The 72089-nt window shown below is 41.0% G+C and overlaps 2 protein-coding genes across 4 annotated transcripts in view; both read left to right on the plus strand.

The window, feature by feature from the left end:
* Positions 1-25724: 25724 nt before the first annotated feature.
* On the plus strand, positions 25725-45160 carry LOC122915507 (immunity-related GTPase family M protein 1-like). 3 transcript variants are annotated; one of them, XM_044262260.1, is made up of 6 exons: positions 25725-25962; positions 32823-32982; positions 37310-37455; positions 38271-38339; positions 40574-40802; positions 43416-45160. In XM_044262260.1, the coding sequence occupies exons 5-6, from the start codon at positions 40776-40778 to the stop codon at positions 44625-44627; spliced, it is 1239 nt and encodes a 412-aa protein (XP_044118195.1). In that variant the 5' UTR covers positions 25725-25962; positions 32823-32982; positions 37310-37455; positions 38271-38339; positions 40574-40775; the 3' UTR covers positions 44628-45160. The 3 variants fall into 3 exon arrangements, with proteins under 3 accessions (XP_044118195.1, XP_044118208.1, XP_044118201.1); XM_044262273.1 differs by lacking the exon at positions 38271-38339; XM_044262266.1 differs by lacking the exon at positions 32823-32982.
* A 26583-nt stretch (positions 45161-71743) lies between these two features.
* LOC122915505 (T-cell-specific guanine nucleotide triphosphate-binding protein 2-like) overlaps positions 71744-72089 on the plus strand; it is a 10010-nt gene continuing 9664 nt past the window's right edge. The window contains exon 1 of the mRNA XM_044262259.1: positions 71744-72015. The gene's annotated coding sequence lies outside the window, so the exon portion shown is untranslated. The remainder of the gene's footprint in view (positions 72016-72089) is intronic.

Genomic DNA, 72089 nt, shown 5'->3' on the forward strand with positions numbered 1-72089 from the left:
TTAAAGCCTCTGCCTTTGGCTCAAGTCATGATCCCAGGGTCCTTGGATAGAGCCCCACATTGGGCTCTCTACTAAGCAGGGGGCCTGCATCTCTGCCTCCCTCTCTGACTACTTGTGATCTCTGACAAATAAATAAATAAAAACTTTTTTTAAAGAAAGTACATACATACAGACAGTGATAGTGTAATGTTATCAGCAGATTTGTCAGTAAAAACCTTGCAGACCAGAAGTAACAGGAAAGGTACTAGAACACTGCCAAACAAAAATGTTTTACATGGCACAGCTGTCTTTCAGAAATGAAGGAGAAATAAAGACTTTCTTAGTCCAACTCAATCTGAGGGAATTCATGACCAATAGACCTGCCTTACAGGAAATGTTAAATATTCTCAAGATGGAATGAAAACATGCTAATTAGAAATATGAAAACATATATTAAAGTATAAATATTACTGGCAAAGGTAATATATAGTAAAATTCAGACTACTCTAATATTTAACAGTGGTGTGTAATCACTTAACTCTATGACAAAATATTTAAAATAACTAGAGCTGAAACAATTTCTTAATATTTAAACAATATAAGAAGACATAAATTATGACATAGGAACATAAAATGGAGGGAAAGCAAAGCGTCCTTTATCTTTGAGACTGAAGTTAGTTCTTTCAGTCTTAAAATGGATTGTAACTATAACATGTTTATGTAAGCCTCCTTATAACACAAAGAGATCTAGTAAAGGAGTCTGGGAAGATGGCAGGAAAGGAGGACAGTAAGCTCACCCTGTTCCATATTGTTAAGTAGATACCACTCACATCCAAGTAAGTAAACTAGTAAATAGTGGTAGAATGAATGGCACAACTAAATGGTGGAACCTACAAAGGAGCGTTGTAGAAGGGCAGAAATGGCAGTCAGCCACTGTCTGCAGGAGACAGGGAGCTTGGGGTATGGAAAGCAAAAACACCAGGGAGCCCACATAGAGAAAACAAATCCCCATAATGTCTGGTCTTGAAAATGAAGGGGTTGAATCCCATGAGTTTGAATAACCAGGAGGTCTTGGAACCTTGAGTTGTAAAAACCAGTTGACTCAGCACTAGTTGAGCCTGAGGGCAAGTGATAGCTGGTCCCTGCCCTTAAAGAGTCAACAGTGCCAGAGGCAACTCAGAATGATGAGTTTGCACAACGCCTTGGGCAAATGAGAGGGAGACACTAGTTTATATGGATTTTGGAGACTGTTGGGGCACTTCTCCAGGAAAAAAAGAGATGACAGGTGCCATTTTTCTACCCTGTTCCCCAGCATAGACACAGAATCACCTTCCTGAAAAGCCACTGCATAAACACTTGCTACCTAGCCTGCTGGCAGTGTGCACTGACAGGCCTAGAAGAGCAGCTAGCTCACTGTAAATTTTGCTAATGCCACATGTGCCCCATAGAGTCATTGAACACACAGTCATGGCAAGCAGATGGCTATAGGTTGTGCCATGCACTAGGCCCCTGGCAACTGCCATTAATCAGCTGTGTCCCTAACCACCATTGCTCTTAGAAGATATGGTCTAAAGCTAGCAGCTCTGTGCAATTTAGATATGCCACATGTACACGTCTAGATGCCCTTTGCCTCCACATACTGCCTTGCCCCATGCCTAGCCATGGCCCATTCTTTGTCTCCACCACTGCCACCCACCATGCCCCCACAACTACCCTGCTACTGCATGCCATGTCCCTAGCTACTGCCTATATAGGGGGAATCTACATGGAAGTAGTGGCTCACTACAAATTTTGCTACAACAGTGTCCCTGAGCCCTCCAATAGTCACACCCCTTCCACATAGTCCTGCCTGGGTCTTGCTAACACCACAGAAAGCAAGGACAGATCACAGCAGGCACAGAGTCAATGCAGAAGTTTGGACTAAAAAAAAAAGTGAGTCAGACACAATCAAGATGCAAGCACCATTACAGGAAACTCCTCTGAGGTGCCAGGTTCTGGAGAACAGGAGATACTGCCTTGCAGGGTATTATAGGACCTCTTGTTCATAAAGCCACTACTTTCAAGAGCAGAGGATATAGTTGAATTTCCTAACACATAGAAACAGAGAGGTAGACAAAATGAGGAGACAGAGAAGTATGCCCCAAATGAAGAATAGGACAAAAACCACAGCAGGAGATCTAAGTGAAACTGAAATAAGTACTATGCCTGACAGAGAGTTGAAAGTAATGATCATAAAGATATGTCACTACGAAACTTGAAGTCAGTCTCAAGAAAAATTTGGGAAGACCATGAATACATGGAGGTTAAACATTATGTTACTGAAGTATGGTCAACCAGGATATCAAAGAAGAAATCAAAATTACATGGAGACAAATGAAAATAAAAACACAATGGTCCAAAACATTTGAGATGAAGAAAATGTGGTCCTAAGAGGGAAGTATATAGCAATACAGGTCTACCTTAAGAAGCAAGAAAAATCCAAATAACAACCTAAACTTACACATAAATGACCTAGAAACAGAACAACAAATGAAACCTAAATTTAGCAGAAGAAAGGAAATAATAAAGATAGAGCAGAAATGAATGATATGGAAACTAAAACAAAATAAGATGAAACAATACAAAACAAAAACCCATAATAGAACAGATCAATGGGGGGACAAGATGGCGGGGTACTAGGAAGAGGCGTCTTTTCAGCTGGTACCCCAAAGTGAGCTGATTACCTACCAAAGAACCCCGATCACCCATGAAATCAGCCTGAGATCAGAATTATACACGTCTGGATCTCTACAGGGGCAGAAGATGCCAGTGAGCAGGTAAAGCGGAATGGGAACAGCGGACTGATATCGGAATATAAACAAAAGGGGGAGGGAGCCACCAGAGGCGACCGGTGCAAAAGTAATACCCCGATAAGAGCGAGAGTGCCCTGCGTCTGGGGACCAGCATTAACTTGGAGACTGATTGAAAGCACTCCAAAAGAGCAAAGGATCGCGGGGGCAAATTGTGGGAATTGGGGCGGCTAGGGACAGGGGCTTAAGTCCCCGGTCCCAGACGGCCTCCCCGGCGCGGAGGCAGAGAGAGTGCGGCGGAGAAACCGGCTCCTGGTCCCTAAGCCGCCAGCGCGCCCCAGAGCGCGGGGGTTCCGGCTCCTGTGAGGGGATGGGAGCTGCGCCGGTCTGCAGAACGCGCACTAGCCCTACCACAAAGCTTGAGATGCCCGCGCACGTCTCTCCAGCTCTCCTGGGTTTCTAAGGCCCGGGGGCGCTTCTTGACCCGCGCCATTGTTTCAAAGTCTAAGCCGCGCGCACGCGAAACTCTTCCCCGGACAGAGGCGCGCAAAAGCCCAGCCTGCGGCTTACGGACCAGCGCCCCGTTCTCAGTGCCCCAGACGCACGCCCGACCCACAGCTGCCTCTGAAAAGAGGTGCGCGCAAGCCGGGCACTCCCAGCCCGGGCCGGCGGCAAAATCTCAGTGTGCGATTGCTGCTTGGAACCTCTCTGGCGGTCAGGAGCTCCCAGACAGCAGCCACTGCCTTGGCTTTGGGGACTAGCAAAAGATCCTGCACCCCCAGGGTCTTTAACTTGGAACCGGCACTGCCAGTGTCCAAGGGGGAATTTATTCAGCTTCTGCACCCAGACTGAGGCTTCTCTCTGAGACGGAGATCAGGAAGTGTTCCAGGGTGCACCTTGACTGCACCAGAGTTGATACATCCAGCTACATCTGTTCAGTCTTCTCCCACCAAAATGACTAGGAGGAGGAATGCCCAACAGAAGAAAAATACAGAGGATGGACCTTCTGCAATAGAGCTAACGGCTATCAACATAGACAATATGTCGGAAAGAGAATTCAGGCTAACAATTATCCAGGCAATAGCTAGGTTGGAGAAAGCCATGGATGACCAAACAGAATTGATTAGGGCCGAACTGAAAGCGACCAGACAGGATGTTCATAATGTTAGGGCGGAGCTTAAAGCTACCAGGTAGGAGGTCCACAATGCTCTCAATGAGTTCCAATCTAATCTAAACTCTCTCAAAGCTAGGGTAACTGAGACAGAAGATAGAATTAGTGATCTGGAAGACAAACAGATAGAGAGAAAGGATCAGGAGGAAGCCTGGAACAAACAGCTTAGATCCCACTAAAGCAGAATTAGGGAAATAAATGATGCCATGAAGCGTTCCAACGTCAGAATTATTGGAATTCCTGAAGGGGAGGAGAAAGAAGTCTAGAAGATATCGTGGAACAAGTCCTTCATGAAAATTTTCCGAATCTCGTGAATGAAACCAGCGTTCATGTCGCCCTCGGCCCGCAAGAACGACAACCAGCCTGGCATGGTGTTAATGCTTCGTCTCTTTATTTCGAGAACTTTCTTAGCTTATATGTGTCAGGGTGACCAATAAGGGGCCAAACAATGGGGAGAGCCAATGAGAGTCCTGTTATTATACTGATTAAATTTGAAACAGCCAATGACTATGTCCTCCTTCAGGTGGGCTTCACCAGAAAGTTCGGTGTTTACTTGCAGCATATTTTGCTGGCAGTGAGCCAAGCGCCATCTTGTAATGGCGGGGACTTTCCCGGCCGGAGGCGGTCCCCGACATCTCCCCCTTTTTTGTTTTATGGCGGAGATCGTGCCTGTCTTAGGTTGTCAGTAGCAGAAAACATCCTTACCCGTCATCAGACACAAGATATCAATGATCTCTGTCCTGTCTTAGGTTGGTATGTTTCTCTACTGATCTTACCCGTCTTTGACTACCGATCTAGCATGCTTAGCCACATCTGGGGAGATGTCCCAGCCTCTATTGACATAAGAGCTTGTACTATAGCTCGGCTCTGCTCTCGCTGCTGTGTTCTCCACTGGCGAACTTTTCTGAATAGAAGCAGAATGCCAATAAGAAGGAGGACAAGAAGACCAATTGTGCCAGCCCATTGTTTGGTAAACTGGAACATATTGCTGAATGTTTGAAATAGCTCTGGGAGGGAAGTTGGTTGCACACGCGTACTCGTGTGAAATTTTGAAAATCGTCAGAAAATCGTCAGACCAAGCACCCTGCAAATACTGGGAGAGCTGTCGGGAGACATTCTGTAAGTTACTCATATTAGCATAGGCTATGGGAATTACACAAATTGCCGGGAAGGGTGCTACACATCCCAGTCCCAATAGGGCCCCCAATATGTCCACTTGTTCTTGAACCAAATCCACTCTCTGGTTGACTATCAGGATTCCTGCTTGCAGATGTGCATTGATCTGGGTCTGTGTTTGAAGGGCAGCCGCCGTTCCTTCTGCAAGGGTGTTCACAGCTTCCGCAGTGGGTCTAGTTGCAGCAAGCGAGACTGCTGCTGCCGTGGCAGCTGCTGTAGATATAGCCAATGCTGTCACAATGGCGGCTGTGATACCAAAGTCTCTCTTCTTTCTGGATAGCACCACCGGTAACTTGTCCTCTGGAATGAAAACTGGGATAGGAGTAGGGATACGCATAATCACAGCCAGCTTGAAGGCCGTGACATTCCAGCACTGGGAAAGATAGCAATTCTTAGTGCAATTCAACATATCATTCAGCCTGCTAGCATTTGTTACGAGGAAAAGGAACGGTGGCGAGACGCATATGGGAGTGGGCTGGTAAGTAATATTATTGGGACAAGACACATTAACTGTTGTCTCAAAGGTACCAGAGTCATTTTGTTTATAAGAACAGTTGAGGAATTTGCCACCATTTAACATGGACACTGCTGAGATATCAGTACATGCTCCTAACAAGTTACAGACCTGCCATGCATCAAAGGGAGAGGAGGGAATATGAGAAAAGAATTAGTCACTGGTAAAGGATATAGCCATGCTTTAACCACTGCTCACAGCTCTCTGGCTTGAGTCTGCCGCAGGAGGTGTAGCATCCCCAGCGTTATCATCAGCATCTTCAGCATCATGACTGGTGTTCGGAGGCAAGGCTGCACGCACCAGCCGCTCTGGGATCCAAATTGGAGCCTCTTTTTCCTGTGGAAAAACACATACAGACCCCCTACTCCATACTAACACTGGATCTGGTCCATTCCACTTTCCTGTGAGGATGTCCTTCCAAAGTACTAAAGGCTTAGGGGGAGCAGCAACAGCACTTGCATGTCTGTCTGCAGCTGATTTACCTGTTTTGTCCAACGTTAAAAAATTCAAAATAAAGAGAATGGTGTTGAGCTTATCTTTAGGGGACCTGAAGGTGTCCCCTATTCCCCCTTTTTGTTTATAAAGCGCATTTTTTATTGTAAGATGCGCGCGCTCCACAACACTCTGTCCTTGTGGGTTATAGGGTATTCCATGTATCAAGTGAATGTCAAGTTGTTGTAGGAAGGCTTTAAAGGGTTGTGAGGTGTAGGCTGGACCATTATCTGTCTTTAACTGGCGTGGCTTTCCCCATGCCGCGAAAGCCTGCAGGCAATGGGCGATAACATCTTTGGATTTTTCCCCCGTATGCACTGAGGCAAAAATTATTCCAGAGCAGGTATCTACAGAGACATGAACATATCTTAACTTTCCAAATTCTGAAACATGTGTGACATCCATTTGCCATATATGATTAGGTAACAGACCCTTAGGATTAACCCCCAAGGACGGTGCAGGTAGTAAAGTCACGCAGTTTCTGCAGGAGACTATTATGTCCCGTGCCTGTGCTTTTGTTATGTTAAATTTGAGGCGAAGAGTTAAAGCATTCACATGGAACAGCTTATGATAATGTCTCGCCTGTTGCCCGGGTCCTCAATGGCAAAGACAAATTCTCCTCTGGTTAAGGAGTCTGCTAACTGATTACCTTGTGTCAGGGGGCCTGGTAAGGTTGTATGAGCTGTTCAGTGGCCCCTAAGAAAAACCCAGCCCCGGCCCACCTATTCTTTGAGAGAAGTAATTAGTCAAGGGAATAGGTTCAGGAGTGCCCTGCAGCTGTTTCCCTAGGCCTCCCATTCCAGGATAACCAGACTTAGTCACTAAGGCTTGACCTTCCTCACTATAGAATAATTCTGTAGTCAACTTCAGGTTCATTTGGGCCAAAACATCCCGTCCCCACAATGAAATGGGAATTTTAAGGACATATGGCTGCACAAGTCCATGGTGGCCTTCATCATCCTTCCATGGCAGTGTAGCTGCACTGCACATGGGGCTATGAGCAATCCCTAATCCTCGAAGTGTTTGATCAGCCTTTTGCACAGGCCAATCCTTAGGCCAATCAGCTTCATTGATGATACTGCGATCCGCTCCAGTGTCCAATAAGCCTATGAATTTCTTGCCTCTTATCCAAAGAGAGTAAAGGGGTCTATTTTCCATGCCTAGCGTGACGCATGCTAGAGGAGCTCCAGATGAACCGAGTCCCTTTTGTTCCCGCGTAACCTCATGGCTTCCAAAAAGCTTGTGACAACTAGGCAATACCAGGATCTGAGCTATCTTATCACCTGGACTAATAGCTGTAATTCCACGTGGGGAAGATACCAGGATTTTCACTGTTCCTTTATAATCAGCATCTATAACTCGGGGGTGAACAATGAGTCCTGATAACGCCGTGGAGCTCCGTCCTAGCAAGAGGCCCACGGTGTCCTCAGGTAATGGACCCTTAAAATCTGATTCGACTACCTGGGTCCCCATCTCTGGAGTCAATAGGAGTCTGGTGGTGGCACGGATGTCCAATCCTGCACTCCCTGTTGTGGCTCGCCTTGGCTCGTCGGCGGATAATGCGAGCGAGCCACCTGTTGGAGCACCCCATACATTTGAGGGCCCTGAGGTGTGGGGCCCCCCTTCCCGTTTTTTGACCCTCTTGGAAGCAGAGAGTTTCCTCGTATATCCCTTATTGAGCGACATTTATTTGCCCAGTGGGCACCTCTCCCACATCTTGGGCAGATGCCTGGTTTTTTAGGCTCCTGATAAGACACCTTTATCTCTGGGCACTCACGCTTAAGGTGTCCTGGCTCCTTGCAGTAATAACAAACTCCAGGAGTATCCCTATGTTTATATTGTTGAGCTCCCTGTAATCCTTGTAAACCTTGAGTGATAGCTGCAGCCATAACCTGCCCTTGAATAACACTGTCATTGATATCCCTGCAAACTTTAATATATGTACTCAAGTCTTTGCTTTTCCAAGGTCTGATGGCTTCTTTACACCACTTATAAGCTTGCTCATAAGCCAGCTGTTTTATCAATGGCATGGCTGCCTCTACCTCCCCAAATATTCGACCAGCTGTTTGCATCAGCCTCGCTACAAAATCAGCATATGCCTCATTTGGTCCTTGTATTACCTTAGACAGCTGACCCTGTAAATCCCCACTGCCTTGAATGGTTTTCCATGCTTTAGTGGCCGCCGCGGCTATTTGCAGATACACTGCAGGGTTGTATTGTATTTGGGCCTGCTTTCCCATGTACGGTCCCATTCCCATTAACATTTCTAGGTCCCACTGAGGATTTCCAGCCGCTGCATTATGGCGGGCAGTGTCCTGTGAGTATTCTTGCCAGGCTGTTTTCCATACTAGATATTGCCCTCCTGACAAGGTTGCGCGGGCTAGATTACCCCAGTCTTCAGGGACTAAGTTCATTCCCGCTATGGTCTCCAACAAAGATACTGTAAAGGCTGCCTGAGGGCCATACTGCATGACTGCTTCCTTTAATTGCTTAACTAGTTTAAAATCAAGAGGCTGATGATATCGCTGGTTGTTTTGGTCCTCTAAAACCGGAAAGGCAGAGGTCAGGTCATGATCTCTCCAGCTCGAAGCCCTGCCACTACCACATGTGGTGCAGCAGCTACAAGCTCCTTGGCACGCCATAGGATTATACGGCGGAGGGGCACTAGGCGTTGCTGGAGTCGACAGTTTCAACTGTTCAAACTTGGAGTACATTTTACGGTCTAACTTTTCCCCCGACATTTCCTCTTCCTCTTCACTAGAACTACCCCCCTCTGAGGCACAAGAAGAACACTCTTTAGATACTTCAGATCCCATTATGAACACAAAGACAACAGACGCAGACGTTAAAGACACTAACCAACACATTGACTTTTTACGCGCATATACTTCAGTCGACCTTTACTCCCCGCTTTACCGCGGAAGAAAATCCCAGCTCTATGGCCGCCCGCTTCTTATTGCGGTCTTGTACAAGATTGCCACCACTTTAATCGTATTCCCTTAAGAAAATCCCGGCTCTATGGCCGCCCGCTTCTTATTGCGGTCTTGTACAAGATTGCCACCACTTTAATTGTGGTTCCTTCACCGCTTACCTGCGGTTTTTCTCCTTGCAAGGTTTACTTACTCGTTAACTATTCCCGGGTTTCGGCACCATTTGTCGCCCTCGGCCCGCAAGAACGACAACCAGCCTGGCATGGTGTTAATGCTTCGTCTCTTTATTTCGAGAACTTTCTTAGCTTATATGTGTCAGGGTGACCAATAAGGGGCCAAACAATGGGGAGAGCCAATGAGAGTCCTGTTATTATACTGATTAAATTTGAAACAGCCAATGACTATGTCCTCCTTCAGGTGGGCTTCACCAGAAAGTTCGGTGTTTACTTGCAGCATATTTTGCTGGCGGTGAGCCAAGCGCCATCTTGTAATGGCCGAGGCGGTCCCCGACACGTTCATATACTAGAGGCTGAACGGTCTCCACCCAAGATTATACACTCCAAAAAAACATCACGACACCTGATAGTCAAATTGAGAAATTATAATTGTAGGTATAATCTCTATAAGCTGCCAGGGCAAAGAGGCTCCTTACTTACAGAGGGAAGCCCATCAGAATAACGTCAGACATGTCCACAGAGACCTGGCAAGCCAGAAGAGGCTGGCAAGATATATGCAGGGCACTAAATGAAAAGAACATGCAGCCAAGAATACTTTATCCAGCAAGACTGACATTCAAAATGGATGGAGAGATAAAGAGTTTCCAAGACCGGCAAGGCTTAAAAGACTATGCAACCACCAAGCCGACACTGCAGGAAATATTAAGGGGGGTTCTATAAAAGAGGAAAAATCCTAAGAATAGCATTGAACAGAAATATAGAGACAGTCTACAGAAAGAAAGACTTCAAAGGTAACTCGATGTCAATAAAAACGTATCTATCAATAATCACTCTCAATGTGAATGGCCTAAATGCACCCATAAAATGGCACAGGGTTGCAGATTGGATAAAACGACAGGACCCATCCATATGTTGTCTACAAGAGACCCATTTTGAACCTAAAGATACACCCAGACTGAAAGTGAAGGGGTGGAGAAGCATCTTTCATGCCAATGGGACTCAAAAGAAGGCTGGGGTAGCGATTCTCATATCAGATAAATTAGACTTCAAACTAAAGACTGTAGTCAGAGATACAGAAGGACACTACATAATCCTTAAAGGGACTATCCACCAAGATGATCTAACAATTGTAAATATCTATGCTCCCAATATGGGAGCAGCCAATTACTTAAGAAAACTGTTAATCAAGATAAAGAGTCATATTGATATGAATACACTAATCGTAGGAGATCTTAACACGCCTCTTTCAGAATTAGACAGATCATCGAAGCAGAAAATCAATAAAGAAACAAGAGCATTGAATGACACATTGGACCAGATGGACCTCATAGATATATACAGAACACTCCACCCTAAAACAGCAGAATACTCATTCTTCTCAAGTGCACACGGAACCTTCTCCAGAATAGACCACATACTGGGTCACAAATCAGGACTCAGCTGATACCAAAAGACTGAGATTATTCCCTGCATATTCTCAGATCACAATGCTTTGAAACTGGAGCTCAATCACAAGGAAAAGTTCCGAAGGAACTCAAACACCTGGAAGCTAAAGACCACCTTGCTTAAGAATGCTTGGATCAACCAGGAGATCAAAGAAGAACTGAAACAATTCATGGAAACCAATGAGAATGAAGACACTTCGGTCCAAAACCGATGGGATACAGCAAAGGCGGTCCTAAGGGGAAAATATATAGCCATCCAAGCCTTGCTCAAAAAAATTGAAAAATCCAGAACACACCAGCTGTCTCTACACCTTAAAGAACTGGAGGATCAACAACAAATCAAACCAACTTCACACATAAGAAGGGAAATCATCAAGATTAGAGCTGAGATCAATGAGGGAGAAACCAGAGATACAGTAGAACGTATCAATGAAACTAGAAGCTGGTTTTTTGAAAGAATCAATAAGATCGATAAGCCACTGGCTACACTAATCCGAAAGAAAAGAGAGAAATCCCAAATTCATAAAATTATGAATGAAAAGGGAGAGATCACAACGAACACCAAGGAAGTAGAAACAATCATCAGAAGTTATTACGAACAGTTGTATGCCAATAAGCTTAGCAACCTAGATGAAATGGATACATTCCTGGAAAACTATAAACTACCAAAGTTGAACCAGGAAGAAATCGACAACCTGAATAGACCGATATCTAATAACGAGATTGAAGCAGTGATCAAAAATCTCCCAAAAAACAAGAGCCCAGGACCTGACGGATTCCCTGGGGAATTCTACCAAACCTTCCAAGAAGAAATAACACCTATTCTCCTGAAGCTGTTTCAGAAAAATTGAAGCAGAAGGAAAACTTCCAGACTCTTTCTATGAAGCCAGCATTACCCTGATCCCCAAACCAGGCAAGGACCATACCAAAAAGGAGAATTTCAGACCAATATCACTGATGAATATGGATGCTAAGATTCTCAACAAGATCCTAGCCAACAGGATCCAACAACACATTAAAAAGATTATCCACCATGATCAGGTGGGATTCATCCCTGGGCTACAAGGATGGTTCAACATTCGTAAATCAATCAATGTGATACAACAAATTAATATGAGAAGAGAGAAGAACCACATGGTTCTCTCAATTGATGCTGAAAAAGCATTTGACAAAATCCAACATCCGTTCCTGATTAAAACGCTTCAAAGTATAGGGATAGAGGGAACATTCCTGAACCTCATCAAATCTATCTATGAAATACCCACAGCAAATATCATCCTCAATGGGAAAAAGCTTGCAGCCTTCCCATTGAGATCAGGAACAAGACAAGGATGCCCACTTTCACCACTCTTGTTCAACATAGTATTAGAGGTCCTTGCAACAGCAATCAGACAACAGAGAGAAATAAAAGGTATCCAAATTGGTAATGAAGAAGTCAAACTCTCTCTCTTCGCAGATGACATGATTCTTTATATGGAAAACCCAAAAGACTCCATCCCCAAACTACTAGAACTCATACAGCAATTCAGCAGCGTGGCAGGATACAAAGTCAATGTGCAGAAATCAGTGGCTTTCTTATACACTAACAATGAAAATACAGAAAGGGAAATTAGAGAATCGATTCCATTTACTATAGCACCAAGAACCATAGGATACCTGGGAATAAACCTAACTAAAGAGGTAAAGGATCTATACTTGAGGAACTATAGAACACTCATGAAAGAAATTGAAGAAGACACAAAAAGATGGAAGACCATTCCATGCTCTTGGATCGGAAGAATAAACATTGTTAAAATGTCTATACTGCCTAGAGCAATCTATACTTTTAATGCCATTCTGATCAAAATTCCACCGGCATTCTTCAAAGAGCTGGAGCAAATAATCCTAAAATTTGTATGGAATCAGAAGAGACCCCGAATCGCTAAGGAAATGTTGAAAAACAAAAATAAAGCTGGCGGCATCACCTTACCTGATTTCAAGCTTTATTACAAAGCTGTGATCACCAAGACAGCATGGTACTGGCATAAAAACAGACACATAGACCAGTGGAACAGAGTAGAGAGCCCTGATATGGACCCTCAACTCTATGGTCAATTAATCTTCGACAAAACAGGAAAAAATATACAGTGGAAAAAAGACAGTTCTTTAATAAATGGTGTTGGGAAAACTGGACAGCTATATGTAGAAGAATGAAACTCGACCATTCTCTTACACCGTACACAAAGATCAACTCAAAATGGATAAAAGACCTCAATGTGAGACAGGAATCTATCAGAATCTTAGAGGAGAACATAGGCAGTAATCTCTTTGATATCAGCCACAGCAACTTCTTTCAAGATACGTCTCCAAAGGCAAAGGAAACAAAAGCGAAAATAAACTTCTGGGACTTCATCAAAATCAAAAGCTTCTGCACAGCAAAGGAAACAGTCAAAAAAACAAAGAGGCAACCCACGGAATGGGAGAAGATATTTGCAAATGACAGTACAGACAAAAGGTTGATATCCAGGATCTATCATGAACTCCTCAAACTCAACCCACACGAAACAGACAAACACATCAAAAAATGGGCAGAAGATATGAACAGACACTTCTCCAATCAAGAAATACAAATGGCTATCAGACACATGAAAAAATGCTCATCATCATTAGCCCTCAGGGAGATTCAAATTAAAACCACATTGAGATATCACCTTACACCAGTTAGAATGGCCAAAATTAACAAAACAGGAAACAACATGTGTTGGAGAGGATGTGGAGAAAGGGGAACCCTCTTCCACGGTTGGTGGGAATGCAAGTTGGTGCAGCCTCTTTGGAGAACAGTGTGGACATTCCTCAAGAAATTAAAAATAGAGCTTCCCTACGACCCTGCAATTGCACTCCTGGGTATTTACCCCAAAGATACAGATGTCGTGAAAAGAAGGGCCATCTGTACCCCAATGTTTATAGCAGCAATGGCCACAGTCGCCAAACTATGGAAAGAACCAAGATGCCCTTCAACGGATGAATGGATAAGGAAGATGTGGTCCATATACACTATGGAGTATTATGCCTCCATCAGAAAGGACGAATATCCAACTTTTGTAGCAACATGGGCGGGACTGGAAGAGATTATGCTGAGTGAAATCAGTCAAGCCGAGAGAGTCAATTATCATATGGTTTCACTTATTTGTGGAGCATAACCAATAGCATGGAGGACAAGGGGCGTTAGAGAGTAGTAGGGAATTTGGGTAAATTGGAAGGGGAGGTGAACCATGAGAGACTATGGACTCTTTATATGGAAAGGGGTTTGAAGTGGCGGGGGGGTGGGAGGTTGGGGACCAGGTGGTGGGTATTATAGAGGGCACAGCCTGCATGGAGCACTGGGTGTGGTGAAAAAAATAATGAATACTGTTTTTCTGAAAATAAATAAATTGGGGAAAAATAAATAAAAAAAAAAAAGAACAGATCAATGAAACCTGGAGCTGGATCTTTGAAAAGCTTAATAAAATTCATAAAACTCAGCCAGAGTTATCAAAAAGAAAAGAGAAAAGACACAAATAAGATGGAGATATAAAAACCAACACCACAGAAATACAAACAATTATAAAATAATATTATGAAAATTATATGACAAAAAAATTGGACAACCTGGAAGAAGTGGATAAATTCCTAGAAATGTAAATTACCAAAACTGAAACAGGAAGAAACAGAAAACTTGAACAGATGAATAACTGGCAAATAAACTGAATCTGTAGTAAAAAATTCCCAAGAAAGAGAAGTACAGGGCCAGAGGGCTTCACAGGTGAATTCTAACACATATTTAAGAAGAGTTAATTCCAATTCTTCTCAAACCATTCCAAAAAATATAAAGGGAAGGCGAACTCCCAAACTCATTCTAAGAGGCCAATATTATTCTGATACCAAAACTAGATAAAGACTCCACTAACAAAAGAGAAGTACAGGCCAGTATGCCTGACAAACGTGTATTCAAAACTTCTCAATAAAATACTAGCAAACCAAATTCAACAGTACATTAAAAGAATCATTCACCACAGTCAAATGTAATTTATTCCTGGGCTGCAGGTGTGGTTTAACATTCTCAGTATGTCATCATATTGATAACATACTGCATTAACAAAAGGAAGGACAAGAACCATAAAATTCTTTCAATAGATACAGAAAAAACATTTGACAAAGTACAACATCCATTCATGATAAAAAAAACCTTCATCAAAGTAGGGTTAGACAGAATATAACTCAATATAATAAAGGCCATATACAAAACCTCCACAGCTAATGTCATTCTCAATGGGGAAAAACCCGAGAACTTTTCCTGTATGGTCAAGAACAAGATACAGATGTCCATTCTCAATGCTATTATTTGACATAGTCCTGGAAGTCTTAGCCACAGCAATCAGACAACACAAAGAAATAAAAGGCATCCAAATGGGCAAGGAAGAAGTCAAACTTTCTTCAGACTTATTTGCATAAAATATTGTACTCTATGTAGAAAACCCAAAAGACTCCACCAAAAACTTGCTAGAACTGATATACAATACAGTAAAGTCACAGGATATAAAATCAACATACAGAAATCTGTTGCATTTCTATACATGAATAATGAAGCAGGACAAAGAGAAGTCAAGGAATCAATCCCATCTATAATTACACCAAAATGCATAATATACCTACAAACAAACTTGACCAAAGGGGTAAACTACATGTACTCCAAAAAGCATAAAACACTGAGGAAAGAAATTGAAATTGTCACAAAGAAAATGAAAGACATTCCATGCTCATGAATTAAAAGAACAAATATTGTTAAAATGTCTATACTACTGGAAGCAAACTACACATTTAATGGAATCTTTATCAAAATACCACTAATATTTTTTACAGAGTCAGAACAAACAATCCTAAAATTTCTGTGGAAACATGGAAGATACTGAATAGTCAAAGGAAGCTTGAAAAAAAAAAATCAAAGCTGGAGGCATTAAAATTCCAGGCTCCAAGTTGTATTAAAAAGCTTACTGATCAAGACAGTATGGTACTGTTATGGAAACAGATACATTGATTGATGGCACAGAATAAAAGAGCCAGACATGATCCCACAATTAAATGGTCAATAAATCTTGACAAAGCAGGGAAGAATATCCAATAGATATTGGATTGAAGACAGTCTCTTCAACAAATGGTGTTGGGAGAACAGGACAGCAGCATGTAAAAGAATGAAACTGGACCACTTTCTTGCACCACACACAAAATTAAAAATGGATGAAATGTCTAAATGTGAGACCTCAAACTATTAAAAACCTGGAGGAGAACACAGGCAGTAACCTCTTTGATATTGACCGTAGCAACTTCTTACTAGATAGGTCTCTTGAGGCAAGGGAAACAACAACAACAAAATAAACTATTGGGATTTCATCAAAGTAAGAAGCTTTTGCACAGTGAAGGAAATGGTCAACAAAACTAAAAGGCAGCCTTCAGAATGGGAGAAGATATCTGCAAATGACACAGCTGATGACGGATTAGTATCCAAAAGGTATAAAGAAGTTATAAGTCAACACCAAAAAACAAAATAATCCAGTCAATAAATGGATAGAAGACCTGAACAGACATTTTTCTAAAGAAGATATATGGATGGTCCATAGATACATGAAAAGATTCTTAACATCACTCATCATTGGGGAAATACAAATGAAAACTACAATGAGCTATTACCTCACACCAGTTAGAATGGCCAATATTAACAACACAAGAAACAAAGGAGTTGGTAAGGATTTAGAGAGAAGGGAACGCTCTTACTCTTTTGGTGGGAATGCAAACTGTGCAGCCATTCTGGAAAACAGTATGGAGGGTCCTCAAAAACTTAAAAATGGAATTGTACTATTAAGATATGTATGCACCTAAAGAATTCAAAAATACTAATTTGAAGGGTCATATGTATCCGGATGTTTATAGCAGTATTATCGACCATAGCCCAATTATGGAAGAAGCCCCAATGTCCATCAACTGATGAATGGACAAAGAAATTGTGTATGTGTGTATACATATATATGTGTATATACACATGTATATAATATTCATATCATTTATATAAAGTATTAAAATATTATACAATGTACTATTAATGGAATTAATATTGCATAATAAAATAAGTTAATAATATAAAAATATAAAATAAATACATAATATATAATATAATAATAGAAAATATATTATCTCATAAAATATATAAAATATATTAAAATATAAAATAATACTTCATATATAATATTAGTCCAATTACACTATATATGAGTATTAATCAGGTAATAAAGTATGACATCTTTTTATTTGTAATGTCATGGATGAAGCTGAAAATTATTTTGCTAAGTGAAGTAAGTTAGAGAAAGACAATTACAATTTTATTCATATGCAAATTTTAAGAAACAAAGCGCAGGAACATAAGGGGGAAAGAAAAGAAAGGCAAACTAAGAAACAGATTCTTAACTATAGAGAACAAAATGGTAGTTACCAGAGGGGAGGGGGGTAGAAGGATGCATTAAATATGTGATGTAGATTAAGGAGTGCCCTTGTGATGAGCACCAGTCTTGTATATAAGTCTTGCATCACTAAATCCCACATCTGAAAGTAATATTATACTCTTATGTTTACTAATTGGATGTAAGTAATACTTGGAAGAAAGAAAAAGAAACACAAGGAAATAACCACATGCTTAACTCATTGAAACTGTAATGTATATAAATGGTCTTTTTTATTTTAAGATTTTATCTATTCACCTGACAGACAGAGAGAGATCACAAGTAGGCAGAGAAGCAGGCAGAGAGAGAGTAGGAAGCAGGCTCACTGCCGAGAAGAGAATCCCATGTGGGGCTTGATCCTGGAACCCTGGGATCATGAGCCTTGCCTAAGGCAGAGGCCTTAACCCTCTGAGCCACCCAGGCGCCCCATAAATGTATGATGTATTTAAAGACATAAATGGTCTTTAAATAATATCTTCTTTCATTTAAAAAAAAAAAAGTGTCTGGAGTGTAATCCCACTTCCTCATGACCCAGCTCTGTGACCTTAGGCAAATGACTCAACAGTCTCACCGGCATTTGAAAGAAGTGAGTGATAAAAAAAAAAAAAAAAAAAGAAAGAAGTGAGTGATAAAAGTACCACACCTCTTACTCATTAAGAGTGTCAACTACGATAGCAGTAACTTGACCACAGTTTTCAATTAGAGTTCTCTCTCATCCCACCTCACAATTATGCAGGAGAGAAGGCATCCCAACAAAGATCACTAAAGTTTACCTCTTTCTTTTTTGATGCTGACTTCCAGGAATTGATTTCATTTGTCCCTTGCTGTGTTGATTTAGGGCTGCTACTGTAGGAGAGAGGCTCAGCTGTTCCAACAGTGTCCGAATTCTCATAACCCCTGAGCTGGACAGAAGTTAGGAGAGGGGCTGTTTTACCATTGACCCAGCTGGTGAGAAGATTGTAAGATGCCTTCAGACAGGAGCACCAAGGATCAGGGTTGGGAGGTTTCCCTCTCACCAACACCAACCCTCTGGTAGTCCAAGTCACTATACCCAAAGTCAGGCCATGAGAGGAGTTTTGTCCTCATGGAGAACAAAAAGATTAAGGCACTGTGAGATGGTCGGGCTGCTGAATGACAGGGCTCACCCCAGATGCCCATAGTGATGGCCAACCATTATGGCACCTCCTGGAGAAATTTAAGTCCCCTCAGACAGATTCTAGCTGAGTCTTCAATGCTGAGCTGAGAAAGGCCCAAAATCTCTCACAATTGTTGACTGGCTGGGCCCACAGGTCTTGGTTTACAGACACCTCACAGCTCCATCTCCTGCTCCCAGACACCTCTCTATCCTCTTAACTGCTACCTCCTTTCACACTTTTCACTGCCAAGGAAATCATGAATGCCAGCTAGGTACATGAACACTCTTATTCACCCTGGGAGAAGACTGATAAAACCAAAGCACTAAATCTTATTCCCTTACTCTTATCTTCTTATCATCTGGGGCTCCTTCATACTGTTGGCCACCTACCTCCTTAGTGTCAGACAAAGAATGGGAGTCCAGCCTCTTTCCCTGGAGATCATCTGAGGTAGGAAGACCATCCCAGCCCTTATTTTTTTCCCAGAAGGAAAACACATCCCCTTGCAACAGGCTTGCCTTCTCATCCTCAAATTGATAGCTGTGATTCCCTCCCCCTGGCTTTTTTTTAAAAAAAGATTTTATCTATTTATTTGTGTGTGTGTGAGAGAGAGAGAGAGAGAAAACAGAGGGAGAAAGGGAGAAGCAGACTCCCTCTGCTGAGCAGAGAGGCTGACATGGGGTTTGATCCCAGGACCCTGACATCATGACCTGAGCCAAAGGCGGACACTTAACTAACTGAGCCATGCAGGCATCCCTAACTGTGGTTTTCTAACACAGAAGAAGGACCAAGGGTTGTGATGCTATGTTGAGAGTCTCTTGGCTGTCTAAGAGTTGTATACCTTGTTGTGGATATTTGCAATCTTTGCACTTTGCAAAGCAAACCATTTCTATCACCCTGTTACAGTCATAAGACACCTCCCTGGGGCCTCTTTCCTGTCCACAAAGACCCTGGGGAGCTTTCCTTTCTGCTTCCACATGAGAATGAGAAAGTTACAATCACTGAGAGGTTGAAGAGCTGCCCAGAGTTACCCAGTCAGTAGTGAGCAGTACTGGGATTCAGCCCCGAAACTGGTTGAGGCTGGTGCATTGACACCAGGAGAGGCCACAGCTGAATTCAGAAAGGACACTCAATGGTGGATGTAGCATCTGCATCTGCTCTCAGCAGATGGAAGCCAGGGAGATCCTGAGGTGGACATGTTGGGAAATCCCAGGGAACAATTTTCTGGGCAGTGTGTGCACCCAGCTGAAGGGCTACCCCCCAGGAGCTAAATGTGGACTTCTTAGTGGTCTGGGCCCAGTATGGAGTTCATGTAGACTCTGCATTGTCCCTGCCCTCTGGAACAGAAGTGGACTTGGGACATTTCTATTTTGGGGAACTGGAATCCTTTCCAGGAATAAAAACTTAAGCTGACCTTTCCTGAATTCCTTCTTGCTGGATCTGGAGGCCTGCCAACTGCTTTATCTACAAATGATAGAGCTCTGAGGATGAGAGGTGCTAGAGCAGAAAAACTAACAAAATTGTACTGTCCTTTCCAGCTCCTCTTCCCTCCTTCTCTCTAGGCTTTTCCTAGGAAAATCTGAGCCCAACATAATTCCCTTCCTTCCTTCTGGAGCAAATGGGGCCTGGAGGTAGTTTGGGTACTCCCAGAGGGGACTGCCTCTGCCTGAGGGCTGGACCTTTCCTCAAGGAGAGGTAACTTTATAAGAAGACCACTGACATCTTTCTGATCATGGTCGGCCCCTGCTTACTGGAGCAGGTAACTGAGAGAGCTCCTATAACCCAACTTGGTTCCTAAGCCTGCTAGTATGAAGACATGGAAGGTAGAGCCTGACACCAGGGCAGGAGAGCTTGGGGAATGGCCTATCCAGTTCAGTGAGTATTCACAACAGGCCCCGCCCCTCTGACATTCTTCAGTGACAAAGCTCAGCACCCAAACTCTGGATCCCCCAGATCCACCTAGCCCTCCCGTATGGAGGCAATGTACTTCTCATCATCTTTCCAAGTTAGTTCTGGTCTGTTCAAGAGCATGCCCACTGAGCATGTGGAGTTGTTCCACTTTCCTGGAACAAATTGGGATATTGGTTTCCCCTTAGATTTCCCCTGCAATGATCGGATAAAGAACACATCTGGAGCTTGACCCCCATTGAGTTTTGAGCTGACAAAAGTCCTTGATGTTTCAGGTTCTACATCTGGTATAAGGTGGGTTCCACTTCTCCATGAATCTCCCTTGTTGGTGCTCAGGATAAATAGGCATGGTGCAACCTGTATGGGAAATCCCCTAACAAGTGTCCTCATTGTAGGTTTTAGGTGGTGAAATCTTTTTTACGAATATGACTAGCATTATATATTTTTTTTAATTTTTCACTTTCATATATTCATTTACTTGCATAAGCCTGACCTTATTCATCAACACAAAACATATGAGCAGGACAATGCACATGCACAAGGCCTTGGAGGAGGCTGAATATGACCAGCATTTTTAAAAGGGTTAACTGATTAGAATAGATGTGAGTGGAACACCAATTGTGTGGTGAAACATATTTTTGGATGAGTGAGTGTGTGCATAAGTGTTGAATGTGTGCTTAGTTCCTATGTGACATGCATCTCTTACTGCTGGTCTCATTCAGAAGACTTTGGATGGGTCTGCAGGAGATTATGCTGAGTGAAATAAGTCAAGCAGAGAGAGTCAGTTGTCATATGGTCTCACTTGTGGAGCATAAGGAATAACACGGAGGACATGGGGAGATGGAGAGGAGAAGGGAGTTGGGGGAAATTGAAGGGGGAGACAAACCATGCGAGACTGAAGGGGCAGGGGGTGGGAGGTTGGGCGAGCCTGGTGGTGGGTATTATGGAGGGCACGTATTGCATGGAGCACTGGGTGTGGTACATAAACAATGTAAACATAAACAATGAATTCTGGTACACTCTGGTACACTGGTACATTGAAAAGAAATAAAAAAAATAAAGATGTACAATTCATTGCTTTTTGTCTTAAATTTAACTTTATTTTATTTAAATTCAACTAAGTAACATATAGTGCATTATTATTTTCAGTGGTAGCGTTCAGTTATTCATCAGTTTCATATAATACCCAGTGCTCATTTCATAATGTGCCCCCCCCTTAATGCCCATCACCCAGTTACTCCATCCCCCACCCATCTGCCCTCCAGCCACCTTCGGTTTGTTTTTTAGTTGAATGTCTTACAGTTGGGGTACCTGGGTGGCTCAGTCAGTTGAACATCTGCCTTTGATTGGATCATGATCTCAGGGTCCTGGATTAAGCCCAGTGTCTGGTCCCTTGCTTAGTGGGGTACCTGCTTCTCCCTCTCCCTCTGTCCCCACTGCTGTGCTCTCTCTCTCTCAAAAAAATAAATAAAATCTTTTAAAAAATTTTAAAAAAGGGTGTCTTGGTTGCTCAATCCCTTAAGTATTTGCCTTCAGTTCAGGTCATGATCCTGAGGTCCAGGGATGGAGCCTGGTATGGGGCCCCTGCTCCTCAGGGAGCCTGATTCTCTCTTTCTCCCTCTGCCTGCCACTCCCCTGCTTGTGCACTCTCTCTCTCTGTCAAATAAATAAATAAAATCTTTTAAAAATTTTTTTAAAGTTTTAAAAATAATAAAATTTATTTTAAAAAAAGAGTCTCTATGGTTTGTCTCCTTCTCTAATTTCATCTTATTTTATTTTTCCTTCCCCTCCCCTATGATCCTCTATTTTGTGAAACCACAAATCTCTTAAAAAATATATGCAGTAATCTCTTGCATGTCTCCTTCAGCAACATATTTACAAAAATGTTTCTCCAGGCAGGGCAAACAAAGGCAAAGATAAATTATTGTGATTACAAGAAAATAAAAAGCTTTTCCACAGGGAAGGAAACTAAACACAAAACAGAAGGCCATAAATGGGAAGATATTTGCAAATAATAGATCTGATAAGGGATTATTATAGAAAAGTTATAAAGAACTTACACAACTCACCACACACACACACACACACACACACACGTGATTTTAAAATGGGCAGATGACCTGAGTAGACATAACTCCTTCCCAAGAAATTCCCAATCAAAAGCATGCAGATGACCAATACCGATACCAATCACCGAAAAGACGATCAACATCACTAATTATCAGGAAATGCAAATCAAAGCCGCAGTGAGATATCACACATCAGTCAGAATGGCTATTAAAAAGAAAGAACACCAAGTGTTGGTGAGATGTAGAATGAAGGGAATTATCAGGCACTGTTGTGAGAATGTAAATTGGTACAACCACCATGGGCAACTGTGTGGCCTTTCATCAAAAGACTAAAAACACATAACAGATGAAATCTAGTAAAAGATAAAATTCAGTAACACCACTATTGTGCATTTAAGCAAAGAAAACAAAACCATTAATTCAAAAAAGTATCTGCACCTCTATGTTTATTGCAACATTATTTACTATGGTCGAGATATGGAAGCAATGCAGGTGTGCACTGATAGATGAATAGACACAGAAGATGAAGTGTGTATATATAAATATACGTGTGTATACACGCACACATACACACACACATACAATGGATTACCCAGCCATAAAACATGAGAGCTTGCCATTTGCAACAACATGGATTACTTCGAAGGTGTTATACTAAGTGAAATAAGTCAGAAAGAGAAAGACAAATACCATGTAATTTTACTTAAAAGTGGAATCTGAACAAGCAAACAAGTGAGAACAAAACAGACTGTTAAATACAGAGAACAAACTGGTAGTTGCCAGAGGGGAGGTGGGTGAGGGGAAGGTAAAAATAGGTAAAGGAGATTAGGAAGTACCCACTTCCAGTTATAAAGTAAGTCACAGAGATGAATAGTACAACACGTGGAATGTAGTCAATAATATTGTAACAATGTTGGACGGCGACAGACGGTGACTGCGCTTACTGTGGAGAGACTTGAGTAATGTATAGAGTTGTCAAATCAGTGTTGTGCACCTAAAACTAATGTAATGTTTTATGTTAATTATTCTTTAATCAAAAGCTGGTGGGTGTGTGAGGGATATAAGCTCCAGGTTAGAGGAGAGAACTGCTGTTTGGGCGGATGGTTCATTCCATTTTTTCTCCTTCTTTTTTAGAAAGACAGCTTCATTGAGCTATAGTTCACATAAGTCTTATTTCTTCAGCTATTTTTCTTACCAGATGTTTGTTTGAAAAGACATTAATAAAAATATTTTTAACAGGTGGAGCCTTGAGTGTGCTCATCTAGAACAATTACCAAATAGCAAATGGAGAACGTGGGGTACAGGACATTGTGTAGGGAGTGCTGCCATTTTTGTCAAGAGGAGAAAACAGATGTGCACATTTCTTCCTATATTCCTTAAACAGACCTGTAAAGATGACAGGGTCCCCTCTGGTACAGAAACTTGAAGTATGGCCATTGTGTGCATTGTATACATCTTATAGCTCTTGATTCATAAACTACATAGCTGATGTCTTTTCGACAAATAAATGAAAAACAAAACTAAACAAAAAAACCAAAAGCCAGACTATGGCTCCCCAGGACACAAGGTTACTCCCTATTCAGTTTCCACCCCAACTGGGTATACTGTCTTTTAATTCCTGCACTAACCATGCAGAGTTAGCAAAGACTCCCCAGGTTTCAGGGCTCAGTCCTTCAGAAGACTACTCACTTCAGACACCAGCTGCACTGGGGGGCGGGAGGGTCCCTAGGCCATCTGGATCTCCAACTGTCTACAAAATAGAGGGGTCTTGTAATCCCCTCAGACTTGCTAATTGATCAGAATGATTCACATGAGTCAGGCAGGTGTTATACTTACAAGTCCAGTTTTATTTAAAAGGATGCACATAGTGTTAGGGTCGAGAAGACCTCAACCTAGGGAGGCGCAGAGGAACGACACCAAGGCAGCTCTTTCTGCAACATCACGGGCTTTATTGTTCCAGCATGCTGGGGCTCTGCAACATACCCGAAGATCAGGCAGAGGCTGAGAGCCCTGATCCAGAGGAGCATATGGTTTTTATACATTTTTTAGACAAAGTCTTGGTACAAAGTCACAATCACAGTTACAGTTCCTGGTACGCTCTGCACAGTTTACATTTTTCAGTTAGCCATATCTTATCGTCCGGGTGTAGCTGGGCGGCTGTGAAACTAGGACAAAACAGTTATCTTCTTTGTTAACCACAAGCATCATTCAAGGACATCTCTTAAGCAGGGAACGTGCTCCGGATGTGGAGCCTCGGGGGAATGGAGGGGAACACAAGGGGAAGGCCATGCTCCTACTTCTCAAGGTTCAACCCGCAAAGCAGAAGAGCAGTTACAGAAAAGCAAGTTAGCAGAAGCTCCACACAATTTAACTCTTTCAGCTCTGGATCTCTTCAATAGGGTGGGTTCTGGTGGGGAGTACACAGCTTCCATGCTCTGTCCATGGAACCAGAGTATGCAACCTTCCAGAACATCAATGCAAACATAACTAAGAAGCCGACTGAGCCTTAGTGTCTAGGGTTTTTGTTGATGTTCACTTCAAAGACATGATTGCTTAAATAACTGGCTATTTAATTGAACTCAGTGTCTACCCACTTCTCCCTAGAGGTTCAGCTGGCCCTGAGCCTCCACTCTCTGTTCACATGGCGGGTTTCCTGGTGACCAGCCACTGACCTGAAGCAATTAAGGATCCTGCCAGGAATCACTTCATTAGCAAAACAAAGTCAGCTTCCAACAGTCAGGAAATCCTCAGGGATTTTTTTTTTAAATTAAAAAGAGTGTTAATTGGGAAGAGATACAAGAGAGCCTTTTACACCCCTAAAGAGAGGATACATAATATTTTCTAATACAAAAAAAAAAATTTTTTTTTTCAAACGACAAGGTTTTAGGTCTATCTGTTGTAACTTACTTCATGAAAGTAGAAATCCAACAGGCTGTCTAGTCTTGACACTGTAAAATAAAAGTAGAAACTGACAATTGTTCCCAGGGATTCTGAAGCTCTGTGCCAGCAACCAGGGACAAGGCTAGATAGACTCTTCATTAGATTCACTCCCTGTAGAGTTTGAGCTGTCCACGGTCAACAGGTGAGGCATGAGTGTCATTTCCCAGGACGCAGTCCTGTGTTCTCTGAATGTGGATTCAGATTTTGCCTGGCTAGGAACCTGGGGCTGGTTACGGTGTCCTTTGGGGTCACTGAGAAGCCTGCTGACTGGGATCCCATGTCTTTCTCTTACTCACAATGCCAAAGCACATCATATCAACGGCCACGGTGCCTTTCAGTTTCTCTTCCCAACAATGTTTGTGTTCTCGGAAAAGGAGCTTTCAACTTTGATTTCACTTTCTATTCCTGGAAATGCAGGGCTCTGCCATGTGATGACTGCTTCTTACTATTGGGCAGGTTCCTGTGGGGGTGGAGCAGAGGCCACAGATGATTTAAGTCCTGCCAGCTCCTCACACAAAGTGGAGACATTTCAGATGACCATCAGCTGTTTAATTTCTTCAGTGACCACACCAGCACACAGGACCTGTTCCAGTGCAAGGCCAGTCTGAGTGGAGCAGAGCTCCTGCTGGGGGCTGCAGGGAGCACATCCACCAGGCTCAGCATCTCCTGAGCTGCCCAGGGACACGTTCAGAGCTCAACACTGACACCAGGAGTCTCTTTCCCTCCAGGAGCTGGTAAGCAAGAAATCACAGATTTGTATGTCTAAGCTTGGGAGAGCCTAGATGCTTGATCTCGGGTGCTGTGGACTTGAAAGGCTGAGGGGCAGGATGTCTGGTGGATGGCTGTGAGCCAGTCAGAGCATTTAACTATTTGTGACATTTTCAGAGGGAGGTTGGAGGACAAACTTTATTCCTCTGACCTGCAGAAGGATCATGTGACTGTCTGGGGTATTAGTGGATGGGGCTTTTCCCCAAGAGCTTCCTGATCAGACACCCCCTACTCCCCATCTCATGCCTAACTACCTTTCTCTGGGGGAGACAATGCATGTATTATCTATTAATGACACAATTCAAATAAATAATTTTTTAAAGACTTTATTTATTTATTTGACAGGCAGTGATCACAAGTATGCAGAGAGGCAAGCAGAGAGAGAGAGAGAGAGTGGGGAAGCCGGCTCCTTGCTGAGCAGAGAGCTCCATGTAGGGTTCAATCCCAGGACCCTGGGATCATGACCTGAGCCAAAGGCAGAGTCTTTAACCCACTGAGCCACCCAGGTACCCCTCAAATAAATTAATTTTAAAGGATGATTAGCTTTATTATATAATTCATGATTAGGCAATATCTTATCTAGCAAACAGAAAGGGGCTCTATTGAGCTGTAGGAAGGGAAATGTTTTTAAAGGAAGAGGAGAAGAGAAAAAGAAAGAAATCATTCATTGACAGTTCCTTTCCCACTGGGAGGGCACCTGCTTTGCAGCAGAGCAAACTTCAACTGAACTGGAAAACACACATACAGAAAGAAGAACACATTGATGACTCAGGCTAGGTGACAGCTGAATGAAGACCAGCTGTGGGTGTTCAAATGTCTCTCAAAGGAGGTGATGTGAGTCCTCTGAGGGCAAAAACAACTTTTCCAGGATAATGGGCCTGACAAGTCAGACATTGCTGGTAGACTTCCATAATTTTATAGAAGTCTTCCCTCCAATATGTATCGATAGTTTGAGTCATCTTAAAGATACTATAATGGGTGAAGAAATAAAACAACAACAACAAAATATGTATTTGCTAGGGATTCAGGAAGAATCCGGCCGCTGTCTTGTGTTCCATAAATCCCTGACTGTTCATTCAACTTACAACCATTGGTTACCCATGTTATATTTCTCTGGTTTGGAAACAGAGGGTTGCCATGTTACCCTGGCATTAGAATGGGCAAAAATCTCACAACGAGCAGACATTTTTGCGGAGAGGCAGAATGGACATTGTCCACATGTGTCACGTTCTTTATAGATTCTTTTGTTGGCTGCCTTTCCATATGAGAGTCAGCTGGGGGCAGTTTCCTGGTATTCTGTTTCAGTCCTGTTAGTGCGAGCCTCAGTTTTGATGACTGCAATTTCAGAAGGTAAGAGAATAATTACAAGCATTAACATTATTAGGATGTATCAAATTTCCAGGAATTTCACATAATTTCTAGAATACATATACCCATGGAAATGCAACATAATACACGGGATCTTTGTTTTCTAGGAAGATCACTTAAAATGGAAGGGTAACATTCTCAACCGACTACCAAAAGTAGATCAGATGTTTAAAATAATCATCAAATCTTTGTCCTTTTAACATATAGGAATCCAAATTCTAATTTTGCACCAATTTACTTTTCTATGAGAACATATTCATTGTAATGTTTGTCAGTCCCAACCATGAATAAATTCCTTTCTAAAGGTTCATTTTTTTAAAAAATATTTCATTTATTTATTTGACAGAGAGATTACAAGTAGGCAGAGAGAGAGAGGAGGAAGCAGGCTCCCTGCTGAGCAGAGAGCCCGATGCGGGGCTCGATTCTGGGACCCCGGGATCATGACCTGAGCCGAAGGCAGAGGCTTTAACCCACTGAGCCACCCAGGTGCCCCCATATATATTTTTTTAACCAAAAGCACAAAACCTAGTTTTCTTTCTTTCAGAGATGTTTCCTTTTTTAATTTTTAGTAGCTTTACCACACACATTAGAGGTCTGAACACTTAGAAGCTTTAATTTCTAGTTATAACTAGATAACGTTATATATATATATATATATATATATAACTAGATATAGTTATCTAGTTATAACCAGATAACAAGTAAGCACTTGTTATCTGTGTGTTAGACCAGTCTTCTGTTCTTGAGATGGAAAGTTTATAAATACACATTTTTTTTCTAGAAACCTATCCTTTTTTAAAATACTATGATCTTCCCATACAATACACCAAAAAGGTTTACCAACAGTACTTACATTTATCTTTAGTTTCTCAGTAATAAAGGAGCCAAAATTAGAGACATGTATGTTTAGTAATTAATGTTTCATGATTTTAATTTATTTGGATGTGATCTAGAAATACAATGAATTTAACTTAAATCATTCAGAGAAGACCCAGGAGCTTGAGCCTGCAGATCCTGCAGAGCTTAAAGAAGGAAGCTGCTTCAGAGACAGATGTGGTCTGACACCATGTAACCTCCTGAAGACAGGAATGGTGGTTTACAGGCACCAAGTTTTAAGTGTAATTTGCATTTGAGTATAAGGGCAGGCAGGTCCTTCTCAACTCTCCAGTAGTGACAGCCATACAGAAAATACCTCAATGATGGGAAATTTAATGCTGCTTTGTTAAGCAATGACTTCTCTTCCTTTTGTGCAATGTGTAAGCATTCGAATATTATGACCCACCAATTCCTCTCCTATTTCTGGAGAAGGCTCTACACAGGTGTCCAAGAAACATGTGTAACATGTTTGTAGCAGAACTGTGTTGAATAGAAATAAACAACTGTAAAAAAACCCAATCCAAAGTGCCCACTGACAGAAAAAAGATAATATGTTCTATCTTTGCAAAATGGAAAACACATGTGATAGAAACAATTGTAAATGAAAAGCAGCTTGCAGAAGATGACACACAAAATAATTATATTTTTCTAAGACACCCACCAAGGACAAATAATTTTCTGAGAAACCACATATAGTGGTAAAAAGGAAGGAAGCAAAAAAAGATAAACTTAAAATTTGAAGGTGCTGTATGTCTGAGAAGAGATATGGAGAGACAGGATATGGATTAATTGTGTGGGAATATTCACTTATATAAGAAACATTCCTGTTCTTAATTTTGGAAGTTGAGTTCACAGGTATTTATATTTAGATCTTTTTTTTTTAATGTTGCATGATGATATTTTTTAAAAGAGTTATTTACTTATTTTAGACCGAGAAAGAGTGCCTGCAATCAGGGGAGGGGCAAGGAAGAGGGAAAGGATCTTTAAGAAGACTCCCTGCTGAGCAGGGAGCCCAATGTTGGGTTCCATCTCAGGACCCTGAGATCTTGACCTAAGCGGAAACCAATAGTTGGACACCTGACGGAGCCACCCTGGCATTCCTTTATATCTTGCTTTATTCTGTGTATATGTACATATGAGATATCATATATATCCTACTGTAGCTAACTGCTGAACACATATTACACTTGGAAAAGGTACCAAAGGACAATGTCAAAGCTGAAGAACAATGTCAACAACCATCATCTTTTTCATTAGACTGTATTTTAGAGCAGTTTTGGGTAAATAGCAAAATTAAGCAGAAGGTACAGAGGGTTCCCGTGTATTCCCTGTCCTCACACAAGTACCGCCCCCCCACTGTTAACAACTCACACCATCTTACAGTTCATGAACCCAAACTGACCCATCTTTCTCCCTCCACGTCCATAGTCCATAGTTAACATTGGGTTCTCTCTTGGTGCTGTGTATTCTATGGGATTTGACAAAAGTATAATTTATCTGCCATTAACCCACCATTACCACATCACACAGAGTGGTTTCACTGTTCTAAATGGACTCTGTGCTCCACTGGCTTGTCCCTCCTTCCCCTGAACCCTTGGAAACCACTGATCGTTTTACTGAATCTGTAGTTTTGCCTTTTCCAGAATGTTACACAGTTGGAATCATGCAGTATGTAGCCTTTCCAGATTGCTTTCTCCCACTTGGTAATGTGCATCTCCATGCCTTTTCACATCAGCTGTCATTTAAGGAGCCTTCTGAATGCTGAGTGTTGATGGATGTGCTCTAGGTCATCAGTCCCTGGTGACATTTCTGACATAGTCCCCAGGGATGAAGAGTTCCTACGATTTTCCATGAAGTCAATCAGGTGACCATCCAAGGAATGCAAATGGAATTGGCACTGGGCTTTTTACTGGCAACATGGCATGCTGGAAGGAGATAGATCTTCAGAGATTTAAGATGAAATGATGTTGTATCCAGAATCCTATACTCAGTTAAGCTATTTATTGAAAGTGAGCTCTAAATAAAGGCATTAATTGGAAATCCAAAAACTCAGAAAGTTTACCTCCCAGAGAACATTTTCTGTTCTCTTTAGCCAGGATCTCATTGTTTTAGGGTTTTTTGTTTTGTTTTGCTTTTTAGATTCCACAAATAGTGAGATCATATGGTATCATACAGTATTTCTTAGTCTCTGAATTATTTCATTTAGCTAAAGCCTGCAAGGTACACTTATGTTGTTGCAAGTAGAATGATTTTATTTTTTTTCCTAACTGAATAATATTACATCATATATATATGTATATATATCACTATTAAATATATATGTGTATGCACACAAATACATATCACGATTAAACCACAAGTTGCATATAGATAGATAGATATATTATATAGATAGATATACTAAACCACAAGTTTTATATATATATATATAGATCAGATATCTGGGATATCTCCTCCCCTCTGGGAACCACCAGTTTCTGTTCTGTGTTTCAGGGTCTCTCCCTCTATCTCTCTTTTTCTACTTTTTTCTTTGTTTCTTTTGTTTCTTAAATTCCAAGTACTGTTGCTTCCCAATGGCACATGGGAGAAAGATGAGGCACAAACAAGTCAGCTATAAGAGAAAGGGAGCAGGGGACAATGGTAGAAAAGACCGTTGCCCCGAACAAATTTTCAGTTCCGTTTTTATTAGATATAGACAGTAATTAACAGAAGAGCGGAAGAAGGCTAAACATTAGTCTTATGTCTTATAGATAAACAAGAAGGAAGGCAAAATATGTTTGCTCAAGCATTATAAAGTTTATAGCTGAGCAGGCACATTGGAAGGACTTACCTAATTAGCCACAGGTGCTCCTGGTGGGGGGAAAGAGGAGATAAGGGAAAAATGAAGCAGGGGGCATTCTGCTTGGCTTCAAGGCTGTATATCGTCCTCTCCCCCAGAGGTCTGTTGCCAGTATGTGTTTTTCTTGAGGTTATACTAAACATGCTTGGTGGGGCACCTGAGTGGCTCAGTGGGTTAAAACCTCTGCCTTCGGCTCAGGTCATGATCTCAGGGTCTTGGATTTAGCCCCACATCGGGCTCTCTGCTCAGTGGGGAGCCTGCTTCCTCCTCTCTCTCTGCCTGCCCCTCTGCCTACTTGTGATCTTTCTGTCAAATAAATAAATAAAATCTTAAAAAAAAAAAAAACATGCTTGGTAACTAGCAGAATTTCCCATGGGTTATATTTTAAGTAATACATTGTTCTGAGGAACAGTTAAATATATGAGTCAACTCATATGGTATATATGTCTTACTCTAACTTATTTCACTTAGCATTTTATTCTATTCATGTTGTTGTTGCAAATGGCAAGGTCTTACTCTTTTTTAAATTTTAATTTAATTTAACTTAATTTAATTAAATTAAATTAATTTATTTCTCAGAGAGAGCGAGCGAGCGCACAAATGGGGGGGTGGGGTGGGAGAAGGAGAAGCAATTCCCGGCTGATCAAGGAGTCCGATGCAGGACTTGATCTGAGGACCCTGGGATAAGGACCTCAGCTGAAGGCAAATGCTTAACCAACTGAGCCACCCAGGTGTCCCCAGCAATATCTCATTCTTTTGTAATGGCTGAATAGTATTTACTTTATATATACGTATTTTATGTTTTCCATATACATATAAGCTGTATGTTTTCTATATACATATATATAATCACATCTTCTGTATCCATTCCCCTATGGATGGAATTTTATTTTATTTTTTGATGCTGTTGTAATTCTTTTTTTTTTTTTTAAGATTTTATTTATTTATTTGCCAGAGAGAGAGTGAGTACAAGCTGGGGGAATGGCAGGCAATGGGAGAAGCAGGCTCCCTGCTGAGCAAGAAGCCCAGTGCAGGACCATCCCAGGACCCTGTGATCATCGCCTGAGCTTCAGGCAAATGCTTAACCGACTCAACCACTCAGACCCTCCCTCATTCTGCATAATTCTAATTGTTTTCTTAATTGGTCCTTCAGCTAGTTGATTTTTAGTGTACAGAAATTCAACAGATTTTTATATACTCATTTTGTATCTTGAAATGTTGTTAACTTTGCTCATTACTTTGAACAAGTTTTTGGTGAAATCTTTGGGTTTACCTCTTCCTTTGTGGTGTGGATGACTTTTATATCTTTTTTTTCCTGATTGTTATGACCAGAACTTCCAGGACTATTTTGCATAGAATGGTGTGGCAAGGCATTCTTGTCTTTTTCCTGGTCTTAGAGGAAAAGATTTCTTCCTTTCACTTTTGAGTATGATGTTAGCTGGGGGCCTGCCTGTATGGCTTTTATTATGCACAATTTGCTGAACATTTATTTATGAAAAGACATTTAATTTTGTCTTTTTTTTTTTTTTTTGCTTTAACTGAGTTGACCATCTAATTTTTATCCTTTATTTCATTTATGTGGTATATTATATACATTGATTTGCTCATGTGAAATTAAGCTTGCATCCCTTGGGACACAAATAAGATAAATCCCACTGACCCTGATGTATGATTCTTTTCATGTGATGTTGAATTTTGTTTGCTAATATTTTGTTGAAAAAATCTGCATGTATTCTTATTAAGGATACTGGCTTGGGGAGAGGAAGCATGCAGTGAGCAGGAGGACCCTAGGCTCCCCTCATCCCATGAACCCAATGAGATAACTATCAAGTCATCCTGAATATCCCAGGAATTGACCTGAAGACGGTCAACTAAAGGGAGAGAAGAGGCCGCACTGAAGAAGGTAGAAAGTGTGGAGTCATGGTTTAGGGGAGAAAGGGATGTTGGGTGCTGCAGATGGCGGGGCGGGGGCATGGATGTGGAGAAGTCATGTGTGTGTGTGAGAGAGAGAGAGAGAGAGAGAGAGAAGTAGAGGACCATATGGGGGAACACAGCAGGAGAATATTATCCCACAGCCATTGACTTGGAAAATAAGAGGGGCTATATATTATGAATTCTTGCAACTAGCTTGGCTTAAAGTCTGCAGTTTTAAACAGCACAGCAGGCTTGGCTGTGCTGCTTCTGGAAAGAAGGCAGGCAAACAACCCAGGTCAGACAGCTTGGAAACAGGGATCTTGAGAATGCTTGGGGCACACAAGGGAGAGATTGTTTACTTTTCTTGGAGCATGACCTTGAAGGGTTCACCCAGAAGCCTCTCCTGAAACAATTTACAATTCCCCCTTCCTTGCACCATTTCCCTCCCACCTACCTCAGCTCCAACTGATGGAAGCACCACAAGGCTGATATTGGCAGCCTAACTTGCTTACACCAAGCCCTACCCCGCTGCACTCTGGTGAGACTGACCTTCTCAATCAGCTAGCTCGGTCCCAGTACAGAGGCCCTACCCCATGAAGACAAACACACCCCCTCCCACCCTGATGCTATGTGGCCAGACCAAAGTGTTTTTAAAATTTTCTTTCTTAAAAAAATTCATTTTATTTTGAAAGAGAGACAGTGTGTACACATGCAAGTGGTGGGGAGGAGCAGGGGTGGTGGGGAGAGAAGAAATCTCAAGCAGGCTCAATGTTTAGTGCAGAGTGCAGCCAGGGCTCAATCTCATGACCCTAAGATCATGATCTGAGCTGAAATCAAGAGATGGACACTTAACCGACTGAGTCACTCAGGTGTCCCCAGACCAAAGAGTTTTGAGTGCAAAGGAGAGACCAAAACTGACAAAAGCAAGAAAGGACAGAAAATCACCAGAACTAATGACAAAACAGTTATAAAATGGTACTAAATACATATCTATCAATAATTATTTTGAATATTAATGGATGTAACACTCTAATCAAAAGACATTGGGTAACCCCCAAACAACTAGAACTCATACAGCTATTCAGTAATGTGGCAGAATACAAAGTCAATGTACAGAAATCAGTGGCTTTCTTCTACACTAACAATGAAAATACAGAAAGGGAAATTAGAGAATCGATTCCATTTACTATAGCACCAAGAGCCATAAGATACCTGGGAATAAACCAAACCAAAGAGGTAAAGGATCTGTACTTGAAGAACTACAGAACACTCATGAAAGAAATTGAAGAAGACACAAAAAGATGGAAGACCATTCCATGCACTTGGATTGGAAGAATAAACATTGTTAAAATGTCTATACTGCCTAGAGCAATCTACACTTTTAATGTCATTCCGATCAAAATACCACCAGTATTTTTCAAAGAGCTGGAGCAAATAATCCAAAAATTTGTATGGAATAAGAAGAGACCCCGAATCGCTAAGGAAATGTAGAAAAACCAAAATAAAACTGGGGGCATCACGTTACCTGATTTCAAGCTTTACTACAAAGCTGTGATCACCAAGACAGCATGGTACTGGCATAAAAACAGACACATAAACCAGCTGAACATAGTAGAGAGCCCAGATATCGACCCTCAACTCTATGGTCAAATAATCTTCAACAAAGCAGGAAAAAATATACAGTGGAAAAAAGACAGTCTCTTCAATAAATGGTGCTGGGAAAATTGGACAGCTATATGTAGAAGAGTGAAACTCGACCATTCTTTTACACTGTACATAAAAGTAAACTCGAAATGGATAAAAGACCTCAACGTGAGACAGGAATCTATCAGAATCCTAGAGGAGAACATAGGCAGTAACCTCTTCGATATCAGCCACAGCAACTTCTTTCAAGATATGTCTCCAAAGGCAAAGGAAACAAAAGCGAAAATAAACTTTTGGGAATTCATCAAGATCAAAAGCTTCTTCGCAGCAAAGGAAACAGTCAACAAAACAAATAGGCAACCCATGGAATGGGAGAAGATATTTGCAAATGACAGTACAGACAAAAGATTGATATCCAGGTTCTATAAAGAACTCCTCAAACTCAACACACACAAAACAGATAATCATATCAAAAAATGGGCAGAAGATATGAATAGACACTTCTCCAATGAAGACATACAAATGACTATGAGACACATGAAAAAATGTTTATCATCACTAGCCATCAGGGAGATTCAAATGAAAACCACATTGAGATACCACCTTACACCAGTTAGAATGGCCAAAATTAGCAAGACGAAACAACGTGTGTTGGAGAGAACGTGGAGAAAGGTGAACCCTCTTACACTGTTGGTGGGAATGCAAGTTGGTGCAGCCACTTTGGAGAACAGTGTGGAGATTCCTCAAGAAATTAAAAATAGAGCTTCCCTATGACCCTGCAATTGCACTACTGAGTATTTACCCCAAAGATACAGATGTAGTGAAAAGAAGGGCCATCTGTACCCCAATGTTTATAGCAGGCCATGGTCACTGAACTGTGGAAAGAACGAAGATTCCCTTCAACAGACGAATGGATAAGGAAGATGTGGTCCATATACACTGTGGAGTATTATGCCTCCATCAGAAAGGATGAATACCCAACGTTTGTATCAACATGGACAGGACTGGAAGAGAGTATGCTGAGCAAAATAAATCAAGCAGAGAGAGTCAATTATCATACGGTTTCACTTATTTGTGGAGCATAACAAATAGCATGGAGGACATAGGAAGATGGAGAGAAGATGGGGGTTGAGGGAAATTGGAATGGGAGGTGACCCATGAGAGACTATGGACTCTGAAAAACAATCTGAGGGTTTTGAAGGGGTAGGGGTGGGAGGTTGGGGGAGCCAGGTGGCGGGTATTAAGGAGGGCATGTATTGCATGGAGCGCTGGGTGTGGTGCAAAAACAATGAATTCAGTTATGCTGAAAAGAAATTTAAAAAAAAGACATTGTGTATCAGAACGGATTAAAAAATGTAATAGACACCTGTAAGAGTCTCAGTTTATTCTATTATTTTTATAAAGATTTTCTTGCTTGCTTGCTTGCTTGCTTTGAGAGAGAAAGGGAGCACAAGTGAGAGAGCACAAGCAGGGGGAGCAGCAGCGAGAGAGATAAGCAGAGTCCCCACTGAGCGGAGAGCCCGATGTGGGGCTCAATCTCAGGACCCTAAGATCATGACCCGAGCCAAAGGTAGCTGGTTAACTGACTGAACCACTTAGGCACCCCCAAGAGACTCATTTTAGACTTAAAGGCACTTGCTGATCTAAAGTGAAGGGATGGATGGGGAAATCCAAATCAAAACTACAATGAGGTATTACTATTTGTCAGAACGGCTAAAATATTTTTGTGTCTTCTTTAATTTACACGACAAGATGGAAAAACATCCCATGCTCATGAATTGGAAAAATAAACATTGTTAAAATGTCTGTCCTGCCCAGAACAATCTACACTTTCAAGGCCATCCCTATACCATATAAAAAATGCCATCATTTTTCAAGGAGCTGGATTAATCCTAAAATTTGTATGGAACCAGAAAATACCCCGAATCACTAAGGGAATGTTAAAAGCTGGGCATATCACGTTGCCTGACTTCAAGCTATATTACAAAACTGTGATCAAGACAGCTTGGTATTGGCATAGAATCAGACACATAGATCAGTGGCACAGAATAGAGAACCCAGAAATGACGTTCAACTCTATGTTCAATGAATCTTTAATAAATCAGGAAAAAAATACCCAATGGAACAAAGACAGTCTCTTCAATAAGTGGTGCTGGGAAAATTGAACAGCTTCATGTAGAAGAATGAAACGTGACCATTCTCTTATACCATACACAAAGATAAATTCAAAATGGATGAAAGACCTCAGTGTGAGACAGGAATCCATCAAAATCCTAGAGGAGAATATAGACAGTGATCTTGTGGGGCTGGTCACAGAGCACCCATACCCTTCCTTGGGTTTCCCTGCTGAAGGTGCTCAAATAATCCTGACATGCTTCAGGTTAATGCTGTAGGAGTCCTACACTCCAGAATGCAGAATGTGAAACCGGCTCTCCCCCTTTTTGAGAACTGGTGTGGTTTCCAGGAATAGAAATTGAAAGCAACCAACCCTGGTTTCCCTGCATTTGGGCTAAGATCTTGCCATGACCATGATCCAGAAATTACACTGCTCTGAGCAGGTTAGGCACTGGAACAGAAAGCCCTACACTTTCACCTTCCTAACTCCTTTTCTTTCCTCTCTAGGCTCTTCCTAGGACACCCCAACCCAACACAGTTCTTTTCTTTCCTTACAGAGCATCCTGGGCATTGAACACGTTTTGCATGGTCTCAGAGGGAATGGTCTCTGCTTCGGGGCTGGACTCTTCCTCAGGGAGGGGTAACTTCCAGGAAGACCACTGATACCTTCTTGATAGTAGTGACGCAATGCTTCCCAGAGCAGGTAAGTGAGAGGGCTCCTACAAACCAACTTGGCTAGTAACCCTCCTACTGTGACATGAAAGATAGAGTCTGACACCAGAGCAGAAGAGCTTGGGGACTGGATTACCCATTTCAGTGAGTAGTCACCATTGGGACCCTCTCCGAATATTCTTCAGGGACAAAACAGCACCCTAACTCTTTGGCTGCTGCAAACCTATCCAGCCCTCCAGTGTAGAGGTAATGGGGTTATCACCTCCATGTTCACAGCACTGGGGTTGGAAAAGGACAGGAAGATTTGTCATTCATATTCTCTTAGGGTCTAAGTAGTATGTAAGACAATGACAATTTCAGGGGGGTAGCTTGGAGTTGGGAGAGTCTATCTGGAACACTGCCTTGACCTCCTGTGGATTAGGGAGTGGGGGTGGGGTTTCAGGGACAAGGGGCCTAACAGAACTTAGACAATGTATAACAGTGCACATGTGTATCTGCATTGGAGGAACTATCCCCCTTGGTGGACACCAACTCCATCCTTCACCTCAGTGAGGTGGACTCTTGAAATACTCTTCCCAGACCAGGTCCTTTTGTGCTTCATACCCACTGATGATGCAGATGTTTATTATACATTCCTAGAACAAATCAATATGTTGATATTTTTCCCTCACCCTTTCCCTGTGATGATAAAATGGGGGAAATATGGGCTTGTCCCATGTTGGGTTCAAACTACAAATGGCCTTGATGCCTTAGATTTCTAGTTTGGTGATCATTGGGCATGGTACAAACTATATAGGACCCTGCGTTGGAAGTCCACTAATGAGTGTTTTCCTTTCTGCTTCTTAGGTCATGAAATCTATCTGGTGCATTATAACAAGAGTTCAAAATAAAATTTACCCAATGCAATAGAATCCAGTAAGTTAAAATAAAGGGTAGACAGACTGTTGGTAAACTCTTTCTTCAGGTCTATGCATATGTGTGCATGCATGTGTGTTGAGTGTGTACTTGGTTCTAATGTGAAATGAATCTATCACTGCTGATCTCATTCAGAAGGCTGAAAGATCTTCTCCCAGGGTCGGGTTCTTTTGCAAGCACAGCTGCCCTCTCTAGTTAAATCTGCTACCTGGGCTCCTTCCATAAAGGCCTATGTCTCTTTACTCAGAGACCCTCAAACTCTCTTTAGAGAGTTAATATCAGAGGTTTAGCATGAGTAGGGTCTACAAGAAGGAAGAGGGGGGAGGCACTTGCACCTGGACTTGTCTATGATGGCTTCTGGGTCAGTAATCTGAGCTTCAGTGTCCTGCAGACGCATATACACTGACCACTCCTGGAATAACTTACAGCTTGTCATGGAGTTACCCTTGTGCCATCCTGCAATGGTAGTGACACATGGACACATGCCTAAAAGGATCCCGAGAGGGTCCCATGTGTGGGGTTTTCTAGCACCAGGTGCAGGGCAGAGACCAAATGAGCAGGTAGTGGGTAATAGGAGAGCTGTGGCTGGTGCTTCATAACCTCGATCACCCCCCTTCAATAATGTTCAGCACAGGGGCTCAGCTGAGAAGACATGTGAAAAGTCCATGGTCAGACGTAGTCATAGAAATGGTCTGGAAAATTATAGGTTTGTGCTCCCCTTCCACACCCACCTTATGGTGGGGGGATGGTCATACTCTGCCCTAGTCCCTAATTGCTTTCTGAAGGGCTGTGGCAGAACTGGCTTCAACATTTCAGATGACAGATTTAGGAAGCAAAGTTAAATTTCCATCAACCAATAAGTAGAAGATATACAATGGTATATTGTGTTTCATTCATCTAACAGAAGTATGTCCCATACCTGCTGGGGACTAAGGGTACTAGAATCTAGGGAATTATTTACTGTAAGTGCAAAGACTTGCATGTGTATTTTTATGATACTAATCATCTAATGTGGGATGAAAGAAGGCTTTTTGGGACTTTAAACTTTTGAAGACACGGGGTTATTTCGATTGGGCTAACATTTGGGAAGTCAAATTGAGGTGGGTACACATGGAAGTTGTGATGGGATTTAGACAAACCAGGAAAAGAAATCAAGGGTTGTAGCCTAGGTCCTATGTTCTGGCCTGCTTGGGCACCACAGGAACACTGATAAGGATATCCAGTCTTTTCCATCCCATACTAGGGCAAATTTACAGGGCAAGCAGAATATATAGCATGCTGAGGGACAGCAGAAAGCCCTTCACACAACCAAGTCAGTGAGCCTGGAACTCACCCAAGAGATTCTTTCCCTGGAGCCATAATGGCAGTTGAGGCCTCCAGGGACTTTTATGTACCCCATAAACAAGAATGGAGGCTATTCTGGATAATAGTCAAGAGAGGTCTTAAAGAAGGCTTTGAGTACAAGGGCAAGGGCTACTTTTCTTATTCCAGACTGTTCTTTAAGCCTGAACCAGCCCAGAGCTCCATCTTTCTGATCTAGCCAGCTTTAGCCATGCGTGCCTGTCCACCATGTCATTCACCCCCTCACCGAGCTCAGGGCACCTCCACTCCCTGCAGGAAGCGGCACCATTTTTGCTGACCCAGCAAATCTCCTGATGGAGGACCCTGAGAACTTTGTGGGCACAGGCCTCAGGAGATTCTAGTGCCCAAGCAGATGGGATCATGATCACATCATAATCCATCAGCTTCCCTCCCTCTGAACTCCCAGCATCTCCTGATCATTTCACTGGGCATCTCTAACTCCCAGTGGGGGGTAGATTCCCTGCAACATTTTCCGAAAAGTGGGGACATATTTTTGGATTTCTCTTCACACTTGGAATCAGTGAGTTTAATGTGGAGTGAGGAAGGGAGTTGAGAGAGAACTGAGTTCCATTCTCTTCCCCAAATTAGTAAGGGTTCATCGAGGGAGAGGTAGATGGTAATTGACAGCAATAATTGGACCCACATCCCTGGGAGAAGCATCTCAGAATCCAGCCAACCCTTAGCCCGTGGGGCTGGAGATTCAGCATTTACTAGGATGGTCCTCCTCTCCTGTCCAGACAGAAACAGAAAGACACTGTGAATTTATATCTTGGATCCTGAGTCATTGCTATGTAATCTGAGGCTTGTTTCTCATCTGTGAGATACTGTTTCTTGATCTGTGACCAGGAATAATACTATCACTTGTTTAATAGAGCTCAGAGAAGATTAATCAAGAAAAGGCATGCAGAACATCCTGCCCACACAGACTCAAGATCAAAATCTTCATACACTGCAGTAAGAGGTGGAGGGAATAAGAAGAACCAGAGAAAAGCCTTCCTCAGAGGAGCTAAGACGAGAGAGAATCCACCAAGCAGTTGCTGGCAGGCCTCCCCAGGATTTCACTTGGATCTTAGCATGAAGCCCTCCCTGAAGTCCTGTGAGGTGGGTAGCTTCCCTGCTGCACAAGACAGAACATTGGGGCTCAGTTTTCAATGTGAAAACATTCACATTACCATGGGCCAAGCCTGTCTGAAAACTCAGTCAGGGCTCTTGGCAATTTCCTCGTTGGAAGAAAGCACCCAGAGAACTCTGGAGGGCAATCATGCAAGGGGGACACACCATTGGAGAGGAAAGCCAGTGTGGTGGGTAACAAGCTGCACCGTAGCTCCTACAGCTCAACATGAAATTTGTCCTACAGACAGGACTGCAGTCTTTTTCAGCAGAAACCTGAGTGTTTGGATGTGAGGTCTTATCTCCAAGAGCATCAGGAGTATCTGATGAGGCTATACAAGAAAACTCCTCAGCAAATAGTCAGTCTTGAATTAGAAAGTGTTTTAAAATTTGCATTTGTGCACACAGATATAGTAGATGTCTTAAGGGAAATTACCACAGCAAGCAGCCATAACTTGTGGGATTGTGAAAGCCCACCAGCCAGCACTGTGTGTGTAGCCCCCAGGAGAGTCCAGTGGGTAATTCCAGCCAGTTCTCCTTCCCAATTCTGCCATATGAAATGCTTGCAATCTTTTTTTTTTTTTGTAAAGATTTTATTTATTTGACAGTCAGAGATCACAAGTAGGCAGAGAGGCAGGCAGGGAGAGGAGGAAGCAGGCCCCCCGCTGAGCAGAGAGTGGGATGTGGGCTCCATCCCAGGACCCCTGGATCATGACCTGAGCCGAAGGAAGAGGCTTTAATCCACTGAGCCACCCAGGCACCCCAAATGCTTGCAATCTTACTGCAGGGTTCAGCTTATAAGAGAAAGCTCATGGGAGAGCTTAAATAGTTATAGCAATAATCACAGCAAAGATAAACAATCAAGTACAAACATAAGTACTGACTTAAAAATCAGTAGGATATTATTTGGAAAGCTTGTGTAACTTAAATGTTGCAATGGGTGAGAGACAGGGATTTTTTTAGGTATGCAGTTAGTGGTGAAAGATATGAAAAATAGGGGAAAACGCACTTTTCACTGCTGCTAAGCCAATTAAATTGCTCTTGACCTTGAAGACATATGTATTGAGGATGTGTCGGCCCTTGGGATTGAACAGTATGGAGAGTTTGCACAAGTTTGCTTCTGCCTGGGGACATCCCTGGTGGGACATCCTGCTCACTCAATTTGGGTGGGGGAGTACCCATACTTGCCTGGTCCTGACTGAGCAACCCTCACAATATCCTTCTGCTCAAACCCCTCCATCCATAACCTGCGGAGAAGCTGACTACTAGTAGCACAGCTACGGAGCATTCATCAGTGGTCTCCTCTGAGCCTCTAACATGTGCACACCTCCTCAATGAGCACCTTTCCTGCTTTTCTTTTCAACAGCTTCATTGAGATATAATTTACACATTCTGTATTCATCCCTTTAAAGTTTTCAGTAGATTTGAATATATTCACAAAGTTGTACACCCATCGTAATCAGATTTATAACGTGTTCATTATCCAAAAGATATCCTGTACCTCTTGACTACCTCTCTTTTCCCTCCTACCATTTGCCCTTCCAATCTAGGAAACCCTCAGTATATTTTCTGTGCCTAAGGATTTGCCTTTTCCGGACATTTCATATGAATAGAATCACAGAATACATCGTCCGATGGGCTGTCAGCATTCACTGAGCATAATATTTTGGGGTTCATTAGTACTTCATTTTTTTCTTGCCCAATAGTGATATTTTGTATGGATAGACCACTTTTCTTTATCCATTGAACAGTGGTGGACAACTGTGTGAATTCCCCCTGAGGGGTTATTGTAATAATGTCACTGTGAACATTTGCATGCAGGTTTTACCTATATGTACATTTTCATCCCTCTTAGGTATCCACCTAGGAATGTAACTGCTGGGTCATTTGGTGACTCTGTTTCAATTATTTTATTAGTTTTATTGGAAAAGAATTGGCATATATCACTGTATGAATTTAAGGCACATAGCATGATTTATATATGTTGTGAAGTAATTACCTCAGTAGGTTCAGCTAACATCCATCATCTCAATAAAAGGAAAAGAAAGAAGTAAAAGGAGAAAAAGTTCTCCATGTGATGAGAACTCAGGATACAGTCCCTTGACAACTTTCCTATAAATCATATAGTCGTGTTATCTGTAGTCATCAGGTTGTACACTACATGCCTAGACTTACTTATCTTATAACTGAAATCTTATACCATTTGAACACTTCCTCCAATTCCATCTTCTCACCATGTGATAAATTGAATCCACAGGTGTGTTCTCTTTTTATACGAATTATTTTATTTGAATTTTAGATTTCACACATTGGTTAGAACATGCAGTATTTGTCTGTCTGATTTATGTTACTTAGCATAATACCCTCAGTGTACATACATGTTACAAATGGTAGGATTTCCTCATTTTCTATGGTTGAATATGTTTAAATTTTTGACAAACTAACAAACATTTTTCCAGAGGCTTGCTGTTTGTCACCTAAGTACCTTTGCAGGGAGTTGGGTGTGGATTTGATGCCCTCAGTTTGGGTTATCAAATATGATGAATCCTCTGCCATCCTATGTGCTGGGCTCTCTTAACTCCCATGTTTTTCCTATTTCTGCAGGTCACTCCATTGCTCAGTGATGTGATACAGCCCACCCACTCTCTTCACACCCCATTACTTGCATCCTCCACCTCTGATAAGCCATACAATATGGGCTGGAGTGTCCTACCTAAGGAGGTTGCCATAAATGTGGAAAAGGCCTTGGAAGGAGGGAAGTTGCTGGATGTAGCCTCTGTGGTCAAGGAGACCCTGAAGACAGCATCCAGTGCCCCAGTGAACATTGCAGTGACTGGGGACTCTGGCAATGGCATGTCCTCCTTCATTAATGCACTGCGGGGAATTGGGCAGGAGGAGGAGGACTACGCTCCCACTGGGGTGGTGAGGACCACCCAGATTCCCACTCGTTACTTTTCCTCCCACTTTCCCAATGTGGTGTTGTGGGACCTACCTGGAATAGGGGCAGATACCCAATGCCTGGGGAACTATCTGCAGGAGATACAGTTTAGTCTGTATGACCTTGTCATCATCATTGCATCAGAACAGTTCAGCATGAATCTCGTGAAGCTTGCAAAAGTCATCCGGGACCTGGGAAAGAAGTTCTATATAGTCTGGACCAAGCTGGACAGGGACATCAACACAAGTGCCCACTTGAAGGAACGACTCATGAAGAATATTCAGAAGAATATCCAGGAAAATCTCCAAAAAGAGGGAGTATGTGAACCCAATATATTCCTGGTCTCTAACTTTGACCCCTTATTGCATGACTTCCCTAAGCTTAGGAGCACCTTGCACAGGGACATTTCTGACACCAGGTACCATGGTCCCCTAGAAAATCTCTCCCACACTTATAAGAAGGCCATTAATGACAAAGTGATCACTTGCAGGAAGAAAATAGCCTCAAAGTCTTTTGACACCCTTGGTATCTGGAATGCAGATGATCTGGAGCAAAGTCTGAAGGCCTACCGCTTGCTCTTTGGTATAGATGATGAATCCCTCCAGGAGCTGGCTCAGAGTATGGGGAAGTCCATAGAGGAGTACAGGGCCCTTATGAGGTCTCAAGATCTAAATACTGTCCTCAGAGGGGACTGGCTATTTTCTTGCATGAATTGTAATGTAGTCTCTTGCCTGTGTTTAATTCTGAGATGTATCCCACTGTTAGGCGGCTTTGTTTTCAACTCCCTTAGAAAGTGGAAACACAGATGCCTCCTTGAAATAGTTGCCAACGACACCAAGGACATCCTGAAGAAAATCCTGACAGACTCCATCATCTGAAGAAGTGATGTCTCAGCAACCTCCTTCTGAAGGGAAGTCAGGACATCTGGGGTCCTGTCCTCACATCCTTTCTGAATTCTCAATCAAGCTCAGTTACTTTCACTTTCATTGATTGTAAGTTCCTTGAGGTATATGAGATGACTTGCTCATTTTGAACACATGTCAGGAAATTCCCAAATATATTGTACTTTTGTCTTTTATTAAATGAGAAGTGGAAGAAAATATCTGCTCAATGTGACATAGAGTCATCCTGACATCCATTTCTCACTTAACCTTACCTTTATTTCTCTGATGTCCATGTTCTTTCACTTCTCATCTCACACTTTGTGGACTCACACAATCTTGACCTCCCTGTTTGTCAGTGGTAGACACTTTAAGATGACCTCTAACATTTCTTTTTATTTTCATGTCTGTGTTTAAGCCCTTTCCCTGGATTGACTAATAGAATATGGCAGCAATAAATGAATGTCCAGGGACGCCTGGGTGGCGCAGTTGGTTGGACGACTGCCTTCGGCTCAGGGCGTGATCCTGGAGTCCCGGGATCGAGTCCCACATCAGGCTCCCAGCTCCATGGGGAGTCTGCTTCGCTCTCTCACCTTCTCCTCGCTTATTCTCTCTCTCACTGTCTCTCTCTCTCAAATAAATAAATAAAATCTTTAAAAAAAATAAAAAATAAATGAATGTCCAAAAATTCCAGAACTTTGTTATGAAAAGTGCATCTCTGTCTTATAAACACTCTGTTCACTGGCGCTGCCTTGCTCCTGTTCCAGCTCTGTTTTCCTCTCTCTCTCCATCTTCCTCTCCTCTTTCCTCTCTCGGCCTCATTACCATCAAAATTTTGGAGAGGTGCTGAGGAATCAGAGGCCATGTGGAGGATAGCAGAGGCAGCCTACATTAACTGCTGGTCATGTAAATGTGTCATCTTGAGAGTAAATCCTTCAACCCCAGCAAGACTTCAGGAGATGGAGCCCAGCTGATAGCTTGACTGCCATCTCAGGAGAGACCCTTATCCAGAACCACACAATTAAAACTGTTCCTGAATTATGGCCCTCAGAAACTATAAGCACATATAAACACTTGTTTTAAGCCACTAAGTTTCAGGATAATTTGATCCACAACAACAGACACCAGATAATATCATCAAGAAGCTCCTTACAAAATAGCCAGTTGTGGGTGACCTCCTCTCTCTGTGAGAGTCACTCCTGCATGTACCCAGCATGAAGGAGCTGCACCTTCTCCAATCACAGCTCTTTCCTCCTTGGGCCCTGGACATGTCCTTCCTTGTTACCTACCAAAGGACCAGCCTCTGCCAACATTTTCAGGTCCTTTCATCCAGCCTCAGGCCACACAGAGTTATCCAGTTGGGGATCGATATTTAACAAGAAAAAAACAGAAGAAAAAAAAAGAAGAAGAAGAAAAGAAAGAGCAAGATAGCTACATACAGCCATGCTCAGTAGCTGGAGGGAGAGTAAATGACAGTAGAATGTGAGCACTCCCTTGAGGAAGAGCATGCTAGGGTTCTCCCTGAAGGTTTTCTGTGAAACACCTCTAATTCCTGCTCTCACTTGGACTACTTGCTCTCCCAACCTGGAGCACAGGCCTTGCTCATATCCATCCATTCACTTAGTGGCACTGGTGTTTCTGGATTCCATGTTCCCTGTTCATTTACTTTGCATCCATTCTCAAAGTGAGGAAAAAGTTCTCTGTGTGGTAAACTTTCTAGTCTTTGCATTTCAAATTAATGCCATTGTTTTGTGATCACTTTCAATAGTTTAACTGAGTAGAAGATTCTGGACACAACATTATATTTTCTTAGAACTATGAAGATCTATCTCCTTCTAGCATGCCATGTTGCCAGTAAAGAGCCCAGTGCCAATTCCATTCACATTCCTTGGATGACCACCTGGTTGTCTCCAAGGAAAATTGTAGGAACTCTTCATCCCTGGGTTTCAGAAATGCCAGCAGGGACTAGTGACCTGGAGCACTTCCATCAACACTCAGCATTCAGAAGATTACATAAATTAATCTGCAATGTCAACATTATACCAAAAGATTAATTGCTCTCCATATATCTGTGGTTCAGTCCTTTCCACACTGTGTAGGTAAGCTTAATTATCTGTTCTCTGTCAATGCCTGTCCTCTCTTTTCCCACAATTATGAAGACTGCTGCTAGGAGCACATTTCCATGCCTTCTCCACATATTTGCAGAGTGACTCTTAAGTATAGTGTTAGGAGTAGAAATGCTGAATTCTGAGGCCCATGAATATGCAATTTTATGATTGAGCCATACTGTTTTTTTTCAAAAAGATTGTATTGATTTACAGTCCCAGCAGCCATGTTTCAGAGAATCTATCAATGTACATTCTCATCAATACCTGAGTTTGTCCAACTTTTCAAATTTTGCAGTAAACTAATTAATGATGTCAAATCATAGTGCACAGAGGTGAATTTGTCTCACTACTTGTGGTAATTTCTGTATTTTTCTCTATACATGTTTCTTTTTCTTTGAACGTTCTGTACATGTCTTTTGCCCACCTTCATGCTGGATTGTTTCAGTTTTTCTTAGTGACTTCTGGAATTTTAAAATACTTTCCTTACATTGATCATTAGTTGACTACATTTATACAGAAATCCACAGATTTGTGGAGATTTCTAAACTTTCTTTTTGCATTTGTTTTCATGAAGAGAAGCTTTTCACTTTCCTGTAGTCAAAATATCACATGGGTCAGTCTGTGTTATACAGCTGCCACTTTGGTATCTTTACACCTGGATCATCTCATTTAAGAAAACTTTTCTAGGAGAAAAAGGAGGAGTTAAGATGGCAGAGGAATAGGGGAGTCTAATTTCATCTTGTCCCTGGAATTCAGCTTGGTAGTTACCAAATCATTCTGAACACTTGCAAAATTAACTGGAGATCTTAGAAAAGAATTGCTGAAATTCTACAAATAGGAAAGCAACCATTTGCAAGGTAGGAGGTACAGAGACATGAATACAGAGATATACATCAGAAGATAAACTGCTAGGGAAGAGTCTGGCTTAAGGATGCTACCAGATAGTATTTAATCAGTGGAAATACAAGATGAGAACTTTTGAAGTCTGTGTGGGTGGGAGACATCCTCCCTGGAAAGCTCAGGTAGTGAAGCAGGGCAGAATATCAGGTGGGACAGCATTGTGTCAGGATCCCCATGGCCACAAAAAGAAAGGGGGTGCCTGAGTGTGACAGAGTTCCCAAACATCAGAGTAGGAAAGTCTGCTGCAAACAGTTGAGTTTAGAAGCTGGCGTTCTACACAGTGTTGCCATAAACCACAAACTACTGCTTGGTTGGGTGACCACTCTCCAAGCAGGGGCCAAGCCAAGGGCAGAAGCCCAGCGAGATGCCCTTTCCTCCCCTGAGGAGGGGTAGGAGTCTGTACCACAGGATCTGATAAAGTTTGGAGACTTGAAACAGGGTTGCACGCCTGATATAAACAATGTTCTGTCACAGGATGGGTGATCATAGAGTTCAGATGGAAACCAGGGGGACAAGAGTGATTGATTGCTTCTCTGTGAGTGGGGTGTGACCTTTCAGTTCTGGGACTAGGGATTGGGGTGCTACCATTTTTATCTTCCCCATTGGTGATGAAGGCCTTCAGGTAGCAAAAGAGCACCACATAGTGAAATCCGTAGCTGCTTGCACTGAATCCAGCACACTGGCAAGGGTGGCTTTTACATTTCACCCAGGAAAGACACCTGAGAATCATTGCAACAGGCTACTGCCTGAGAAGACCAGCAGGAACATGAGGCTAATACCTAGTTTACTGATTATACAGAACTGCAAAACTTAAACTCTAGGGTAAAACAATATATAACATTCATCTTTTTTTTTTTCTTATTCTATAGTCTTTCAATTTTATATTTTTTTCCTTTTAAGCTATTTTTTATTTTATCAATTCCCTTTTTAAGTCCTTTTAAATTTTTATATTAGATTATATGTATACGTATACATATATATAAATATATTTTTGGTTTTCTTTCATTGTATTCAATTTTATTTTTTTAGTATATATGCTGCCGAAGCGAGCAATCAATTTTATTTTTTTATATATATAACAATTTTTCTTTTTTTCTTGTTCTGGGGCATAATTTTTCAAACAAACATCTCAAAATACACTCAGGATATAGTTTACTTTGTGTTCTGTTCTCCTTCTTGTTAGATTACTTCTTTCTCCTTGCTTCTCTGTCTTTCTCACTCTCTCTTTTTTTTAGTTTGTGTTCTCTTCTGATTTCCTTAGTGCATATATTTCTTGTGTTATTACTAGTTTTAAATTTTTCTCTCTCTTTCATCTGTTGTTTTCTGGACATAATTATGAGATGGAAAAACTAATCCTAAAAAAGAAGAGGCAGTTCTCAGTGACAGAGATTTAATTTATATGGATATAAGTAAGATGTCAGAAATAGAATTCAAAACAATTATAAAGACGGTAGCTGCGCTTGAAAAAACCATAGAAGACACTAAGGACATCCCTTACCAGAGAAATAAACGAACTAACATCTAATCAGGCCAAAATCAAAATAGCTATTACCAAAATACAATAAAAAAATGGAGCCTCCAACTGCTAAGATAAATGAGGCAGAAGAAAGAGTTACTGATATAGAAGACAAAATGACGGAGAATAAGGAAAATGATAAAAAGGGAGATAAAAAAACTACTAGATCACAAAGGGAAGATTTGAGAGATCGGTGATAACATAAAGCAAAAACAATAATAGAAGGGTCTCAGAGGAAGAGGAAAGAGGGGTGCTGAAGGTTTATTTGAACAGATTATAGCTGAGAACTTCCCTAATCTGGAGAAGGAAACTGGCCTTCAAGTCCTGGAGGCACAGAGAATTCCCTTTCAATCAATAAAAGTAGGTAAAGAACTCGACATAATAATGAAGCTTGCAGATTTCAGAGATAAATAGAAAACCCTGAAAGCAGATCAGGATGAGAGGTCTTTAACTTACAAAGGTAGGAACATAAGGCTGGCAGCAGACATGTCCACAGAGACCTGGCAGACCACAGGACTGACAAGATATATTCAAGGTGATGAATGAGAAAAATACGCAGCCAAGAATACTTTATCCAGGAGAAGTCAAGATGGCGGAGAAGTAGCAGGCTGAGATGACATCAGGGAGCAGGAGATCAGCTAGATAGCTTATCAAACCATTCCAAACACCTACAAATCCAACAGGATATCGAAGAGAAAAAGAGCAACAATTCTAGAAACAGAAAATCAACCACTTTCTGAAAGGTAGGCCTGGTGAAGAGTGAATCCAAAGTGACAGGAAGATAGACCTCAGGGAGATGGGCCAGCTCCCAGCTCCTGGTAGAGCAACAGAGCACTAAATAAGGACTTTTAAAAGTCTGCTCCACTAAGGGACATCACTCCAGAGACTAAACTGGAGTGAAGCCCATGCGGGGACAGCGTAGTCTCAGGTCCCATGGGGCCACAGAAGGATCAGGGATGTCTTAGTGTCACAGAGCTTGCAGGTATTAGAGCGGGGAAGCTGGCTACAGAGGCAGAGCTGAGGAGTGAGCACTCAACTCAACTCGGGATTACCTTGAACCATAAACCATGGCACAGGCCACTGCTCTGTGAGTGGGGTTCCAACAAGATCTGGGGAGACCCCCCTGGAAAAGCTCAGGGATCTGTGGGGCTCAGAGACCTCAGGCAGAGCTGTGTGCCAGAGACTGAGATGCTTGGTCACAGTCTGGGTGAGCTCAGAGCGCAGCTGGAGGCCAGGGAGACGGGAGTGATTGAGTGCTTTTCTCTGAGGGCGCACTGAGGAGTGGGGCCCCGAGCTCTTGGCTCCTCCGGGCCAGAGATTGGGAGGCTACCATTTTCATTCCTGTCCTCTGGAACTCTACGGAAAGCGTTCAGGGAACAAAAGCTCCCAAAAGCGAACCTGAGTGGATTACTTAGCCCAGCCCCTGCTAAGGGCGGTGCAATTCCGCCTAGGCAAAGATACTGGAGAATCACTACAACAGGCCCATCCCCCAGAAGATCAACAAGAAATCCAGCCAAGACCAAGTTCACTTACCAAAGAGAACAGTGGAATTCCAGAGGAGGAGAAAGCAAAGCATGGAATTCATGGCTTTCTCCCCATGATTCTTTAGTCTTGCAAAGTTAATTCATTGCTTTTAATTTTATTTTTTTCTTATGCTGAACTTCCTAAAAAATTTTACTCTTTCCTCTTTTAACATTTTTAAGTAGTTTATCTTAATAATACACTTCATTAAAAATATTTTTGAAACCTCATTATTCTAGTCATATTTTATCCTTCATTGTATCTAACTTTATTTTTGTATACACATAGGGTTTTTTCTTCTAAAAAATTTGAGGTATAACTTCTTCTAATAGATCAAAATACACTGTAAATCTAACACTGGGCTTGTTCTAGTCTCCAGCCTGAGCAAATTCTCCCCCACCTTCTATTTCTTTATTTTCTCAACCAACTTCTCTTATCAACTCCCTTTTTAGAATTAAAAAAACATTTTTTTCATCTTTATAGTCATATTCCATCCCTTCATTGTGTTTACCCTGATATGTTTTCATTCTTTAAAATTTTGGGAGGTAGTTTCTTCTAAGAGACCAAAATACTTTCAGAATTAAGTGAGTGACCCTGTTGTAGTCACCAGTCTAATATATATATATATATATATATATATACACATACACATATACATATATACATATGTATGTATGTATATATATTCTTTTTTATATTAAAAAAGATATATATAAAAGAATATATATATTCTTTTTTATATTTTTTCATTATTTGTTTTCTTTAAAAAATTTTTTTTCTGAACTTCCTTGGGGTCTCTTCTGATTTATTAAATCACATTTTCCTGAGGTCTTTGCCACTCTTTTAGTATTTTATTTGCTCCTACATATATTCTTTTTTTTTTTAAGATTTTATTTATTCATTTGACAGACAGAGATCACAAGTAGGCAGAGAAGCAGGCAGATAGAGAGGAAGTGAAGCGGGCCCCCTGCTGAGCAAAGAGCCTGATGTGGGACTCAATCCCAGGACCCTGAGATCATGACCTGAGCCGAAGGCAGTGGCTTAACCCACTGAGCCACCCAGGCGCCCGCTCCTACATATATTCTTATCTGGACAAAATGACGAGGCAGAAAAAGTCACCACAAAATAAAGAACAGGAGGCATTACTGAAGGCTAGAGTCCTAATCAATACGGACATCAGTAATATGTCAGATCTAGAGTTCAGGATGACGATTTTCAAGGTTCTAGCCGGGCTCAAAAAAGGCACAGAAGATATTAGAGAAACCCTGTCTGGAGATATAAAAGCCCTTTCTGGAGAAATAAAAGAACTAAAATCTAACCAAGTTGAAATGAGAAAAGCTATTAATGAGGTGCAATAAACAAATGGAGGCTCTTAAAATTAGCAAGACAGGAAACAACATGTGTTGGAGAGGATGTGGAGAAAGGGGAACCCTCTTACACTGTTGGTGGGAATGCAAGTTGGTGCAGCCACTTTGGAGAACAGTGTGGAGATTCCTCAAGAAATTAAAAATAGAGCTTCCCTAGGACCCTGCAATTGTACTACTGAGTATTTACCCCAAAGATACAGATGTAGTGAAAAGAAGGGCCTTCTGTACCCCAATGTTCATAACAGCAATGCCCACAGTGACCAAACTGTGGAAAGAACCAAGATGCCCTTCAACAGACGAATGGATAAGTAAGATGTGGTGCATATACACTATGGAGTATTATGCCTCCATCAGAAAGGATGAATACTCACCATGGTTTAGACTGGAAGAGATTATGCTGAGTGAAATCAGTCAAGCAGAGAGAGTCAATTATCATATGGTTTCACTTATTTGTGGAACATAACAAATAACATGGAGGACATAGGGAGAGGAGAGGGGAAGGGAGTTGAGGAAAATTGGAAGGGGAGATGAACTATGAGAGACTACGGACTCTGAAAAACAACCTGAGGGTTTTGAAGGGGCGGGGTGGGAGATTGTGTGAGCCAGGTGATGAGTAGTATGGAGGGCACGTATTGCATGGAGCACTGGGTGTGGTGCACAAACAATGCATTCTGTTATGCTGAAAAGAAATTTTTAAAAAATGGAGGCTCTTACTGCTAGGATAAATGAGGCAGAAGAAAGAATTAGTGATAAAGAAAGACCTAAACACAGAGAATAAAGAAGCTGAGCCAAAGAGAGGCAAACAGCTACTGGACCACGAGAGGAGAATTTGAGAAATAAGTGATACTGTAAGACAAAACAACATTAGAATAATTGAGATTTTGGAAGGAGAAAAAAGAGAGAGGGGAGCAGAAGGTATATTGGAGAGAATGATTGCAGAGAATTTCCCTAATATGGCAAAGGGAATGAGCATCAAAATCTAGGAGGTGCAAACAATCCGGCTCAAAATCAATTAGAATAGGTCCACACCCCGTCATCAAATAGCAAAATTTACAAGTCTTAGCGACAAAGAGAAAATCCTGAAAGCAGCCCAGGAAAAGAAGTCTGTAACATACAATGGTAAAAATATTAGATTGGCAGCAGACTTACCCACAGAGACCTAGCCCCCGGAAAGTACTGGCATGATATATTCAGAGCACTAAACGAGAAAAGCATGCAACCAAGAATACTATATCCAGCTAGGCACTCATTGAAAATAGAAGGAGAGATAAAAAGCTTCCAGAACAAACAAAAACTGAAAGAATTTGCAAACACCAAACCAGCTCTACAGTAAATATTGAAAGGCATCCTCTAAGCAAAGAGAGAGCCTAAAAGTGACAGACCAGAAAGGAACAGAGACAGTATACAGTAGCAGTCACCTTATAGGCAATATGATGGCACTAAATTCATATCTCTCAATAGTTACCCTGAATGTAAATGGGCTAAATGCCCCAATCAAAAGACACAGGGTATCAGAATGGATAAAAAACCAAAACCCATCAATATGCTGCCTACAAGAAACTCATCTGAGACCCAAAGACACCTCCAGATTTAAAGTGAGGGGTGGAAAATAATTTACCATGCTAATGGACATCAAAAGAAAGCTGGGGTGGCAATCCTTATATCAGTTACATTTTAAGCCGAAGACTTAAGAGATGAGGAAGAACACTATATCATACTCAAAGGGTCTGTCCAACAAGAAGATCTAACAATTTTAAATATCTATGCCCCTAACATGGGTGCAGCAAACTATATAAACCAATTAATAACAAAATCAAAGAAACACATCGACAATAATAGTAGGAGACATTAACACCCCCCTTGCTGAAAAGGACAGGTCATCCAAGCAAAAGATCAACAGGGAAATAAAGGCCTTAAATGACACACTGGACCAGATGGACATCACAGATATATTCAGAACATTCCATCCCAAAGCTAAAGAATACACATTCTTCTCTAGTGCACATGGAACATTCTCCAGAATAGATCACATCCTGGGTCATAAATCAGGTCTCAACCAGTATCAAAAGATTGGGATCATTCCCTGCATATTTTCAGACCACAATGCTCTGAAGCTAGAACTTCAGGAAATTGGGAAAGAACCCAAATACATGGGACTAAAGAGCATCCTTCTAATGAATGAACGAATGGGTCAACCAGGAAATTAAAGAAGAATTGAAAAAATTCATGGAAGCAAGTGGTAATGAAAACACAATAGTTTAAAATCTGTGGGACACAGCAAAGGCAGTCCTGAGAGGAAAATATATAGTGATACAAGTCTTTCTCAAGAAACAAGAAAAGTCTCAAATACACAACTTAACGCTACATGTAAAGGAGCTGGAGAAAGAACAACAAAAAGCCTAAACCCAGTAGAAGAAGAGAAATAATAAAGATCAGACCAGAAATCAATGAAATAGAAACAAACAAACAAACAAACAAAACCTACCAATAGAACAAATCAATGAAACTAGGAGCTGGTTCTTTGAAAAAATTAATAAGATTGATAAATCCCTGGCCAGACTCATCAGAAAGGACCCAAATGAATAAAATCATCAAGGAAAGAGGAGAGATCACAACCAACACCAAAGAAATACAAACCATTATGAGAACATATTATGAGCAACCCTATGCCAACAAACTGGACAATCTGAAAAAAATGGGTGCATTCCTAGAGACGTATAAACTATCACAACTGAACCAGGAAGAAATAGAAAACCTGAACAGATCCCTAACCAGTAAGGAGATTGAAGCATTCATCAAAAATCTTCCAACAAAACAAAGCCCTGGGCCAGGCAGCTTCCCAGGGGAATTCTACCAAACATTAAAAGAAGAATTAATTCCTAGTCTCCTGAAACTGTTCCAAAAAATAGAAGTGGAAGGAAAACTCCCAAACTCATTTTATGAGGCCAGCATAAAATTGATCCCAAAACCAGACAAGGATCCTATCAAAAAAGAGAATTACTGACCAATATCCTTGATGAACACAGATGCGAAAATTCTCACCAAAATCATAGCCAATAGGATCCAGCAGTACATTAAAAGGATTATTCACCACGACCAAGTAGGATTTATTCCAGGGCCTCAAGGTTAGTTCAACATCTGCAAATCAATCCATGTGATACAACACATTAATAAAAGAAAGAACAAGAACCATATGATACTCTCAATAGATGCTGAAAAAGCATTTGACAAAGTACAGCATCCCTTCCTGAACAACACTTTACAAAGTGTAGGGATAGAGGGTACATACCTCAACATCATCAAAGTCATCAATGAAAAAACCACCACGAATATAATTCTCAATGGAGAAAAATGAAGAGCTTTACCACTAAGATCAGGAAAACAGCAAGGATATCCATTATCACCACTGCTATTCAACATAGTACTAGAAGTCCTAGCCTCAGCAATCAGACAACAAAAAGAAATTAAAGGCATCCAAATCGGCCAAGAAGAAGTCAAACTATCACTCTTTGCAGATGATATGATACTATCTGTTAAAAACCCAACAGACTCCACTCCAAATCTGCTAGAACTTGTGTAGGAATTCAGTCAAGTGTCAGGATATAAAATGCACAGAAATAAGTTGCATTTCTTTACACCAACAACAAGACAGAAGAAAAAGAAACTAAGGAGTCAATCCCATTTATGATTGCACCCAAAACCATAAGATACCTAGGAATAAACCTAACCAAAGAGGCAAAGAATCTGTACTCTGAAAACTATAAAGTACTCATGAAAAAATTGAGGAAGACACAAAGAAATGGAAAAATGTTCCATGCTCATCAATTGGAAGAGCAAATATTGTGAATATGTCTATGCTACCTAAAGCAATCCTCACGTTTAATGCAATCCCTATAAAAATTCCATCCATTTTTTCAAAGAAATGGAACAAATAATCCTAAAATTTATATGGAACCAGAAAAGACCTCGAATAGCCAGAGGAATATTGAAAAAGAATGCCAAAGTTGGTGGCATCATAATTCCGGACTTCAAGCTCTACTACAAAGCTGTCATCATCAAGACAGCATGGTACTGGCACAAAAACAGACACATAGATCAATGGAACAGACTAGAGAGCCCAGAAATAGACCCTCAACTCTATGGTCAACTGATCTTTGACAAAGCAGGAAAGAATGTCCAGTGGAAAAAAAAAGACAGCCTCTTCAACAAATGCTGTTGGGGAAATTGGAGAGCCACATGCAGAAAAATGAAATTGGACTATTTCCTTACACCACACATGAAAATAGACTCAAAATGGATGAAGGACCTCAATGTGAGAAAGGAATCCATCAAAATCCTTGAGGAGAACACAGGCAGCAACCTCTGCAACCTCAGCTGCAGCAACTTCTTCCTAGGAAAATCAACAAAGACAAGGGAAGCAAGGGCAAAAATGAACTATTGGGACTTCATCAAGATTAAAAGCTTTTGCATGGCAAAGGAAACAGTAACAAAACCAAAAGACAACTGACAGACTGGGAGAAGATATTTGCAGATGACATATCAGATAAAGGGTTAGTATCCAAAATCTATAAAGATCTTATCAAACTCAACACCCACAGAACAAATAATCCCATCAAGAAATGGGCAGAGGACATGAACAGACATTTCTGCAAAGAAGACATCCAGATGACCAACAGACACATGAAAAATTGTTCAACATCACTTGGCATCAGGGAAATAGAAATCAAAGCCACAATGAGATACCACCTCACACCAATCAGAATGGCTAAAATTAACAAGTCAGGAAATGACAGATGCTGGCAAGGATGTGGAGAAAGGGGAACCCTCCTACACGGTGGTGGGAATGCAAGCTGGTGCAAGCACTCTGGAAAACATCATGGAGGTTCCTCAGAGAGTTAAAAATAGACCTACCCTATGACCCAGCAATTGCACTATTGGGTATTTACCCTAAAGATACAAATGAAGTGATCCGAAGGGGCACGTGCACCTGAATGTCTATAGCAGCAATGTCCACAATAGCCAAACTATGGAAAGAACCTAGATGTCTATTAACAGATGAATGGATAAAGAGGATGTGGTATATGTATACACAATGGGATACTATGCAACCATCAAAAGAAACGAAATCTTGCCATTTGTGACAACTTGGATAGAACTAGAGGGTATTATGCTTAGCGAAATAAGTCAATTGGAGAAAGACAACTATCAAATGATCTCCCTTATATGAGAAAGTGGGGATGCAACGTAGGGGGTTTGGGGGGTAGGAAAAGAATAAATGAAACAAGACAGGATTAGGAGGGAGACAAACCATAAGAGACTCTTAAATCTCACAAAACAAACTGAGGGTGGCCAGGGGAGGGGGTTAGGGAGAGGGTGGTGGGGTTATGGACACTGTGGAGGGTATATGCTATGGTGAGTGCTGTGAAGTGTGTAAACCTGGCAAGTCAAGGACCTGTACCCCTGGGAGTAACAATACATTATATGTTTATAAATTTTTTTTTAAAGTATGATAAATAGTAAAAAAAATAAAATAAAATAAAAATGGGAGTCTCCTGGGTAGCTTGGTAAGTTAAGTATCTGATTCTCTGTTTCGGCTCAGGTCATGATCTCAATTGGGATCCCTACTTGCAAGAAGCCTGCATCTCCCTCTCCCTCCACTCCTCCCTGGCCCCACTCATACTCTCACTCCCAAATAATAAAATCTTAAAAAAAAAAAAAAGAGCGACACCAGGGTTGCTTAACCATCTGCCTTAGGCTCCGGTCATGATCCGAGGGTCCTGATATTGAGTCCCACAACCAGCTCCTTGCTCAGAGCGGAGCCTGCCTCTCCCTCTCCCTCTGCCTGGTGCTCCCCTTGCTTGTGTGCATGCTCTCTCTCTCTCTCTCTCTCTCGGGTCAATGAATTAAAAAAAAAAAAAAAAGGAAAAAAAAAGAATACCTTATCCAGCAAGGCTATCATTGAGAATAGGAGAGATAAAGAGCTCCCAGGACAAACAGGGACTAAAAGAATTTGTGATCAGTAAAACATCCCTGCAGGAAATATTAAAGGGGATCCTATAAGCAAAGAAAGAGCCCCAAAATAACATAGAACAGAACAAAAGAAAGGGACAATATACAGAAACACTGACTTTACAGAAATACAATGGCACTAAATTCATATCTTTCAATAATTACTCTAAATATAAATGTACTAAATACTCCTATCAGGAGATCAGGGTGTCATATTGGACAAAAAAGAAAAACCATTGATATGTTATCTACAAGAAACTCATTTCAGACCCAAAGTTACCTCCAGATTGAAAATGAAGGGGTGGAGAATCATTTATCATGGTAATGGACAGCAATAAAAAGCTGGGGTAGCAATCCTTATATGAGACAAACTAGATTTTAAACCAAAGACTGTAATAAAAGATGTAGAAGGACACCATATAAGAAAAAAGGGCTCTATCTAAAAAGATCTCACAATTGTAAACATTTACATCTCTAATATAGGAGCAGTCAATTATATAAGCCAATTAATAACAAAATTAAAGAAACACTGATAATAATACTATATTAGTAGAGGAATTTAACACCCCACTCACAGCAATGCACAGACCATCTAAATAGAAGATCAACAAGAAAACAAGGGCTTTGAGTGACACACTGGACCAGATGGACTTCACTGATACACACAGACCATGCCATTCTAAAGCAATAGAATACACATTCTTCCCGAGTGCACATGGACCATTCCCCAGAAGAGACCACATAATGGGTCACAAAACAGGTTTCAAACAATACCAAAAGACAGATTATTCCCTGCATATTTTCAGACCATGCTACTTTCAATCTTGAGCTAAATCACAGGAGAAAATGTGGAAGGAACACAAATACATAGAAATTAAAGTGCATCCTACTAAGGAATTAATGGTTCAACCAAGAAATTAAAGAAGAATTAAAAATTCTTGGAAACAAATTAAAATGGGAAGAAACTCTTCAAAACCTTTGGAATGTAGTAAAGATGGTCCTAAGAGGGAAGTCCATAGCAATACAAACTGCTCTCAAGGAACAAAAAGTCTAAAATATACAACTAAGATTACACCTACAGGATCTGGAAAAAGAATAGCAAATAAAGCCTAAATCCATGAGAGGGAAAACAATAATGAATATTAGAGCAGAAAATCATGAAATAGAAATCAAAAGAATAGTACAACAGATTAAGAAAACTAGGAGCTGGTTCTTTGAAAAGTTAAGAAGACGAATAAACCCCTAGCCAGACTTATCAAAAATGAAAGAGAAAAGACTCAGATTAATAAAATGATAAATGAAAGAATAAGATCACAACCAATACCAAAGAAATACAAAAGATTATAAGAGCATATTATAAGTACATACATGCCAAGAAATTAGGCAATCTGGAAGAAATGGATACATTCCTAGGAACATATAAACTAACAAAACTGAAATAGGAAGAAATAGAAAACCTGAAAAGACCTATAACCAGCAAAGAAATTGAAGCAGTAATCAAAAATCTCCCCAAAATCAAGAGTCTAGGACTACATGGCCTCCCAGTGGAAATTTACCAAACATTTAAAGAAGAACTAAAGAAGAACATTTAAAGAACCTATTCTTCAGAAGCTGTCTCAAAAAAGAGAAAAAGAAGGAAAACTTCCAAACTCATTCTTTGAGGCCAGCATTACCTTGATCCCCAAACCAGACAAAGATCCCACCAAAAAGGAGAATTAAAGACCAATATCTCTGATGAGCATGGATGTGAATATTCTCACCAAGATACTAGCCAAGAAGATCCATCATTACTCTATTTATTTGTTAAAATTTTAAAATTTTTGTTAAAAGTGATTTTTTAGGCTACCTCAATAAAATATATTACAATGTGGTACATCCAATTGCAGTATTAGGTTTATTTTAAACTACTTTTTAATTGAATTTAATTTTAATTTATTTATTAGGTTATATTAGTTACCATATAGTACTTCATTAGTTTTTGATGTAGTGTCCCACAATTAATTATTCACATATAACACCCAGTGCTCATTGAAATATATGCCCTCCTTAATACCCATTGCTGGCTAAACCATCTCTCAACCCCACCCCCAAAAACCCTCTGAGGACAATATGAGAATGAAGGGAAAAATGAAGGAGGTGGGTAATCAGAGGGGGAGATGAACCAACATTACCTTAAAAGGATTATTCACCATGACCAAGTGGGATTTATTCCTGGGCTGCAAGGTGGTTCAATATCCGCAAATCAATGAATGTGATACACCACATTAAAAAAGAGAAGAGAAAACCATAAGATACTCTCAAGATGTAGGGGGAAATTTTTGACAAAATAGAGCATCCTTTCTGATGAAAACTCTACACAATGAAGGGATAGAAAGAACATACCTCAATATCATAAAAGTCATCTATGAAAAGTCCACAGAGAATATCAATCTCAATGGGGAAAAACTGAGAACTTTCCCCCTAAAGTCAGGAACATAACAGGGATGCCCAGTCTCACCACTGTTGTTTAATATAGTACTAGACCTAACCTCAAGAATAAGACAACAAAATAAATAAAATCATCTAAATTGGAAAATAAGGAGCCAAACTCTCACTCTTTGCAGAAGACATGCAGAAAACCCAGACTCCACCAAAAAACCACTAAAGCTGAAACAGGAATTCAACAAAGTTGCAGGATAAAGAATCAATGCACAGAAATCAGTTGCATTTCTATACACTAACAATGAGATAGAAGAAGGAGAAATCCAGGAATTGATCCCATTTACAATTGCACTAAAAACAATGAACTACCTAGGAAAAAAGCTAATCAAAGAGGTAAAGGATCTGGACTCTGAAAACTATATAAGACTCATGAAAGAAATTGAGAAAGACATGAAGAAATGGAAAAACATACCATGCTCATGGATTGGAAGAACAAATATTGTTAAAATGACTATGCTACCCAAAGTAATCTACACATTCAATCCAATCCCTATCAAAATACTATCAGCAATTTTCAAAGAGCTGAAACAAAGAATCTTATAATTTGTATGGAAACAGAAAAGACTTTGAATGGCCAAAGGAATTCTGAAAGAGAAATGAAAGGGATAGCATGAAAATTCTGGACTTCAAGCTATATTTCAAAGTTATAACCACCAAGAAAATATGGTACTGGCACAAAAACAGACACATAGATCAATGGAACAGACTAAAGAACCCAGAAATGGATCCTCAACTATATGGTCAAATAACATTCAGCAAAGCAGAAATGAATATCCAATGGAAAAAGAACAGTCTCTTCAATAAATGGTGCTGAGAAAATCGGACAGCCACATGCAGAAGAATGGAACTGGACCATTTTTTTTTACACCATACACAAAAATAGACTCAAAATGAATGAAAGAACAAAATGTGAGAGAGGAATCCATCAAAATCCTAGGGGAGAACCAGGCAGCAATCTCTTCAATCTCAGCTGCAACAACTTCTGGCCAGACATGTCTCCAAATGAAAGGGAAACAAAAACAAAAATGAACTACTGGGACTTCATCAAGATAAAAAGCTTCTTCACAGCACCAGAAAAGTCAACAGAAGAGGCAACCTACAGAATGGGAGAAGGTATTTGCAAATGAAATATTAGTTAAAGGACAAGTATCGAAGATCTATAAAGAACTTAGCAAACTCAACTCCCCCCAAAAACAAATAATCCAGACAAGAAATGGGCTCAGACATTTCTCCAAAGAAGACATACACATGGCCAGCAGACATATGAAAAAAAAATGCTCCTTATAACTTGGCATCAGGGAAATACAAATCAAAACCAAAATGAGGTACCACCTCACACCAGTCAGAATGGTTAAAATTAACAAGACAGGAAACAACAAATGTTGGTGAGGATGTGGAGAAAAGGGATCTCTTAATACATACAGCATTGAGGGAATGCAAGGTGGTACCACTTTTCTGGAAAACAGTATGGAGTTTCTCCAAGAAGTTAAAAATAAAGGTACCCTATGACCCAGGGATTGCATTACTGGGTATTTACCCTGAAGATAAAAACAGTGATCTGAGGGGGTACCTGTACCCAATGTTCATAGAGGGATGCCACAATACCCAAACTGTGTAAAGGGCTGAGATGTCCATTGACAGATGAATGGATAAAGAAAGTGTGGTATATATATATACAATGGAATATCACTCAGACATCAGAAAGGATGAATCCTTAAAATTTACATCAATGTTAATGGAACTGGAAGATAGTATGCTGAGCAAAATATATCAAACAGAAAAAGACAATTATCACATGGCTTCACTCATGTGTGAACTATAAGAAACAGCACAGAGGATCATAGAGGAAGAAGGGAAACCTGAATGGGAGGTCGTCAGAGAGGGAGAAAAACCATGAAAACTTCTTAACTATAGGAAACAAACTGAGGGTTGTTGGAGGGAAGATTAGTGGGGAGATGGGGTTATTGGATTAGGGGCATTAAGCAGGGCATGTGATCTGGTGAGCACTGGATGTTATGTACAACTTATAAATTATTGAACACTACATCTGAAACTAATGATATACTATATGTTGGCTAATGGAGTTAAATAAAAAAATGAAAAACAAATTTAAAAAAGACCTTATCAAATGCAACACCCACAAAATAAATAATAAAGTGAAGAAATGGGCAGAAAAAAATGAACAACCATTTCTCCCAAGAAGACATATAAATGGCCAACAGACACATGATAAAATGCTCAACATCACTTTGGCATCAGGGAAATATGAATCAAAACCACAATGAGATACCACCTCTTACCAGTCATAATGACTAAAATTAGCAAGTCAGGAAACAATAAATATTGCTTAGGATGTGGAGAAAGGGGAACCCTGTTACATTGCTGGTGGGAATGCAAGCTGGTACAGCTACTCTGGAAAACAGCATGGAGATTCCTCAAAAAGTTAAAAAATAGAGCTAACCTACAACCCAGCAATGCACTACTACATATTTACCCAAAGGATATAATCATAGTGATTTGCATCCCAATGTTTATAGCAACAATGTCCATGATATTCAACAATGGAATGAGCACAGATGTCCCTTGATAGACAAATGGATAAGGAAGAAGAGGTATATATGTGTGTGTGTGTGTGTGTGTGTGTGTATATATATATATATATATAATATATATATATATATAAAATTACTCAGCTATCAAAAAATGAAACCTTACCGTTTGCATCAGCATGGAGGGAACTAGAGGGTATTATGCTATGCAAAATATGTCAGTCAGTGAAAGGTAATCATCACATGATTTAACTCACATTCAATTTAAGAAACAAAATAGAGAATCATAGGGCAAGGTAGGGAAAAATAAAATAGGATGAGATCAGAGAGGGAAGCAATCCATAAGAGACTCTTTGTTTGTTTTCATTTTTGTTTTTAAATTTTATTGTGTAATATTGGTCACCATACAATACATCTTTAGTTTTTGATGTATTGGTCCAAGATTCATTGTTTACACATACCATCCAGTGCTCCTTAAGAATGACATAAGAAACTCGTAATCAAAGAAGCAAACTGATGGTTGCTGGAGGGGAGGTTAGCGGGAGGATGGGTTAACTGGGTAGTGGGCATTAAGGAGGGCACTTGAAATGAGCCTGGGTGTTATATGCAGCTGACGAATCACTAAACTCTACCTCTGAAACTTACAAAAAAAAAAAAGAAATCCTTCTCTAAGAACAGTTATATGATTTTCTGCAGTTTTCATTTGAGATTTAGGTCTTAAATCCCTTTGGAACTGATTATCATAAGTAACGTAAGGAGAGATTCAGTAACTTATATCCATATGGAGAACCAGTCTGTCAGTCCCATTTACTAGGTGGTGCCTTCTGTACCCCATGACATCCCATGCACTTCTCCCATGTCACAGAACTCCAAATATGCCTGAATCTTATACAGGTCTCTGTGTCCCTTTCTGGGGATCGGTTAGTCTGTCCCTGTGGCAGCATCCAACTGCCTTAGATACAATACATAGAAATAAATATTATATAGGGGTGCCTGGAGGGCTCCATTGGTTAAACATCTGCCTTCAGTTCAGATCATCATCCCAGGGTACTGGGATCAGGCCACTTGTTGAGCTCTCTGCTCAGTGGGGAACATGCTCCTTCCTCTGCTGCTCCCCGTGCTTGTGCTTGCTCCCTCTCTCTCCAAGTAAATAAAGAAAATCTTAAAAAAATATATTATCTGAAATAGCAGATCCTCTTATGTTCTACTTCTTCTAAAGAAACTTTGGTAATTTCCTCCTGATTTTCCACATAATCATAAACTCCAGGCTCCTTCCTCCTTCTCTGAACTCCCACGCTGCTGTCTTGCCAGACTTCCCCAGAGTCCCTCTTAGTAATTTAAGTTGTTCATGAGATGTGACCCCATGACCTTCCAGTGTCATATATGCCCAAGAGTGAAAAATTCACAGTCAGCAACAGGGAACCTAAAAATGAAAGAAAAAAAAAAAAAACAGCACAGAGAAATGATATAGTCCCTCTCCTTTCTGAGGGGAAATGCTTCTCTCTAGAAGCTTTAGAAACTTGCTCACAACCTTTCTCACTGCCTCCAGGACTCCCATGGGAGTCTTGGTTAGGTAACCTCAGAGGTCATTGGAGACCTGCCTCCCATTGTCCCTGGTGACTCAGCCCTCCCCTCACTCCTTGAGCCAGCCTAAGTCAAAACACTTTTATGTTTCTTCCCAGAATTGCTTGTTCTGTGGGGAAATGGTGGTTTCACTTTCATGTTCTGTAAATGTGGGCTGCAAAGTTCAGCCAAGTCTTCCTGAAGGAGGGGCTCAAGTCAGAGGCTGTCATCCTTCCTGTTGTTTTCACACTTTACCCAGGCATGACAGAGACTCTCCAGCCCCTGCTCAGGGTAGTGATCACAGGAGGCCCCAGTGCCTGCATTTCCCAGGGAGGTCAGTTAAGTAGGGGTGCTCCTGTGCCTGGGACTCCAGGGAGCTCTTTGTTAATCTTGGCATTTTCAGCCCTCATGAATGGATTAGTGCCATTTAAGAAACCAGAGAGCTAATTTGCTTTAGCATTTTCAGCTGTGTAAGTGGAAACATTAATGACCTCTGATATCCAAAATCTCTTATTTCTCTGGAGTTGTTGAGTGAGCCAGTGGTGTACTTGCACTGATGAGATACTGGCTTGTGCTTTGGAGGGTTGAATGACAGTGGCAGCTGGAGGAGAGGTAATATTTCATCCCACTGCTCATGCCATCCTCTTTGAAGAAGAGAGAAGCATTGTGTGTGAAGCTCTTTCTAAAATGGAAGAAAATTTGTAATTTAGTGAATGTTTGCTGGGTGTCTCCAGTTGGAAACTATGCCGTGTGTTAATGCAATCTAGACCTCATTACCATAGAACTATTTAAAAATATGGTGAGTTTTCCTAATTGGTAGCAATGCAAAGTAATTGTTTTGTTGAGCATTTTCTTTCTTTCTTTTTTTTTTAAAGATTTTATTTATTTATTTTATAGACAGGGATCACAAGTAGACAGAGAGACAGGCAGGGGTGGGGGAGGAAGGCTCCCTGCTGAGCAGAGATCCCGATGTGGGGCTCAATCCCAGGACCCTGGGATCATGACCTGAGCTGAAGGCAGAGGCTTTAACCCACTGAGCCACCCAGGCACCCCTGTTGAGCATTTTCTTTCAATTTTTGAAAACCTGCATTTCCACATTTGAAATTTATCAGTACACAGGCCAGTGATGTTAAAATTTTCTTGCATAAGATTTCAGAGACTTAGGTTTAAGAAGATGCCACAGGGAGGGGGAAAACAAAGAAGAAGATGCCACAGAGATGGGTCAAATTGCCTAACAGAACAACAAATGCTGTTATGTTCTGTCAGTGGTGGGGTCCTATCCTACACTCATACTCCACTGTTATACAAAGGGGATTTGACTATGGTCTCTCCCTGCACTCTGGTCTGTATTGCTTAAATCATGACAGAAATGCACCCTATGTTTTTCATTATTCTCACACGTTATGAGGTAGTTTACATGTGTTTGATTTAGTCAGGTAATAAAGATTCAGTAACAATCAAGGTAATAATTGTCCATTGACTTTTTAATGAAGGATTTCCCCTAGTCATCATATCAATACCTTCGTCACCAAACTACGTGAAATCCACTAATATGGGAACATGTCCAAATAAATAATTTATCATGTAGGAGGGCACTATAGCAGGGAGGAGGAAGTTGAAAGAGGAAAAGGGAAATGTTTTACAATGTCATATTTCCAGATACTATGGGAGAACAGCGTGAAGGGAACAAAGTCAGGGTTTGTATTTCTAAGACCTTACAACAGTAGATGGGCCAAGGGACTTGTGAACAGGGCACAATAAGGAACAGGAGATAGGAGAGAATGAAGGTGAATTAAGAATGAGACTGGAAAACAAAGATGGATTCATTGGGCAAATTGGAAGAATAATGGTTTTCCTTCCACAGAAATTTCTACATCAAATTTACAAAAAGAGACCTGAGTGCCATGAACAATATCTGCCTCCAAGCTCCAGAGTAGTTATACTTGCTGCTACTGTAATTAAGATTTTCCCACTACTTTCTCCATCAGTGGGTGGGTGCTTTATGCTGTAACAGGTATATATGGGAGAGGCTGACCCTCAAATGCTCCATTACTCTGAAAGCTCTCCCCAGAGAGTGGATGGCACAGAGGTGTAGAGGAAGACACTACTGGCCCACAATTCCCTGAGCATTCTTTGCTCATCCACTACTCAGAAGAGGTCTCCTTTAGGGCAGAAGGTTGTCAGTAAGGGAGAGAGTGGATGGTTGTTTGTGTTGCCTCATGTATAACAGATGTTTAAAATATTCAAAGGGAAGGAGTTATTGACCCTCTTATAAGGGACATTGAACTTAAATATTCTGTTCCTTAGGTTTTGATATGCATCCCAAGTGCTGAATTTACACTCTCAAAGTCCACGCTGCTTGCCATCTTGCCACTATACCCCATCTGTTCTTATAAAGAGCATGAATGCGGAGGAAGTCCTTTTTCATCTTGTCACCCTGACGTGGCCAGCCCTGGGACTTACACTACCTTACTCTCCCCGCAAAGCCATGGCCTTTTCAAGGTCCTGGGTCCTGGGGCACCTGGATGGTTCAGTCGGCTAAGTGTCTGCCTTCAGCTCAGGTCATGATCCTAAGATTATGTGTTCTGGGATTGAGCCGCCCATTGGGCTACCTGCTTAGTGGGAAACTTTCTTCCTTCTCTCCTTTTGCCCTCCCCTCCATCCACTCATGTTCCCTCTTTCTCTCTCTCTCTCCGTCTCAAATAAATAAACAAAATATTTAAAACATTTGGTAAGGATAAAGTAAAACTTACACTGTTACAGATGACATGATTCATGATACATTTAAAAAAAAAAAGAAAGAAACCCTAACTACTCCACTAAAAACCTACTAGAACTCATCAGTGAATTAGGTAAGGTCATAAGATACAGAATCAGTGTACAGAAATCCACTGCATTTATATATAGTAATAATGAAACAGCAGAGAGAAATTATGAAAACAATCCCATTTACAATTGCACCAAAAGTAATGAAATATCTGGACATAAATAAGTGAAGAGGTGAAAGACCTGCACCCCCAAAACTATAAAACAGTGATGAGAGAAACTGAAAATGACACAAATGCATGGAAAGACACCCCTTTCTCATGGATTTGAAGAACAAATACAGTTAAAATGTCCATGTAATGCATAATAGTGTAGAGATTTAATGCAATTTGTCCAAATACCAACAGCAATTTTCACAGAACTAGAGCAAGCAATCCTAAAATTCGTGTGGAACCACACAAGACCCCAAACAGCCAAAGTAATCTTGAAAAATAAAAACAAAGCTGGAAACATCCCAATTTCAGACTTCAGGTTATTTTACAAAGCTGTAGAGATCAAAACAGTATGGTGCTGGTACACGAATTGACACGAGATCAATGGGAAAGAATTTTCATTTAGAATTAAAGCTGTAAATATATGGTCAATTAATGTACAACAAAATAGGGAAGAACACACAAAGGAAAGACACAATTTTTTCCACAAATAGTTTTTGGGAAAACTGGACAGCTACATGCAAAAGAATGAAACTGGACTACTTTTTATATCATACCACAAAATAAACTCAAAATGGATTAAATACCTAAATATGAGACACGAGACCATAATACTCTTAAAAAATATAATTTCACTGCTGCATATTGACCCCAAAGACACAGATGTAGTGAAAAGAAGGGCCATATGTACCCTAATGTTCATAGCAGCAATGGCCACAGTCGCCAAACTGTGGAAAGAATAAAAATGCCCTTCAACAGACAAATGGATAAGGAAGATGTGGTCCATATGTACTACGGAGTATTAGGCCTCCATCAGAAAGGATGAATATCCAGCTTTTGTATCAACATGGATGGGACTGGAAGAGATTATGCTGAGTGAAATAAGCCAAGCAGAGGAAGTCAACTATCATATGGTTTCACTTACTTGTGGAGCATAAGAAATAGCACAGGGGACATTGGGAGATGGAGAAGAGAAGTGAGATGGGAGAAATCAGAGGGGGAGACGAACCCTGAGAGACTGTGGACTGTGAGAAACAAACTTAGGGTTTTGGAGGGGAGAGGGTGGGAGGTTGGGTGAGCCTGGTGGTGGATATTATGGAGGGCATGTACTTCATGGAGCACTGGGTGTGGTGCACAAAACAATGAATTCTGGAACACTGAAAAGAAATTTAAAAAATAAATAAAAATTAAAAAAAATACATGCAGTAATCACTTGGACATTTCTCTCAGGAACATATTTATGGATATGTCTCTCCAGGCAGGATAAACAAAAACAATAATAAGCCATTATGACCATGACAAAACCAAAGGCTTTTTTAAAGTGAAGGTAACAATAAACAAAACAAAAGGCAGTCTAGCATATGAAGAAGATATTTGCAAATGATACATCTGATAAGGTGTTAATATAGATAATGTATAAAGAACTTCTACAACTCAACACAGAAAAAGATATCCAATTTAAAAATAGGCAGAGGACCTGAGTAGATATAACAAAAGCAAAAACATATACCAATAGATATGAAAAGATGTTCAACATTCAATAATCATCAAGGGAATATAAATCATAACAACAATGAGACATCATCTCAACATCTCAACCAGTCTGAATGGCTAGTATTAAAAAGACAAAAAAGTAACAAGTATTGGTGAGGATGTAGGAAAAAAGGAAATACCATGTATTGTTGCAGGAATGTAAATCGGTGCAACCACAGTGGAAAGCTGAATGCAATTCCTTTAAAAAATTAAAAATAAAAGTATCACCGAGCCCAGTAATTTCATTCCTGGGAATTTACCAAAAACAATAGCACTAACTCAGAAAGGTATCTGCACCTCTATGTTTATTGCAGCGCTAGTTACAATACTCAAGATATGGAAGCAATGCAAGTGTGCACTGATAGACCAATAGAAATAGACCATGCACTATGAATAAAATGGAATATTACTCAGCCATAAAGAATGAGAGCTTGCCATTTGCAATGACATGGATGGGCTTACAAGATCTTATACTAATTGGAATAATTCAGAAAAATAAAGACAAATACGACATAATTTTACTTATATGTGCTGTCTAAACAGACAACAAAAAAACACTACGAAATACAGAGAACAAATCAGTAGCTGACTCAGGGGAGGTAAGGTAAGGGGAGGGGGGAAAGGTTAAATAAATGAAGGAGATTAAGAGGTACAAACTTCCATCTATAAAGAATATAAATCACAGAGACGAGTGGTACAACATAGGGAATATAAATAATATTGTAACAATGTTCTATGGTGACAGAGGGTGACACATTTATCAAGGAGAGCTTTGAGAAATGTCTACAGCTGTTGTATTCATATTATATGCACTTAAAGCTAATATAACATTTATGTTAATTGTGCTTCAATAAAAAAAAAAAAAAAGAGAGAGGGGAAGAAACTCCACATTGGAGGAGGGTCTTGCTATTTGCAGGGCATCACCAGACTTTACTGGGTTGATGGCAAATCCCATTTCTCTTTCTCCTTTTTTAAAACGACAGTTTTATTGAGCCATAGTTCACCTAGGTCTTATTTCTTAACCTACTTGTCAATAAAACAGATGTTTACTTGAAAACACATTAATAAAAATATTTTTATTCTTTTGTTATTTTATTTTACATAATTTATTTTTTTACTTTTGTTTTTTAATTCTGGTTAGTTAACATACACTTTTCCATTAATTTCAGGTGTACACTATTTTAACAGGAGGAGGGTTGAGTGTGCATGTCCGCAACTATTACCAAATATCAAATGAAAAATTCAAGGTGCGGGACATTGTGTAAGGGAAGCTGCCATTTTTATAAATAGGAGAAAATGTATTGTGCATATTTGGTCATACACTCATAAAATGGACCTATAAGGATGACATGGTCTCTCTAGCACAGATACTTGACAAAGGCCCACTGGCAAGCGGAGGGACATATTATTGCATACATTTTATACCCTTTGAATTGTAAAATATATAAAGATTTATATTTTAAAAATATGAAAAGAAAAATTAAAGCCAGGATATGGCTCCCCAGGACACAGGGTTACTCCCTATTCAGTTTCCATGCCAATTGGGTATACTGTCTTTTAATTCCTGCACTAACCATGCAGAGTTAGTAAAGACTCCCCAGGTTTCAGGGCTCAGTCCTTCAGAAGACTACTCACTTCAGACACCAGCTGCACTGGGGGGCGGGAGGGTCCCTAGGCCATCTGGATCTCCAACTGTCTACAAATTAGAGGGGTCCTGTAACCCCCTCAGGCTTATTAATTGATCAGAATGATTCACATGAGTCAGGCAAGTGTTATACTTACAAGTCCAGTTTTATCTAAAAGGGTACACATAGGGTGGGTTCTGGTGGGGAGGACACAGCTTCCATGCCTCTGTCCATGGAGCCAGAGTATGCAACCTTCCAGAACATCATGCAAACATCAACTAAGAAGCCCACTGAGCCTTGGTGTCTAGGGTTTTGGTTGATGTTTCATTAAAAAGACATGATTGCTTAAATTACTGGCTACTTAATTGAACTCAGTGTCTACCCTCTTCTCCTCCCAGAAGTTCAACTGGCCCAGAGCCTCCACCCTGTGTTGACAGGGTTGGTTTTCTGGTGACCAGCCACTGACCTGAAGCAATTTAGGATCCTGCCTGGAATCACTTCATTGGCAAAACAAAGTCAGCTTCCAACCGTCAGGAAATCTCCAGGGATTCTGAAGCTCTTGCCAGGAACCAGGGCCTAGGACTAGGTACCCTCTTTACTAGACTTCACTTCCCATAGAGTATGGGCTGTCCAAGTTTAACAGGTGAGGCATGACTGTCATTTTCCCAAGACTGTGTTCTCTGAATGTGCATTCAGATTCTGCCTGGCCTGGGGTCTGGGGCTCAGTTAGGTGTCCTTTGGGGTCACTGAGAAGCCTGCTGCCTGGGATCCTGTGTCCTCTTCTCCCTCATAAAGCCAAAAACACACCATATCAATGGTCCTGATGCTTTTCAGTTTCCCTTCCTGGCGATGGCTATGTTTCTCGGAAAAAGAGCCCTCAGAACTTCAGTTTCACTTTCTATTCCGGGAAATGCAGGGCTCTGCCATGTGATGGCTGCTTCTTTTTACTATTGGTCAGATTCCTCTGAGAGTAGAGCAGAGGTCAGAGATGATTTAAGTCCTGCCTGCTCCTCACAGGCTGTATAGACATTTGGGTTGACTGTCAGCTCTTTCTCACTGCAGTGACCACACCAGCACACAAGACCTGTTCCAGTGCAAGGCCAGTCTGAGTGGAGTAGTGCTCCTGCTGTGGGCTGCAGGGAGCATGTCCACCAGGCTCAACATCTCCTGAGCTGCCCAGGGACACGTTCAGAGCTCAACGCTGATACCAGGAGTCTCTTTCCCTCCAGGAGCTGGTAAGCAAGAAATCACAGATTTGTATGTCTAAGCTTGGGAGAGCCTAGATGCTTGATCTCGGGTGCTGTGGACT

Source organism: Neovison vison, chromosome 1 (assembly GCF_020171115.1).
Source record: "Neovison vison isolate M4711 chromosome 1, ASM_NN_V1, whole genome shotgun sequence".
In the NCBI taxonomy this organism is placed as follows: domain Eukaryota; kingdom Metazoa; phylum Chordata; class Mammalia; order Carnivora; family Mustelidae; genus Neogale; species Neogale vison.

Bases quoted from the DNA above. Each gene is read 5' to 3' on its own strand.
- LOC122915507 (XM_044262260.1), top strand. From the start codon at position 40,776: ATGAAGCCCTCCCTGAAGTCCTGTGAG. The intron at 40,803-43,415 runs GTGGGTAGCTTC...CTATTTCTGCAG, and splicing joins CCTCCCTGAAGTCCTGTGAG to GTCACTCCATTGCTCAGTGA.